This window comes from Lepidochelys olivacea (genome assembly GCF_965140295.1).
Source record: "Lepidochelys olivacea isolate rLepOli2 genome assembly, chromosome: 27".
NCBI lineage: Eukaryota > Metazoa > Chordata > Testudines > Cheloniidae > Lepidochelys > Lepidochelys olivacea.
The window spans coordinates 13,257,629-13,329,717 of record NC_140437.1 but is presented as its reverse complement, the minus strand read 5'-3'; the positions used below and the strand labels follow the sequence as shown (position 1 = coordinate 13,329,717).

General features: G+C 43.3%; 1 protein-coding gene across 1 annotated transcript; it reads right to left on the bottom strand.

Annotated features, from left to right (window-relative positions):
• Positions 1–42,355: 42,355 nt before the first annotated feature.
• Positions 42,356–71,513, bottom strand: TTLL6 (tubulin tyrosine ligase like 6; the record flags this gene model as incomplete). Its single annotated transcript, XM_084615873.1, has 15 exons — positions 71,440–71,513; positions 65,805–66,035; positions 60,321–60,358; positions 59,259–59,377; positions 59,011–59,141; positions 58,096–58,252; positions 56,583–56,726; positions 55,858–55,943; positions 51,135–51,360; positions 50,193–50,374; positions 47,779–47,967; positions 47,212–47,368; positions 46,133–46,435; positions 42,886–43,249; positions 42,356–42,573 (listed from the first exon to the last, which is right to left on the bottom strand). The coding sequence occupies exons 2-15, from the start codon at positions 66,032–66,034 to the stop codon at positions 42,356–42,358; spliced, it is 2,544 nt and encodes an 847-aa protein (XP_084471999.1). The 5' UTR covers position 66,035; positions 71,440–71,513.
• Positions 71,514–72,089: the final 576 nt, after the last annotated feature.

Sequence of the window (72,089 nt, the reverse complement as noted above, 5' to 3'; positions counted from 1 at the left end):
ATTCGCACTGTTCGGATTTTTTTTTTTTTGCTTTATTTTCTTTTTCTTTAAGAAACATGGTTCAGAGCCAGAAGCTCTGCGTACCCCTCATGAACTCGGCATCTGCCAGATCCTACAGCAAACAAACCCATTTCCCAACCATCCTGCTTTTCAAATTCCAAGCCTAGTGAGTTTTGTTTAAAACACTTAAGTGATTTCAAAACATCAGTGTTTTGTCTCTGAATGTCAGTCACAAGTTTTCAAGCCCTGGAGCTGGTTTTCCCTAACCTGGGTAGAACTGTGAAGATGTGTCTGCCCTTGGGTTGAGTTTTATTTTGAGAAATCTCTCCCCAGTTTACAGAAGATCTTGTTTCTAATCCTCCGCAGGTCTTGTTAATGGGCCACGTCCTAAAATATTTAAATCGCGACCTTTGCAACGCCTCTGGATTATTGATTTTGAAAGAAAAATTCCACAATAAAGTAAACTTTGGACACTCATGAAACAACAGGTTTCCAGAATGGCGGTGCCTTCTGTGTGGCCTGTAAAGCTTCCTTTCTCTGTAACCTCAGGAGTGCTCTGTGAGAGCCATCGGAAATAACCGTGTTCCTGCATTTGCATCACTTTTAAAAGACAACGAGGCGATCTCTCAGTACGGTTACTAGATTAATAATTTAACAAAAGGCCCCTTTATGATTTAATCACTCGCTTCTCTCCTGACACTCGCAACGTGTTGGCTCTTTTTGCTAAGCGTGTAGCCCTACGCATTTCTGGCAGGAATCTGTCTGCATTCAACCTGCCTCTAAAACGATTTAATCCAACCCTTCTCCCCCAGCAAAAACAATCTCCGAAGGCTCGACAAGGGGGCTAGATAGAAAAGGGAGGATAAAAATCTCAGCCTTCGGTTTGAAACCTCCGACGCTAACGAAGAAGGTGTTCTTCTAGCAGGAATGTTTATTTCATCGTTTCTAAGCGCTGCTCCTGTGATCAGGTTTGCTTTCAAGGAAGTGAAGGGCAGAGGCTGGGTGTGTGAAGGGGCATAGGCCCCTTTCTAAAATTGTTTTGCCTTCTTTTTTGAAAGAGCCACACTGTAAACTTTATTCATCCGCGTAGAGTAGCCTAGAAAAGCCCTGGAACAGCGAGTGGAGTAAAGGAAGATTCAGTTTGTAAAGTATATCGAGAAATATTCTAAAACTAGATCAGGGCACTCGATTTTTTCCCCCAAGTCGCTGCTAATCTAATTTAAACTCATTTTAGGCATGAATGGGGTGGGAGGGGTGTTGGTGGAGAGTAGGGGGGAGGCGACCGAGCAAATTAATTAATTTACTCTAGAGTTTTTGCACTTCAGAAGACCTATTTGTAGCGTGGTCTAATGATATAGCACTAAATACATCGTTTAATTGATTTTTAAAAATCGCATTCAAGAGGGGGAAGATTCACGCCACACCACAGGTGATACCTATTGGATAATTCCCCAGATACCAGTAGGAACTGATGAGCTCAAGGCAATAAGGAGACATGGCCCTAATGCACTGATTTGGGGGCTCTATTTCCATTAGTCTCATGCAAAATGGCAGGTGCTTGGACCCTATTCGATATTTTATTTTTGCAGTTGAAAACATGCATCCAACATTCGAGGGGATTCATCTGAAGTCGGTGGGAGGTCTGCATGCCAGGAAGTGGCGCAGGGTGTATGTTTGGGGGCGCTACTAACAGCCCCAGGGTGGGAGGGCGGAAGAGGGCTTTGGGTGAACTCTTGGCCCCCTTGAAGTCAATGACGAACCCCCATTCACCTCACTACCCCAGGGTTTCACCGCCTCGAGACTCCAGTTCCAGTCCCACCCTATGGCAGAGGATCAGCTTGTCTCTCTGTGCCTTGGTTTTTTTCCATTGGTAGAATGAGGGTGGTGGCCCTTTCCTACTCCCCAGAGATGTTTTGAGGCTAAATCCCTTAATAAGTCAGCTTTTCAGGGCAGGGGCTGTCTCTTGTTCTGTGTTTGTACAGTGCTTAGGACAACGCGCTGGCCCTAGAGAGGACCAGAGTAATAATACATGATGGCGAGGTGCTGCTTAGTACTTGTGCTCGGGCTGAGTAGACACCTATCCCTGTGTGAAAAGGCAGCTATGATGGCACTTACTGCAAGGTACAGTAGGGTCCATGCACAGATCCACCCTGCCCCTTCCTGAGCAGTCACCTCACAAGGGTTCTGGGGTGACAAAAAAAGTCAAGTTTCAGCCCAAGGGGCCAGTCAATTGTATATCCCTGTTTGGAAGATAACATGCTGTCTTGCGCACTCCTGAATATAGCCATGCTTAGCTTTCCATCCATAGATCCCACAGCCCTGTACAAAGGAAGCACTATTAGCCTCACCTTACCACTGGCAAAACTGAAGCAGAAAGCCTACGTGGCTTCTCCAAGGTCACACAGTAGGTCAGTGGCAGAGCTAAGAATAAAATCCAGCTCTTCCACCAGGGACCCAGTTGCCTCTCCGTATGGTACAGCCCAGAAGATCCCCTTTTTGGAGCTCTCTTTCTGCCTGGGACTTTGCACAATCCTGGATGGGGCGAGAGATGGACTGACAGAGGTTGTCTTGATCCTAGAGTCCTTGCACAATGGAGAAGCAAATGTGAGCAGGCACCATGTGGTACAGTCCTCCCCCGTGGAACAAAGTCTCAGATTCCTTCTCAGCCTGCAAGTGTGGTGGAGTATGACTGTATCTGAGGAGACATAGTCCCAGGTAGGATGCTCAGGGGTAGATCCTGGTTCCTACTCTATTACTTCTCTGGTGGTTCAAAGGGGATGGAAAGTTGGCTGCGGATTCCTCTTACATGGGGGAATTCCCAGGTAGTATGAAGGTGTTGTAGCCAGTTCTATGTCCCCTATTCCTGCTCTCTCCCCCCCCCCACCAGTCATACAGAACACTGTGGCTCTGTGGCCAGGGCACTTTGAGTTACGGTGATCCCGAGCTGGAGGAACAGCTCCTATGGGGAATAACTTACAGCAGCCCCGAGGCAGCTCTAAGTTGCATAGTGGAGCTAAAGTGACTCCCCACTTGCCGGCAGGATAGAGGGAGCAAAATCGTGGTGTGATGCCACCTGGGTCCTGCCCCTGGTCCTGCACTGAGCAAAGAAACCTGAAGAGGATCTGACGCTCAGCAGATAAGTGAGATGCTGTTCTATGCTCTCTCCTCTTTTGCCTTACTTCTGGTGCTGAGAAGATGTAATTCAGTGGCCATGCAACAGCAGTGTCATTAGTACAGGACTGGGCTCACATGTGCTCATTGTCTACCTCACACTTAAAAGTGCTCCACTCCACATATGTACTACACAGGGCCAAGCCCATAATTGGTCTTTGCCTTTTCCATCTATCTTTTCTATGATTTTCAGTTAACACAGAGTTCCAAATGCAAGATCCACCAGCTTAGCTTCTTGGAGAGATCTACTCACAAAGGTACTGTTCTCTCATGTAAAGGAGACCTGTGGCAGATGTAACAGGACAAATTATCTTCATTGAAGACCAGATTCTGCCATGCTTCCTTACACAGAGTCATGCCTTACTTCCAGAAAAGTCCCATTGGAATCAGTGCCCCTACTTGTGGAGTAAGTTATTACTCAATGTGAGTAAAGGCATCTCTGGCCTAAAGTAAATGATCCCAGTACAGCTCCATTCTGCTCACAAACGTTAGAAGCAATGAGCATGATCCTAGCAGAATTGGGTCCTTGTGGCTCAATCTTACATTGCTGATGTCAATGGGAAGTTTGCCATTGATGTAAATGGCAGCAGGATGGAGCTAATCATTTGTAGATCCTTTGGGGCAGGGGCCTATCTTCTGACACATCTGCAAAACACCATAGACACATATGGTACTATATACATAACCTCAGATGAAACAACTGTTCTCTATAGGTGTGCCACAGGGTCCTCCTGGCCATTTGGGGGATTAGGTCTGACTCGGCATTGCACCATCCTCCAGCGAGCGTCTCTCCCATCATCCTCTCACTGGCTGCCACTCAAGGAGCTTCCTCTTCATGACTTGGCCCTCCAGCCAGGTCAGCACATGTTTCTCCTTTTGAGGGTGGGGGTGGAATGTATCGAAGTCCCTCCCCACAAAATGACAGTCTTCCCTTTACTGCTTCAATTGTGCCACTCCTCCAGTGGCCAGGTCCACCTTCTACTCCAGGTCCTGGCTCAGGGGCCCTCTCATCAGCAGCCAAGGTCTGACCTACCCCATACTTTGCGGCTTTTCCCTTGAGCCTTGCCTGCCTCTCTGACTCTCCCTCACCTCTGGTTTCCCCAGGCCAAACTCCCACTCCTCCCAGGGCATATCCATAGGCTACATGCCTCTAACCCCAGACACACCTTCCTTCCCCCAGGGAGTGACTGCAACTTATTTCCCTGCCTGCTGTTACCAGCTTCCTGGCTTAATTAAATCCCTGCTCCCTGACTCCTCCAGGTGCAGCTTGGGCAGTTAACTGGCCATCTTAACCCCTCTAGGCCTTGAGTGGGGTAGACACCACATTACAAGATGTTTCAGATCTCCCAGCGCAGGGGTGGTGGAAAGACATGACTGAATGGAAATTACATACACAAAAAGAGAGATGGGCCAACAGCATTTTGTTGGGTGGCTTATTTCTCAGTCAAGCTAAAGGCATGCCACGCTCTCCGTTCCTTAGCTGAGGCATGTACATGGCACATCACAGCTAAAAATTCAGGTTACGATATGCCTTTTACTTCCCTCTTGAGATGTGTCACAAAATCCTAGAACCCTAACAACAACAATATGGCAGTCCATAAAGGCCATCATATATGTAGAATTGTCTAGCTCTGTGCAGTTTATGGCTGTAGCAGGCATGGATTGGACATGAAAAGTGGGGTAAAACTGTATAACTGTTTTATGGGCAATTAGAACTCTGCGATTCCAGACAAATGTTGTTTATTTCTCAGATATCGTTTCATAAGAGGGTCTCACATCTAGTAAAGAAATGCCCAAGGAATCCATCCTGGATTGTACCAGCAGAATGTGCCAGATGGTTAGATCAATGATCCATAAGAAGAGACCCTGGCATGGACATTAGTATAGGGTTGAACAATGGCTGCCTTAGGCAGAGGCACAAACCCAAAACCCCCACCCACCTCCAGATCTAGCAATCAGCCAAAACAAATGGAGCCAAACATGCGAAGTGTGCTGCCCTGGCGGCACATTTTCCCCAGTGATTTGCTATTTTATTCTTCTCACACACAGAGAAGAATCAAGCCCGAAGGATTTACCACATAATGAACTTTAAAATGATTAGTATAGGAAATATTGTTACAGTCATTGACCATTCTCTCTTGCAGAATCAGAGAAACGAGAGAGCGCAAAAGCTAGTGTGGAATCTGTTCTGGCAATGTGCTCAGAAACAATGGTGGTGGCCATGGTATAAATGAGTAGACAGATATTATTGATATAACAGTAGCACTTTCAAGCACAGTAGTTTACTCCCCTTCTACGTGCTTCTGGAGTTTAGATGTGGACAGGAAGGGGGCTATGCTAGTGTGGACATAGCCAAAGGGTACGTCTACACAGCAAAGAAAAACATGCAGCTGGCAGGGTCCTTGAGCCCAGGCTCCAACCCACGCCTGGAAGTCTACACAGCAATGAAACAGCCCAGCAGCCCGACTCTCATGAGCCCGAATTGGGCATGGGCCAACCCTGGGTTTTTCACTGCTGTTAGACATACCCTTAGAAACCCTTAGAAACCTCAGCTGGTATTGGGGGACCTTTGTGCTAGGTATGCATAGTTGGAGACAGTCCTTGCCCCAAAGAGGTTAACATCTAAAGATGTGAAGTGAAAGAAAGGCAAAGGCCCTGGTCCTCAAAGGTATTTAGGCCCCCTAAATCCCATTGATTTCAGTTCCTTTGAGGACCTGGGCTAAAGTGATTTGCCCGAGATCACAGAGCATGTCGGTGGCAGAGCAATAGCACACCCTAGCTGAATCTAGGTAGGTAGGTAGCTTTGTTCCCAACAGTACATTTTATAGTTCCTCACCCAAGCTAGTTTTAAATGCCCTAACTGAGGGCATTTCCACCACTTCTCTTGGGAAATTATTCCACAGCCTAACTGACCTCGCTATAACAATATTTTGCCCAATATCCAGTTTAAATCTTCTGCTTCTGAATAGCTTCCTTCTGTCACCCTAAAAAATTCCTCACATTCCTTGTTGTTTCATCAGTCCATCCAATATTTGTAGATGCCTATTACCGGCCTTTAATCACCCTGCTATGTATTCAGGGTTACCTTGTACCTTTAGGCATCACCCTGAGCAAGGCATGATGTCTGAGCTGCACTATCTCAGGGGAAGCCCTGAGAGATGTTGTGACTCAAGGACACCGCTAGCATGCACAGTTCTCTCCCTGGTCCTCCCTTGCTCCAAGTGAGAGAGGGTGATCATTTTCTGTTGGCCTAGAGCAGCAGCAAATTATGACATCCCCTCACCTCCCAAAGCCAGCTCAGCTATGCTGGCTGGCACACGGAAGGGACAGAGTCAAGGCTGTGCCCATTCTCTGATGTTCCTTGCCCACCTGCTCCAGGAAGGGACTGAGCAGATGCACAGTGTGCCCAGACCTATGGAGCAGGCAGGTAGCCCATGCAGGGGACTTCTTCCTTCACCTCACAGGTCATACAACCCAAGTCTCCATCTAGCCCTCAATGTCATTAATATGTTTCTATGTCATTTTTCTCCAGCGGCCTGATTATTTCTGCTGCTCTTTTCTCCACTCCCTCCACCCCACTAAGTCTATAACTTTCTGGTAAGGAGATGCTCAGCACTGAATGCAATGTCCCTGGAGTAAGTACAGGTGTATAAAGAGGGAGTTTTACGCCTGACTTCAACGAGAACAGAGTTAAGTCAGCGGTGAGCACTTCTGAAAATGTATCAAAAAAGCTATTCCAGAATAATTACTCTGGAATAGTTATTTTAGTATAAATCCCCATGTGATGGACATGCTTATTCCAGAATAATCATGTCCACAGGGAGGCTCACACTGAAATAACTATTCTGGGATAATTATTCTAGAATAGCTACTTTGGTGAATTTCTAAGTGTGGACCATCCCTTAGCCATTTAATAGGTAATGAGAGCATCCAGTTACAATAGATAAACTCAAATTATTTTAAACTCTGACAGATTAGGGTCAAACTTCTGCAATAGGAAAATTATTTCATAACTGTTCATGAGAGACAGCCAGGCAGAGGAACCATTGCACCCTTTGTACACTGCACCCTTTAGTTTGGGCCTGGATAGCCTGAGGTGGACAGAAATGTTTGAAGGGGGCAGGAGAGCTGGGTATGGGTAGAATCTGCTGGATCTTTGTGTATGTTGTTCCAGTGTTCACAAAGCCTGGCTGAGAAAGTCCATGGCTTCTATTTCAGCCCATACACTGGAATATTAGTCATGGGGGACTAATGTAACACAGCCTTCTCTCCTTCATCATCATCATCAAATACAATATGCAGGAACAGATCCTGACCCATGGTTTGATCCCTTTGGGCTGCAGAAACATGGCAAAGGGGCCATAAAAAGCTACTGTAAATGTGGATCTTTAGATACCATAACAATGGTATAGCAGGTCTAGGCAGCCATTCATAGCTCTTCTAGTGCAGGGGCATATCAGGAGATATACAACAAGAATATGGACTACCTTATCACCTAAGTCAGTCACTTAATTTGGTTTCTGCTTCCTGACTGGATGACTGAAACATTTTAAATAGGGGGAGAGCCAAAATAGAACACCAGGAATAACAAATTACCTTCTTTCCAGTTTGGATTTTCAGATGAATCTAATCGTTTATGTTATGTTATGTAATTTTCTAAATATGCACATGTGTTCAGAAATAACTGGCAGTTGTCTAAATAGCCATTACTGCAAATAGGAGTAATGAATAATACAACCCCATGAGTTATAGTGAAAAATGCTTTCATGCACAAAAACATGCATGAATCATTAGCTATTTTACTATTCAACCAGCTCTAACGTAATACTGTTTTCTAAATAAATACGTGAACCATTAAGTAGTGTTATTACATTAGAAACACAAATCTTCAAATTCCAGATCCCTTTTTTTCCAGCAAGGCAATCCCAGTTGCCTGTTTCATTCCTTTGAGAAAGACATTGCAAAATTCCTTCCACCCAACCAGAAATTCTGGCACAAAGTCAACAGTCCTGAAACACATGTTGTAACTCAGCATCTGACATAGTACAGAAGCTTTTAGAGGAGGGGAAAATGTCCTTTGGAGACATGATGAAAATAACATGAAAACACATGGCATCAAAACTCTGCACAGGGGGTGCCTATTCAAAGTCCATTGAAATAGTGGGAAAACGCCTGTTGATTTCAATGAGCTTTGGATGAGGCCCATAGGTCCCAATGCATATATCTTGCCATTAGACTTGACTTTGGAAACTGGTTGGAGCAGTGGCAGGGAGTGATAGCTCTGTTGATACAAAATCCATGATCCTACTATCAATTTCAGAAGACTCCCTCCCCCCACTATGTAACAACTGCCTTTGCCACAAACAAATCACAGTTTTCTCAGGAGTAAAAAAAATCCAGCAGCAGCTTTCATCAACCCACTGATAATGCAGAACCTCACTCAATTCACAACCGTACTGCTAACTTGTATGACTGCGGACTAGGCCTTGTCCAGACCTCACTGAAGTCAAAGGAAAGGCTCAACTGGACCTCAAGGAGTGTTGGATCAGGGTCTTGCAGTTCAGAGCCACAGCATACACGTCTGATGGGCTACTTCTCAGCCGGCTCCTGAAAGGAACTGAGCTGCAGCGGCTGCTGTTGACTTTAACAAGGAGTTGAGGCTGCTCAGAACCTGTCAGGATCCTGGCCGCATCTCCTAAAGGAAGGAAAGGAGCAACAAAACAAAACAAAAAAAAAGTGATACCTTAACAAACAATAAAAAATAATCCCCAATTGACTATTTGTATTGCATGAGCTTGAAAGTGTAAATTCACTGTCGCTGCCTGTATGCGCTGTGCAAAGTTTGTGGCCAATTCTCAGCAAAAGGGAATTTGCGTTTAGGGTGTGTGGGGGTGTGTGTGTGTGTGTGTGTGTGTAAAAATATTATTGTGTTGTGATATAATTCAGCTTTATAGATGGTTGTACAAGCCTGGTATTTGTTCTGTCCCTCTGGCAATAAATGTCATGATTTAAATATATATTTATTCTTCCAAATCTGATGGATATTATTGAAGAATAGATAGAAACACACTTCTCAAACAAAATTACTAGCATTATGAAATTGTATCCAAAGCTTAATTATGTCAGATTATCAGTAATATTTTTATACTCAATGTATTTTTTTTTAATTATGAGGATTTTAAAATGTTAACTGGTTTTACCATGGGCAACGGCTGAAATAGCATTATGGACCTTTAAATTGAAGGTCGTTTAAAGGAAATCAGTAGCACACATTTCAACCTATGGAAGAAGAAACTGGATAAGTAGCGAAAGCTCGGTCTGTGTTGGTTTTTGGGAAGTGGCATCGTTCGGAGAGTTGGAAAAGTACTTTCCTGTTTTGTTTCCGCTCGTATGTGAAAGAAAACCGTACTCCAGACTTTTTACAGACGCGTGGATTTTAATAGTGTTGCAATTAATAATAAAAGTGCCGAATAAATTGGACTATTTTCTCTCCATAAAGCGCTGTTTTAGGTATTTCCTTACGGTCGAAGGGTCAGGAATACCAGGCACGAGGAGGGTATTTTTGTCTTCGGAACTTTGTAGTCTTTTCTGCTTTCACATTTAGAAAAAAACCAGCTCCGACTGGCCCCCTTGGTAAAACACGACAGGAGACTTCTGATGATCAGTTCGAACCCAAACCAACCTCAGGAGACGCTGCAGCGCGACTTTGAAATCAGCACGTTTCGGAGACCGCATAAGATGCTAAGAAAGAAAAGAAAAGGAGGACTTGTGGCACCTTAGAGACTAACAAATGTATCTCTAAGGTGCCACGAGTCCTCCTTTTCTTTTTTGCGGATCAGACTAGCCCGGCTGCTGCTCTGAAATCTAAGAAAGAAAAGAGTAATCTGGAGAGGGTCACTTGTTAACACATATTCTTAACCGGGCGCTAATACAAACAGCCCGATTCTGGGACCTGTGCCCCTTGCTCTGGACTCAGTGGGACCTTTCCCATGGATTTAAGATGGGAACAGACGCAGGCCTCTTAATGGGCTATTTCCCACACTCTTGACTGGTTCTTATTCTTTTGACGCCAGCGGGAGTTTTTGCCCAGGATCGGACTCGCCAATTGTTTAATTACAGACCAGAAACAGCGAGCAGCTCGTTCATCACCTGATGAGGGGACCCCGTTTCACTGCACACGGTCATGTTTCTTTATTCTTTTAATTACAAACAGGAGGTCATTGAAATTAATGATGTGCCTGGATCGACTAGTTTGTTGTCAATTTCACTCCACCGCCGCCCCTAATGGAGTCTGCAGATGACAGAGGATCAAACACATATTTTAGGAACAGTGCACAGGATTGCTTAGCAAAGGCAAAGAAATCCATTTAACACAATTTTCTCCATTTCTTCTTTTTATCCTGTCTGTGTGCCGGCCGTACACAGTGTGCTGAAAAGCTTTGCGAGCATTACATGAAAGTAGAAATCTACCAGTCGCTCAAACTCAAACGAATGGGCTCATCTTGCTTTCATTGAACTCCAGTGACAAACCTTAACAGGAGTAGGATCTGGTCCGGTTACCTTAATGCCTTCCCCTCCTACCTCTTGCAAAACAGGAGACAGGTTTAATTTAATTCCAACTGAAACTCACTGTAAAAAGAATGTCGTCTTTTCGCCTGCCCTTTGAGGGTTTATGTCCCAACATATCCTATGATGCCAATAATTAAATAGTCAAACTGTCCATCCTTCTCCGAAATGGCTAGAATGGCTTTGATCTATTGATTCTGTTATTCTATAATCAAAATCAACTGAAGACCAAAGTGGCTTTCAAGGAGAGATTTAAGAATCAAACAATTTGGATCCAAAACTGATTGCCCCATTTTCTCTGATTAGTTTTCACATATTACTTGCATCTGCTTTTTTCCTTCTGATCAGTGTTTTTTCATACTATATAATGATCGAATGCAACTTTCCTTGACAGCTAATTTGGTGGCTTAACTTCCTTCTAGCGTCAAACTTCTGCAGCTCCTCCCAACTTCGTCAGTACAATTTTGATCTTTGTACTGGATCGAAACTGAGTAGATTCCGTTTTTCTTGTCGCTTGTGTTTCATATCAGATCTGGAAAGGGTAGGATTTTTCCTCTTTTCATGCTGAACTCGGGGCTGAAATTAGAAAGGCGTGAAGCCAAATTTGTGTGTCTCGGTGTGCTAAAAGCAATCTGCACTGTGACACCCTGCGACGTGCATTGATTGGAATAATTCCAATCATATTTTCCTCTCTGTGCCACGAGAGGAGATCAGTACAAATCTCTCTGAGCCCCAGTAAAAGTGTGGCTGGAGCTCTGGACTTCAACAGCTTTAGACTGAGCTGAAGAATTGCTGAACCCCATTGTAGGGGACTCCGTCTTTGAGATCTCTCGTTAGTATCCTTTATCTGCACAAGTCTCACAGGGCCTGATCCAAACTCTACTGAAAACAAAAGGAGTCTTTCCATTGACTACAACGGCTCATGGAGAGACTAGAATTATTCAATGCACTCGATGTGTATCTTGTACATAACCTTCAAAGCATAGAATTGAACAAAACCTGTAGGATTAGAATAAAGGTATTTACTTATAATTCAGATTTATTTGGGCATAAGCGTTCGTGGGTAAAAATCCTACTTCTTCAAACGCATGGAGTGAAAATATTTTCACTCCATGCGTCTGAAGAAGTGGGTCGCTTATGCCCAAATAAATCTGTTAGTCTTGAAGGTGCCACCGGACTCCTTGTTGTTTTTGTGGGTACAGACTAACAGGGCTACCCCTTGATACTTATCATTCATGTACCGTTGGTCGTGGGGTACCGTTCTGAGGCACTTACAATATAAAATCGAATGGAGTTTCGATACAAACTCTGCTCAGATAAGAAACGTTGTTGTTTTTTTCTGCTACTGGTTAATACAGTTTGTTCATCTTTAATGCAAGCAAAATGAAATCAGTGCTGGTGTTGTTACAGGCAATTTCCCCTTCCCCTGTAGCTGTATTTTACAAGTAATTAAATGAACCCGCAAAGGGAGGAGGGAATTCTTATTCAAATGCCAACATATTCACGCGTGGGAAAGACACTGTGATCGTGAATTTGGTTTTAGGCAGAGAATCCACTTTCTGGGTGTCTTCCAATCTGGAGGTCCATTATTTAGCATCCAAACTGATAGACAAACGTTTAGCTCAGTTATATTCGGCGCTTTGGGCGAGGATGGGTCTGAAAGAGACTCATGTCCCACAAATGCTCAAAAACTGGGTGTGTGTTTACCTAGCCACCCTGCAAAGCTATTATCAAGCGAGATCCATGAAACTCCACAAGCCGACTCAGAAGAGTCAGAACCCATCATTCAACCCTTGCAATGGCGCGACTTAACTGCAGGTTGAGCAAAAGATGGATTTCCTAGGCGTGACTGGTGCGTTTAAAGCAGATCCCATGAACATGACCTAAACCCAGTGACGTCGATGGATGTCTTTCCACTGGCATAAAGGAGCTTTTGATCAGCCCCTGTTAGCTCGAGGGTTTGTGCTTTATGTCTAAAAGGGGGAAATAAGCGTGCACTACATTCCAACTTGAAACAGTGATGAATAACCAGGAAAGAAAGGGGTGTTTGTCGAAGCCCTACCGATGGGTTGACTGGAAACGAACCCCTTCCCAGTCTTTGGCAATCTGCGCTTTGGGAAGTGAATTTGAAAACAAGCTGTTTAATTTGGCTTATTTCAGAGGGAAACACACCCAATTTTGGAGCCACCCTGTGTTGAATTACACAAATATTAAAATACAGTGCTCAGAGAAACAAATCTAATATCTCAGCTGGCTTGGTTCTTTCATCTGCGAGCCAAATTCTGCTCTCAATTATTCCTAGTGTAAATTCGGAGTGGCTCCCTTTACGTCTATGTAACCAACAGCAGCGTTTGCCCCCTCTTTAATTTCAGCTGAAGATCAGTTTCAAAGATAAAAATGACATTTTATGCAGGTGGAAGAACTGAGGGCCGCTTCATTGCACATGTTAAACTGAAATTCAAATATTTCACGAGGCACGATCCTTCTCTGCAAATTCCAGCCAGCTCGTAACTTTATCCGCCATAATATATTACAGACGCCTGTAACCCACAATCTGCTTCTCCCAGGCTTATTGGATTATTTTTAATTGCGTTAAAACACTGGGATTGGAATATTTTCCTGGATTGTGTTCATTTTGGGCACTCCGTTGTCTAGTGTTTGGGGAGGGGGACGGGCTGGGTTCAGAATCGGGACTCCTGGGTTCAGTTCATAAATCCACCATAATTTTCTCGGTGATTTTGAGCTGGTCACTTCCCCTCCCTTGTGCCTCAGATTCCCCAGTTCTATACTGGGAATCAAGTACCTTCCAGTGGTGCCTAGAGGCATTTTTCGTTCACGTCTGTTGCGAGGTATTTTATTTTTTAAAAATTAAAATAAGAAAATGTTTATTGGCTGGTACATTTTGAAGGAAATCCTTAGATACTGATAACGGGCTGGTGAGCCAGGACATTCTGTGCCCAGACTCCACTCATCTCTTCCCCTCAACAGCACAGCCCGCGGAGGGGGAATAGCTAATAAAAATCTAAATATTAAGGATAACATTTTTTTTCTAAAAGCTCCTGTCTCAGTGGAAGTCAATGGGCTTTCTTTCTCTAAGACACTTCCAAACCGCAGCCTAAAATAATAACATAACCCGGGTGGATTTTTAATTCCCCCGAATTCTTGGGAATGCATTTCTTGATGCACAAACATTCCATGTGGATTTTACAGTCACCTTCGTGAGTTTGAATTTATGTGAGGGCCTTCATCCAGGGCTCTAATGAATTTTATTTATTTCTATTAAGAGAAAAAAGGGAATCCACCCATACTCCTTAGCCACTCAAATGTCGCCTCCCCCCGCCCCAACACCGCCCCGGCCTAGGGAGAGGGAGAATGATAAGCATTGCAACTTTTGACATCTATATATGATATTTTTTTCCCAATAAAGACACCCCCCTCCCAGCCCCCCGGTAGGCTAGGAGTCAAATTAGTCCTAGGTATCCATGAACTACGACTATCCATCCCCCTTTTAACTCCCTTGCACTTCAAGATAAACTCGAAGAATAATGTTTTAGAAGCACTTCCCCTTGGAAAATAAAAACTAAAAGCAAACTGCCGGGCTCAAAGGAGGTTTTAGTGTATTTACGGGTCCTTTTAAAAGGGGGGACATTGGCATGTGCAAACATCGCAGGTGTACAGCGATCCGGGGAAAGAATGTTTAAAAGGTCAAAGGTAGAGGGCTGAACAGTCTTGAACGTAACACACCCATCCTGTGTTTGCTGGGGAAGGGGTGGCGATCAATTGCGCCTAAGGAATAAGACTGGGTCTCCGTCCCGTCCCCCCACCCCACCCTCTTTCCCCAGCGGTATCCCCTTTCTTGGAGAATAAGGGGGCTACTTAGGTCTGAAATCCAGTGAGGGAGCCGGGAGTCTAGTTTAAAGCCTGAAGGCTTAACCCGGCCTGGAGTGGTCCTTCGCTTCCATGCTGCGAAGGTGGAGTGGAATGGACAAAGATCCTGAGAAGGGCTTGGTGGCTCACGGAGCCCCATCGGAGCAAGCTGGGGAAGGCGGAAAGAAGTTCTCCCAGTGTAAAGCCAGCCCTTGGGGGGCAGGGGAGGGTCCTCAGGCCCAACAGAGCGTAGACAAGAGAGGCCAGAAACGGGGGAAGGACATTTGTTATGAGATAGATTTGTGGCCTGGGTTGCAAACTCCTCTGCCTTTTGGTCCCCGACGGGATTCATGCCATGGCGTCTGCGGCCCCTGTTTTGGTTGGCCGGGATTCAGAAACCAGCGAATTCCTTCCGGTGGAGATTCCCCCACCCCTGCTACACACATTCTTAGGAGACCAGCGTGAACAAACCCGGCGGGGGGCGGGGGGAGTTTTGGCAAGCCTCACTGGGACACCCACAAAACTGCCCCCACCCATCTGACACTTCCAGAAAGCCTTGTAGTAAACAGCTTTTGTCCAGGACACAGGAGCTCGGTTTTGCAACAAAACTCCAACAGACCAGGAGGGCGAGGTGCGAGGGAAGTTTTGCATCATTAGAGACTGCAGGATCCGGCCCTTCTGAGCTCATCATTTTCTCTTTCTTATGACAAGTCTATTCAGTTTATAGGGAGTTTTACCTGCAATGGGGACTTCAGGATCGGGCCCTGTCGTGCTTCTCAACCCAATCCAGTTTTCGCTAAGCTGTGGTTGGTGAAAGCGACATTCTGACGTGTTTCCTGTTCCAGAATAGCCCCGCATATGCTCGCCTTTGCTCTCCCTTTCTGTAACGCTGGTCCTTACGCAGGGCCTTGGATTTATCTAGCTTTAAATTCTCAAGCTAGACGATCTTTCGAACAGATCCGTTTTCTTTTCTCATGTCCTGAAGAGACCCAATGCTCATTTAATCCTTTACTTTTTTGTTAAGGCCAAGTTTTTCCTGGGTTTGTGATTGCTCGAAAAGCTCGTCTCCCTCCGCTTTAAGGGATGCAATACATGTTAAAATGGTCCAGCCCTCCCTAAGGAACTGAGCAGTCGGACAACATGCTTATACTGTATTTTATTCACACTGTAGGAGACTCGCCCTGTTTTCGCTTTGACTTTGTGTCGGGGAAAGATTCTGGAGAGTTTCAGCAGCGTCCATATTCTTCCATCCTTTGTGTCTCCCTTAATTATCGATCACAGGTAATTAACAAGACAGCTACCAATCTCTTGACCATTTCAAATCGCTGACAAGAGCCTCCTTTCATTGAGGGAAACAGATCAGGAAATTATTCTTGCGCCTCTATAGACACAATAGCCTTAAGGAGAGAAGAAGTTGCATTTAACTGTTAATTGGAAAACACGGCTTGAAAAATATTGTTTTTAATTAAAAAGTCAAAACACTTGCAATCTAAATGCGATGCCGTGGGCTCTAATGATCTTAACTCCTCACACAGTCCTGAAATACCCTCTTAAATTAATTACTTTAATTTACATACTTTAATTCTTCATCACTTAGAGCTCCCAAGGTGGCTAATTTCAGAATCTTGCGGTTTGTAGAGAGAGGGAAACATATCAGTGCCCAGTGGATTAATGTGTCCAATATCATATATTATAACGTAGTTTTATGTGGTGTGGGATTCATGGGAAGCTACCTTGCAAATTGTGTCGTAATACCGAAGAGGCAACGTGTCTGCTAAATAAGGACGTGCTGCTCGCCTGGATTTCCATGGGAGTTTTATTCGATAAAAGTAACATGTGTCCCAGTTTTGCATTTTGTTTAGCTGATGTTGGCTCAAAGCAGCGTAATTAACGGATACAGAATTTGCAAATAGAGAGGCGGGTTTAACCATGTTCTTACATCGCCGGTGGACTGCAGAATTCACTGTTTCTCAGTTCATTGTTTCTCAAGAATGCTACAACTTTCAGTCCTCCCCGGACAGTAAGAGGCTTGCATGGAAGAAATCCTGGATGAAATCCTGGATGAATGGACTTGAATGGTAAGAATCCCATTGATTTATATAGGGCCAGGATTTCACTCAGGGATCCTCGTTCCATTAAAGTCTACGGGAGCTTTGCCATTAATTTCACTGGAAGCAGCGGGATCGGGCCATATCTGACCTCCAAAAGAAACTCGAGGGGAGCTCCCAGACTGCTTGACAGGGGATTTTGTTTACCACAACTTTCAGAAATTGCAAAAAAGGGCAATCCTGAGAAATGGAACACCTGCGTCTTCTTGTCCCTTGTTAGGCAGCATCGTGAGAGTGTTGTTGTGAGGGTCCATTGAGATTATCAGCTCGTTCGCGGCGCTTCACAGTTAATATATAAAATAACAGGTTTCAGAGTAACAGCCGTGTTAGTCTGTATTCGCAAAAAGAAAAGTTCTTTTTATATAAAATAAAATATTGACAACCCACTCAAATAAATATATGAATATTCATAACAAAAACAAATAACATCATTAACAATCCAAGCAACAATAACTGATAACAATAACAACACAAACAACAGCAACCACAACACAAACAATCGATAACCATGACAACAACACAAACATCAATACCAGGATGGTCTGTATTCCCCCAAACACCTGTCCTATAAATAGAGGTTTTCTTTTTCTTGTGTTTTGGAAACCATTGTGTATCAACCATTGTATATGACATTCCTATGATTGTCCTGGGGGGTGAAATCCTCTACAGATTGTGGGGGGTAACATTTCTGAACAAACTATTCCATCTCACCCATATATTACTAGCTTCAGCACTGGATGCTCTTAACTTCATGAACCACTCCACCAGTCTGACTGAATACCTGGGAGGTTCGAGGGGGGGGGGGAATAGGTGACAGCAGATCTGGAGGCTTCCTGACTTTATGAGTGGTCTCATGATATGGTCTAGGCCATAAATTGGAGCTGCGACTGGGGAACTCAGGAGATCTGGGCTCTCTTGCTGGGCCTGCTATGTGATCATGGGCCCCTCATGAGAACTCCCCCATCTGTTTGTATCCATCTCTTGCCTCTTTATCTTATACTTAGACTGTGAGCCTCTTGGGTTGAGGAGTTCTGGGTTTGTCCCGCCCCTAGCAACATTGAGTCCAGGCCCCTGACTGGAGCTCAGAGACGAGGGTAATAACAACAGAATGCCAGCTGTTGGAGCAGGGACTGCCAAAGTGTATATAAGAAGCATCTGGTTTGGGGCTTATAGGTGCTACCATAAGGCTAATCATTATTTTGGAAGACAGTGTTTAAAACAAGGGACTGAATCAGCAGACCCCCAAATAGGCTAATGACTTGCTTGCTGTGTGATGTCAGACAGGTCCCTCACCTCTCCCAGATTTATTTGCCTCCTCTGTAAAATGAGGAAAAAGAAAAGGAGGACTTGTGGCACCTTAAAGACTAACCAATTTATCTGAGCATGAGCTTTCCTGAGCTACAGCTCACTGCATCCTATGATCCATGGAGAGGGATATCAGGACTCCTTAGGGCTTCATGTGGGGAAGTTTTTGCTGTGGTTTGAGGTCTCTTTCCATGCCCATTCATCTCAGATCACCCATATAAGGATGTCAGTCTAGCTGATCATAGTGGTTCCTTCTGGCCTTAACATCTATGAATCTCAGCCTCCAGAAGGGCAGTATGATTCCCTGGATTGGGTGGGGGTGCTTGGTTCTGTTCCTAGCTCTGCCCTGCCATGTGACCTCATCAAGTCATTTCCTTTGTACCTCCTCCCATACTTTGCCTATATTTATGTAGGTTGGAGCCTGATCTAGATTGGAGCTTCTAGGGACCACTGTACTCCTGAAAAAAAAAATAAAAAAATACTTATTTAAAATCATTTATTTTCGCAGAAGTCTTCACAATTTGAGTTAATCTCAGATCCAGCCTTTCCCCTTGTTTATGTTGCCCCGGTGTCTGATTTTACTATATTTTAAAAATCTATTGTTTATTATAATTGTGCTTTTATTTTTTCTGACATGCCCAAAGCAAGGAACTTTACAAATAAAGACAGGGAAAAATGCCAAATGTATATGCTTAAATATAGGCCTACAAATCCTAACCTATGCACCTAAATACTTGGCTTAATTTTCGGAAGTTTACCATTGACTTCAATGGGAGCTACAAGCGTTTGCATCTTTGAACATCAGACCACTTGTTTAGAGGCCTAAATATAGATTTAGGGAGCAAATTTTTAATGGTATTTAGGGGCCTAAATATGCAGATACGCACCTGAGCCCAGACCCACGATGGTATTTAGGCTCCTAACTTCCCTTGATTTCAACAGGAGTTAGGCACTGCTTTTTGACAAAGTCAATTTAAATTTTTGGCTACAATTGTTATACATGGTAATGGATTCATTCTGCAGGTATATTGGACAAGTGCTTTTCAGTTCTAGGAATAAAGTTGCTTATACCCGTACTGTGTTGTCATTAATCAATCGCAAGTATTACTTCTGGAGCTGCTTGGTGCTGGATCAAGTAATACCAAGAAGGAATTTATTAATTCAATTAACTGGATACCTGTAAACAAGAAATACGGGTTTAGAGTGCATTAATTTGGTTTATTTAATTCATTGGATATTTGTGTAGGAGAAAAGCAGGATCGGGTCCTTTATGCTCTGACACTAATTATACGGGTTTTAAACACAATCTCTCCTGCTCCTGTTAAGTCCGAGTTAACTTTAGCACGTCTCTTTTATTTATTTTTTCCCCAAGATCAATTTTGCTAGCACCGCTCCTGGTCTAGGGTACACGGGGCTGACGCCATAAATAGCAATCCTGCTCCCATTTGACGTGGATTGGAATTTCCCGTCGACTTCGACGGTAGCTCAGTGATGAGCCAGAATTCCCTGCTCGAAAATGTGCATACCTTTGCAGAAAGCCAGCGGTGGCAATCGAATTGAAAGTGCGATTCGTTTAGACGGCAGTGAAATCAAAAAGGTCTAGGGGCTGATTCGGAACAAGCCAGGGGAGTTGTGACATAATTGCAATTTAAAATAAACACAGCGATACTTTCCTTCCCCCAGCCCCCCATTCTATACACATTGCAAGGAGCCCTCATTTGCTGAACTGCAATGATCGGTGAGTCAAGTAGGGTTTCTCTTATTTCGCTCCCTCTGAACAATGATCACGATGTAGGAGAGCGGTGGTGTGTTATGAATTGTGAAATTCGATCCATTTGCCAATAAAAGAACCAGACAGATTTCCAGTCCCCCCACTTCCCGCCTCCCCCATATATACACACGTACTTTGAAGGCAACAGAAAGGAGAATGGAGTTTTCATTCGATCTTATTCCTACGCACAGTGTGTGGATGGCATGATTTGCAACACTGTATGGTATTTCAGTGGCATGATTGTATGTTAGCAGTGCAGTGACCTGGCATCAAGGGGTTATTCTGAAGCCTTCGCTTCAGTTCTGGTTTCATTGCCTATGAATTATTCTAGATTTTGGCTGCCCACAGTTCCCTTCCTTTATTGTGCGGATTTCAGCAGTCAGAGTCCTTGCTCCTCGGTGGATCATGCTTCTGGTTTAAATCCTTGGGCAGGGGGCAGATCCCTGACAATTTACACCCAGCGAAGGATCTGCCGCCTGGTGAATCTGGTGTAAGATTATAGGCAAAACTCTCAGTCAAACAAATTGGCCGGTTGCCGAATGGAATCTCTAGTCAGTCTCGTTTCAACAGACAGGCAAGGTAGGCGAGATAATATCTTCTATTGGACCAGCTTCTTTTGGCGAGAGAGACAAGCACCACTGTATGGTATCATTTCAATGTCCTTTTCAGAGCAACCCTACTTCCTACAAAGGAAAAAACCGATCCCATTAAATATGATTTAAAAAAAAAAAAAAAAAAGACCAAAACACTTGTAATGATTAAAGCAGATCACATCAAATTCATTCCCCAGAAATTCATTTGCGGGGAAAGACTCAGAGATTTCTGTCTCCTGCTTGTAACACTGCTAATTTCCTGACCACCTTCAACAAAATGAATCTGTTCTGTATCCCAGTGAAAGGAATCTCAGCAAAATCCGATGAATAATTGGATCTCTACGTTCTCATGTCCTAAAACGTGTCTCTTCTGGATTCTCTCTCCATGAATATTAGGTTTATGCTTAAGATTCGTCCTTTCGTTTTGGACTCTATGCAGTTCTGCAGGTTAATGCATTCTCTCTGGGCCTGCTCCAAAGCACATTTCAAGTCAAGGGGATACTTTTAATGACGTTTCGGAGCAATTCACTATCATCAGGAAATATTTGCTTCCCCTCCGGATATTGAAAGTTAATATTTTCAGAGCAGATAGAGAGCAGAATCTACAGAAAACTTTATAACCGGAAACGAGAGGAAAATAGAAGGGAAAAATATATTTTAAAGGCATCTATTCTTGGTCACATTTCTGACCACACTGAGCAGTTTTGTATTTGTCTGGATTTACAGGTATTTTATTGATAACATAATTTTTTTTCTCTGTAATATGTGAGGAGGAGCTGACATTATTAACTCCATTTTTTACCAGTCTGTGGAGGCATAATTATCCTCCTGATAGGCTTTAAGTGGGTCATTATGTTTTCTGACCTAGAACTAGCTGTAGGTTTTCCGCAGTCAGGATGTGATCGTTCTCATTCTGGATAATGGAGCATGTCAGCCGATTCGCTTTTTCATTGTGCAATCTGGCACATTATTGATTTTCAAGAAGCTGCAAATAGGGGGAAAGCACAGAAGCTTTCCTACTGAGAAGTCAAACATCGTTTGGCTGTTTTAATTCGTGGTCACTGCACCCGGTCAATGAATAGCGGATCCTGGCTATACTCTGCATTGAAAATATTCATACTTCCCTTTTTTACAACCGTATGAAAATGTACCTCTTCTAATATTAAAATTGCAAGAAAGCACGAGACTGACGTCACCACGGCTTAGTTACGGCAGCAAAATGCAATAAACCCTCCTGTAAAGGCTGAATAGCCCGTAAAAGCTACAAGGTGAAATCTAGAGCGTCAGGCTACAACGAACTCTCTGGTCGAGAACCAGGCAATTCTCCAAACAGGAAGAAGAACATAGCTGCCTGATCTCAGCTGTTGCCTTGCCGGATCAGGGTGTCCAAATCTAGGGCTAGATCTCTCATTTCGCAAAATTCCCTAATCATTTTCATGGGAAGCTCTCTTTACGAAATGATGGAACAATGTGATCTAGTTCCTGGAATAGATAGATAGATAGATAGATTAGATATCGGGGTGTGTATGGGGATCGATAGGTAGATAGATTAGATATCGGGGTGTGTATGGGGATCGATAGATAGGTATTGGGGTGTGTATGAGGATAGATAGATAGATTAGATAGATATAAGAAAAGGAGGACTTGTGGCACCTTAGAGACTAACCAATTTATTTGAGCATAAGCTTTCCTGAGCTACAGCTCACTTCATCGGATGCATACTGTAGCTCATGAAAGCTTATGCGCCAATAAATTGGTTAGGCTCTAAAGTGCCACAAGTACTCCTTTTCTTTTTGCGAATACAGACTAACACGGCTGCTACTCTGAAACCTGTCATTAGATAGATATAGATCTCGGGGTGTGTATGGGGATAGATAGATAGATTAGATAGATATCGGGGTGTGTATGGGGATAGATAGATTAGATAGATATAGATATCGGGATGTGTATGGGGATAGATAGATGGATAGATAGATTAGATAGATATCGGGGTGTGTATGGGGATAGATAGATAGATTAGATAGATATAGATATCGGGGTGTGTATGGGGATCGATAGATTAGATAGGTATCGGGGTGTGTATGGGGATAGATTAGATTAGATAGATATCGGGGTGTGTATGGGGATCGATAGGTAGATAGATTAGATATCGGGGTGTGTATGGGAATCGATAGATAGGTATCGGGGTGTGTATGGGGATAGATAGATAGATAGATAGATAGATAGATAGATAGATAGATATCGGGGTGTGTATGGGGATCGATAGGTAGATAGATTAGATATCGGGGTGTGTATGGGGATCGATAGATAGGTATCGGGGTGTGTATGGGGATAGATAGATAGATAGATAGATAGATAGATATGGGGTGTGTATGGGGATAGATTAGATAGATATCGGGGTGTGTATGGGGATCGATAGGTAGATAGATTAGATATCGGGGTGTGTATGGGGATAGATAGATAGATAGATAGATAGATAGATATCGGGGTGTGTATGGGGATCGATAGATAGGTATCGGGGTGTGTATGGGGATAGATAGATAGATAGATAGATAGATAGATAGATAGATAGGTATCGGGGTGTGTATGGGGATCGATAGATAGATAGATAGATATCGGGGTGTGTATGGGGATCGATAGATAGGTATCGGGGTGTGTATGGAGATAGATAGATAGATAGATATCGGGGTGTGTATGGGGATCGATAGATCGATAGATAGGTATCGGGGTGTGTATGGGGATAGATAGATAGATAGATAGATAGATATCGGGGTGTGTATGGGGATCGATAGATAGATAGATAGATAGATAGATAGATAGGTATCGGGGTGTGTATGGGGATCGATAGGTAGATAGATTAGATATCGGGGTGTGTATGGGGATAGATAGATAGATATAGATATCGGGGTGTGTATGGGGATCGATAGATAGATAGATAGATATCGGGGTGTGTATGGGGATCGATAGATAGGTATCGGGGTGTGTATGGGGATAGATAGATAGATAGATAGATAGATAGATATCGGGGTGTGTATGGGGATAGATAGATAGATAGATAGATAGATAGATAGATAGATATCAGGGTGTGTATGGGGATCGATAGATAGATAGATAGGTATCGGGGTGTGTATGGGGATCGATAGATAGGTATCGGGGTGTGTATGGGGATCGATAGATAGATAGATAGATAGATAGATAGGTATCGGGGTGTGTATGGGGATCGATAGGTAGATAGATTAGATATCGGGGTGTGTATGGGGATAGATAGATAGATAGATAGATAGATAGATAGATATCGGGGTGTGTATGGGGATCGATAGATAGGTATCGGGGTGTGTATGGGGATAGATAGATAGATAGATAGATAGATAGATAGATAGATATCGGGGTGTGTATGGGGATCGATAGATCGATAGATAGATATCGGGGTGTGTATGGGGATCGATAGATAGATAGATAGATAGATAGATAGATAGATATCGGGGTGTGTATGGGGATCGATAGATCGATAGATAGATATCGGGGTGTGTATGGGGATCGATAGATAGATATCGGGGTGTGTATGGGGATCGATCGATAGATAGATAGATAGATAGGTATCGGGGTGTGTATGGGGATCGATAGATAGATATCGGGGTGTGTATGGGGATCAATAGATAGGTATCGGGGTGTGTATGGGGATAGATAGATAGATAGATAGATAGATAGATAGATAGATATCGGGGTGTGTATGGGGATCGATAGATAGATAGATATCGGGGTGTGTATGGGGATCGATAGATCGATAGATAGATATCGGGGTGTGTATGGGGATAGATAGATAGATAGATAGGTATCGGGGTGTGTATGGGGATCGATAGATAGATTAGATATTGGGGCGCGTGTGAAGATCCTTCAAATCATGAGGGCAAATGATATACACAACAGTCACACTATTTCGTCACCCTTATGTCCTCTCCTTTACACACAGATGTGTGTGTGTAAATACAAATGCAAGTGACCAATGAGTGCACGAGAGTATGTGAGGAAACAAAATACAATACATCTCAGGGCTTGTTGGGGCGCTAGGGCGGGATGCAAGGGCCGAGAGGCGCGGCGGGAGCCCTGTCGCAGGCTCGCCGCTGGCAAGGTCGGTTCCTTCTCTCCTTCGTTTGCTCTTTGAAAGCGGCGATTTTCTTCCCCGCAAGTTTTGTTTGTGAGGGTTTTAAAGCCCCGGGCGCGCGTCAGGTTGGGATGGGGGGCGGAAGGGGTGAAACCCGCAGCAAAACCCTTCATCGTGAGAGGCAGATGTTTTAAATTTGCCTTAAAGCCGGCAGCACCCCACACCCGTCTCCGAACGAGACACGGCACGCACGGGCTGGGGGGACCCGGGGAAAGGCCTTTCCTGCCTGGAAGCGCTACATAGCCGCTACTTATGATCAACATTATCATCATTTAAACTAAGCCCCACACGAGGAAGCCCCTCTCTGCGTTGGGATACTCCCGGCCGCTTTGGAGCTGGGTCCGATCGTGCTTGCCCGACGCGCTTGGAGGAAGTCCTAGGGGAAGTCAAAGGGACTTTCACTGTGAGTGAAGCAAGCTGGACTTGAAGGGCCTTTTCATTACTGATCCCCTGACCCGATCCTGCTCCCCAAGGCAACACGTCGGAGTCCCCCAAAACACCCCCTTTAGGACCTGAATGCCTTTCTCCGCCTGCTGCTCCCTTGAAAATCAGGGACGATCTTTTCCCCTTCTTCGTGGAGAAAAAATAGAGCCCGGATGCTCAGATGTGTCACCTTTATGCCCTGCAGGGAAAAGCCAGAGGGGACAGGAACAGCTATACAGAGCGCTAGGCGCTGTCCCTAAAATAACGACCGGTTAAGCAACGCCCACAGCATGTATTTAGTAGGGGAACCGAACAGCCCGATGCCCCCAAAGCGAAGGCCGAGCTGAGGCGCACAAGGGGGCCACCGACACCAGGGGCGTATTTCTAATTCCCCCTCCCTTCCAAACCGGTTGTAAGACAAACCTGTCAGGGCCGCAGGCTGGGCGAACACCGGATTACGGAGTACCGGAGGGTCACCTCCCCCCGATTTCTGTCAAAGCGAGTTTCCAGCTCAGCTGCTCTTAGCCTTCTCCCCTATCCCTTTCCCCAGTAGGGTTTCCTCCGTCCTTCAAATCCCAGCAGGTCACAGCCAGTGGACTGACGGTCCCACAGAAGAGAAAACTCAACACTCCCCAATGAATCATTCGTCCCCCTTATGAAACCTTAATAGAAATGCAGTAACGTTCCCAGTTTATGGTCCTTTAGTTCCGAACTTCAAGGAGATCGGGCGAGTTTCTCCTAAAATATGAAACAAAATCTTTTTCTTTTAAATTAAAAACAACAACAACAACAGCAACAAACAGCCAGGGTGCAAAAACCAACTGGAGAAGACGTGGAAATACAGCGTGCTCTGTTTTTAGGGCAGCTGTATGCAGAGTGGTGGTGGTGGGGGCTGTCATTTTATTTAGAATGTGTTACTTCTATAAAGTAACCCATTTCCTCTCCTTTCTGGTGGGGCAACACAATGACAGATTGCTGAGTCACAGACAATCAGGCGGTGTAATTATGCATGGTCATTTCTTACACAAGTGATCCTGTCTCCTCCTCATCCTTCTAGGTGCTTGTACATTGGGTGGAGTGAAAGAAAGAAAGAAAGAAAGAAAGAAAGAAAGAAAGAAAGAAAGAAAGAAAGAAAGAAAGAAAGAAAGAAAGAAAGAATATTGGTATCTAAAAGTGTTTGCAATTATGGCCCATTTCTCCCTTTTTCAATTTAGAATTCAAATTTTGCCTCAACCACACTATTTGTGAAATAACATCCAATTTTTACCCTAAAATTCCCCACTGAATAATACTCACCATTATTTATATTTACTCTCTTATCATAAGAATTATGGAAAAACATATTTTCACACTTTTATCACCTGGGCCTCTTTTGATTCATTGAATGACATTTAGCAAAATCTATATATTTTGCACCAGCTTTAACACCTTCTTTATAATATATGATAGATTGTAAAATGCCTAAAAATCAATAGCATAAAAAAATCAATATGCCTTAAAAAAATCTCACGAGAAGTGTCTGTTAATTTAGGGTCAGATTTTCAAAGTAGCTCAGGTCCAGAGGCTTGGCCCTGTTCTCAGAGGCGAAGCTCCCATTAGCTTTAATGGCTCCAAATCAAGTCAGCACCCGCAAATGGGAGCTTATTTACAGAAGTGCTCAGCACCCAATCTGTGGGACTTTTGTACAATCTGACCCTGATTGTGGATGCAGAGATCTTTTGAAAATATGGCCCTAAATGCCTGATCCAATGTCCATTATAATCCATGGAAAGCCTCCCATTGACTTTAAGGGGTTTTAGACCAGGCCTTTTCCAGCCGATGCTTGGCTAATACTAATAGCTACATGTACCCTGACAAAAACAAAATGTGCAGATTGTGTGACCTTCAGCCCATCTCTGTGTAGAGGCCTTTATTACACAGTCTTGTGTATGCCCAGGATGGCACTATTGACTCAAAACCAGAAGATGACCAAGGAATTTCATCATCCCCATTTTACAGATGGGGCAACTGAGGCTCAGAGATGTGCCACGGTCACTCAGCAGGTCAGTGGCAGAGCTGAGACTAGAACCCAGCTGTCCCGAATCCCCAGCCCAGACATCTCTCCAGGAGGGCACATTGTTTTGTTATGTTTTGTCTCCTGTGAACAAGGCTTTTGTTCATTGGCTTAACGGAGAGGGGGCATCTCCAAGTTGGCTGATTTACATATAGCCAATAAGAGTGCCTTGTTCCTCTTTAGCCTCTTCCCTCACTTGTTGGTCTCTCCTCTTGAACAAAGGCCCATTCCCTGTAGCAGCCCCCCGCCTCCTTCTCCTGCTACCCACCACATAAACAGAGAACAGATTTGCAAATGAAGCAAACTCAACTGACAATAGCTTCAACTGTATTTTTCTGAATGAGCAATAGCACTGTATCCTCAGCTTGGATCCTCTACCCCTGGCTGGTTCTGCTGTTCACCCAAGGCTGCAATTCATCGGTGGGTGGTAATGCCTGACCAGGGGAAATGGCCTGGCAAATTTCCATCATCTCAAAACCTAATTTTCTTCCTGATCTTGGCACAGTCCTTGTTGCTGAGATATGCAATATTTCTGGTTTAGACCAGTGGTTCTCAACCCATGGCCCACAGGCTGCTTGCAGCCCAGTCAGCGCACAGCTGTGGCCCATGTGACATCCTCAGGGCCATACAGGTAGTATATATATTGTGTGGATGTGGCTCACTTAACACAGAGGGAGCTGCATATGCGGCCCACAATGGTAAATAGGTTGAGAACCACTGATGTAGACTCAGAGACTTTAAGACCAGAAGGGACCATCATGATCACCTAATCTGACCTCCTGTAGATTGCAGGCCACAGAACCTCACCCACCCGCTTCTGTAGTAGACCCATAACACCTCTGGCTGAGTTAGTGAAGTCCTCAAATCACGATTTAAAGACTTCAAGTTACAGAGAATCCAACATTTACACTAGTTTAAACCTTCAAGTGACCCATTGCGGGGGAAGGCAAACACACACACACCCCCACACACAGGGTCTCTACCAACAGGACCCTGGAGAAAATTCCTTCCCAACCCCAAGTATGGGGGAATGCTGAGTAGAGGTCTCTGTAGGTGCTGTCCCTGGATATTGTCGTCCTTGTGTCTGTGTCCCTGCAACAAGGGGAAAGTGTCCTGAGTACCTTCCCCTAACACCAAGAACTGTGATCTGCTTCCTGGGATCATAGGTAGATCAACAGTTACTTACCACAATGTTAGCGTGATGTTGAATGGACTCTGGATGCTGCCAGCACTGCAATGCGTCTTAAGGTGGTCATGGATTTTTATTTGAAATGTATCAATTTGTGGTGAAGGACCCTTAGCTGATGCACATTCCTTTTTCAGCAGTGTTTCTCTAGCACAGGTGTTCTCAAACTGGGGGTTGTGACCCCTCAAGGGGTCGCAAGGTGGTTACATCAGGGTGGTGAGCTGTCAGCTCCATGGGGCTGGCAGCCCTGATCCCCCAGTAAATTAAATTCACACACACACACACACACACACCATTTTTAATTTATATGTGGGGGGGGGGTCACGCTCAGAGGCTTGCTGTGTGAAAGAGGTCACCGGCACAAAGTTTGAAACTCCCTGCTCTAGCAGTTCCTCTGGGCAGGAACAATGTGACTGATGTGATGAACTGATCATACTCATCCAAACAGTGTGTGCATTTCTGATAGCTTGCATGTTTCCCGGGTCTGGGTATGTGCTTTGTGTGACCCAGCAATCATCCAAGAGGCCCCGGTTGGCCTTTTGTTGAGTGGTAGGGTCCAAGAGCAATGCAGGAAGATTTCTATATTTTGAAACAGGTAGGCACAGCAGTAGCTGGGTACAATAACCTAATGTGACAGCTGCCTTTGGAAAACCCCTGAGGCTGAACACTCAGATAGTTTCAGAGTGTGGACGCCGCTGAGATGGACAGATAGCAGAACAAAAATATCCAGAACCCCTGACTATCCACTATTGCTTTAAAAATTCCCCCAATTTTAAGAACATCCAAAACTGTGTTCAGGCTTGGGCTTTCCCACAATAGTACATTAGTCCCCACAGATCCATCCATAATAAAAAGCCCTAACCCTGCTTTTTGCAGGCGGGAGTGGGGGGCAGGGGTCACTGACTTCTTTTAAGTAATGGCAGAAGCTCAGATATTAGGGTGATGAGAGTCATTAGATAGACAGGTATGAGTGTATGGTGAAGCTAGATAGCTAATTTAGGATGTTTGCGCTATGGTAATAAATAGTAATCGTAATAAATACTTCACAATTCACAGGCTGAGTGAGGACACAACTGCACGGAAACTGTACAAAATGTGAGCAACATTTTGCAATGCAGCTTGCTTTTCAATGCAGCAAAAGGCACGTCGCCCCCTTTTTATTTTCCTGATCATTAGTATGGCATGTAACAGTTGGAGAACCAACCAGCTTCCAATATGACTTTCACTTTCCTGAGGCAAAAGTTTTATTGAGTCCACCCTTTGGACTTGGGATAAATAATTGATAATAATGGAAGTCACCTGCCCCATCAAAGGACAGACTCCATCCCACATGTCATTTCGTTTCCAAAGGATACCAATAGAAACATTTACCAGTTCCCACACCACAACAATAACAGGACAATGGCTACAGCCAAATGTAGACCCCAGTCTTGCAAGCTGCTCCATGCACATAGCTCCGTGCATTCACCAAAGCAGACTGCAGGGTCAGGGCTACATTTTTGCCTAAGGATGTATGATGACCATCAGTAAACACCAGATGCTCCCAAGTACCTTAGTAGCTGCCACAAAACCTAAGTCACGTTTCCAACCTTGGAGAATTTTCACGTTGAAGGGAACATGGAGCAAGAGATTTGTATTTTATTATTCAAAAAAGAAATCTATCTGGCTAGTAAGTTTCCCTCCATGTAACCATGAGCTATCTGTTTGGAGGCCCTTTTTCTTTTCGTAGGTATGTATGTGTCAATTGAATTGTACCATAAGGAGATGCACGTGTAACACCGACAGACCCCGCTTGTCAGCGGGTGGGATTGAACTTGGGACCTCTGGAGCTAAACGCATGGCCCTTAGTTAAAGCTGTAGAGCAGACACATTAATCTCTCTCTATGTGGTCTCGGAGCCATTAGATGGGACAGAGCACCACACCCAGGAGTTACACAATCTGTAGTTTCACTCTTACGTATTTGTTTAATGTCCATCATGCGTCAGTCAGAAAATGGGCTAAGCACAGCTGGTAGGCAGATGGTACCCGATAAACAAAGCCCTTCCAATGTTACCATGGGGCATGTTTCATGTTGATCAGTCACTTACCACAAGAGGCCAAGCAAGGGCTGTCATCATTTACGAAACCCAGTACCAACAAATGCAGACTGCCGGTCCTAAGTGGTTGCTGAGTGATGCTGCTACCCAGATGCCTTCATTTGATCACACATTTCTGAGTCCCGCCTCCAAGCATTAAAAGCTCAGGTGCTCTATCATCATCGGACCCATCAATGGCTCTGATCTTCCATTTATTACTAAACCACGATTTTATTACTGCTGAGATTGTTGCTTAGTGAAGAAGATTTAGAGTTGCTGGTAAATGCCTTTGTTTCCTCCTGACGGGGTTACTGTAATCCTTTATTCTCTGGAGCGCTCACTCATATTGTTTCTATAGAACACAGCATCTTCAAACTGCAGTGCAGTGGTTTTCACCCTCTGTTTCTGTTTATCAACAGCTGGGCATGGCGGAGGGGATGGATCACTTGATGATGACCTGTTCTCTCCATTCCCTCTGGAGCACCCTGCATTGAACACTGTGGGAAGATAGGAGACTGGGCTAGATGGACCATTGATCTGACCCAGTAGGGCCGTTCTTATCCTCCTTACAGGCAAATGTCTCAGCAGGATGGTGCCTCCTCTAACAGATCCAGTGAAATTTTGTAATGTGTTTAATGATCCCTTAAAGATGGGCGGGGGGTTAAAGCATCGAAATCAGTTAGGCACCAAAGCCTCACAACAACCTGGCTTGAGCATTAGCTACAACCGGGTAAAAACAATAGTGCCTTCTCAGTGGTTCACAGTCAAGCTGAAAGCGCATAACAAGTGGGGTCCCACAGGGATCAGTTCTGGGTCTGGTTCTGTTCAGTATCTTCATCAATGATTTAGATAATGGCATGGAAAGTACACTTATAAAGTTTGCAGACAATACCAAGCTGGGCGGGGTTGCAAGTGCTTTGGAGGATAGGATTAAAATTCAAAATGATCTGGACAAACTGGAGAAATGGTCTGAAGTCAACAGGATGAAATTCAATGAGGACAAATGGAAAGTACTCCACTTAGGAAGAAACAATCAATTGCACACATACAAAATGGGAAATGACTGTCTGGGAAGGAGTACTGCAGAAAGGGATCAGGGGGTAATAGTGGATCATAAGATAAATATGAGTCAATACTGTTGCAAAAAAGGCAAACATCATTCTGGGATGTGTTAGCAGGAGTGTTGTAAGCAAAACATGAGAAGTAATTCTTCCACTCTACTCCACGCTGATTAGACCTCAACTGAAAGGAAAGATGTGGACAAATGGGAGAAAGTCCAGAGAAGAGCAACAAAAATGATTTAAAGTCTAGAAAACATGACCTATGAGGGAAGATTGAAAAACTTGAGTTTGTTTAGTCTTGGAAAGAGAAGACTGAGAGGGGACATGATAGAAGTTCTTTCAGTACATAAAAAGTTGTTACAAGGAGGAGGGAGAAAAATTGTTCTTCTTAACCTCTGAGGACAGGACAAGAAGCAATGAGCTTAAAATGTAGCAAGGGAGGTTTAGGTTGGACATTAGGAAAAAATTCCTAACTGTCAGGGTGGTGAAGCACTGGAATAAATTGCCTAGGGAGGTTGTGGAATCTCCATCATTGGAGATTTTTAAGAGCAGGTTAGACAAACACCTGTCGGGGATGGCCTAGATAATACTTAGTCCTGCCATGAGTGCAGGGGACTGGACTAGATGACCTCGTGAGGTCCCTTCCCGTCCTATGATTCTGTGATTTCCTAGAAATGTACATCAAGTTAGTTATCTCAATGTAAAAACACACCTATTTTGCAGTGAAGACATAGCCAGGGTCAACTGGGAACAGGTTTAAGTTGAGCCATAAGAAGCCACTCCAAAGGGAAAAAAAGAAAACGCCCGAGCAAAGATGTAATTTCATGGGAGTGCTCAACTCCAGGGGGTGAGCCAAGGGCTGACCCTTTTTTCCTAGTAAAGACAAGACTTTAAAGTGATTTAAGAGCATCCACACTGAAATTTAAACCAGGTTAGCTATATCGATTTAAAAAATAGTTAAATTAAACCCATGTAGACAAGGCCTAAACATCATTTCCTACCAAGGCAGTGTGCTCATTTATTACACCAGTGCAAACTTTCCCTAGTCTAGACAAGGCCTCAGAGTGTGTAGCTGATAGCATTGCTGCATATAAACATTATTGCTCATGATCACTCTTATCTTGCCCAGCTCACTTATTGGTATAATTCATCAGCTAGAAGATATTGTAAGAATATGGCAGCTAATAAATGTCACTACAACACACCCACACACACACACACACATACATATTGATGGAGTGAAAACAAAAAACAATAAAACTGCTCCGGTGAATGGCCAGAACCAGCCAATAGTCATACATGGCAAGACTTAAAAGCCTTTGCAGCAGAGAAGTTTACAGGAATTGCTTCCAAAACACACACATCAAAAGGAGCGGCACAATGGAGGTTTGGTTTATCACCGGGGGAGCTGCTTTATACAAGAGAAATCAAGGAGTTGGGGGCTGATTTCCAAGGCAATGGTGGGAGAACTGGGCCATTTTGGCAGATGCAGTTCGCACCTCCTCAGCCCAGAACCCAAGCAGTGCAAGGGGATGGATGGAGATTGCCCTCTGGGCTTTAAAAGGGCAGGGGCAGGACCCCCCTCCCCTTGTTATAAACCTTTTTTCCTGGAAAACCCACTCTGCAGTGCCAGATTGGCCAGCCCTCCCACGACCCCAAACTGTACTGACTCGGACCTTGCAGGAGATTCAAACTGGAAGTGGCACCAGCTTCTCCTAGCACCAGTTTCTAGGGGAGATCACTTGAAAGAGAAGCAGCACATTTATTCCATTTTGGATTCCACAGCTGGGAAACTGACCAGGACTGACTCCCATGTGTGTGAACAGGAAGATTCTAAACCCCCTTTGCTATTGCAGCTGATTCCTTTGCTCGCCCTTAGCTGAAGGGCAGCCTCAAAATTTCATTTCCTTTTTGATTAACCCTCCGATCAAGTAATTTAAAGGGAAGGGATTCTGCCCAGTGACACTAATTTCACCCAGATTCATTTCACAGTGTTGTAAAAAACAATTATGTCCCTCGTCCCCCTTCAGAACATTAAACATTGTTCAATAACCATCAGATCTAGTGAGATGAAACTGATGCAGCTTGTTAGAGCAGAAACTTATTGAAAATGTGCTCTGCAGCCAGACAAGTGGATGGTACCTTTTCTTTTTCTTTTCTCAGTACGAACTTGGCTGATTCTCCTCAAGTTAAATAAAAGGGGCAGTTAACAGTCTCTGATCATCAGGTTTTTAAAGAGACCAGTTCTCATTTTAAACGAAGCTAAATGAAGCGAATTCTAGCTAAATGGAATAGCTTGATTTTCAGCAGTACTCAGAACCTGCCATGGGGATCTGGTTTAGTGAGTCTCATCTAGCCAAACTTTCAGTAGAGCTCAGGGCAGAGTTTGAAGCGTTCAGCATCCCCACTGGAGGCAGATTAACAAGAATGCTCCATTTAGGTGCCCCAATAAAACCCAAGGCGCTTCGCTCCCAGCACCCCCCCCCCCCATCATGGGCCTGATTTTCAGAAGATTTCAGTTCCCAGCCTAATGAATTCTCCTGAAAATCTGGCCTGCCGGGCAGCCGGCAACAACCGGAGCTGCTGTTTGGTGGGCATTTTAAACATCTAACCCTTTTAGTCAGGTGCCTAAATGGGAGGTGAGCGTTTTTAAAGTCGCTCTGATTCCTTATCAGTGATCCTGGACAGCAAAGACCCAGCCAGTGGTGCTGAACCAGCTGAGAAAGGTTTGGCCCAGAAGCTGCCTCCCCCTGTTGCAGAGGCTGACCCGGTTCGCAGAGACAGGACTGCTTTCAACCGGGAGCAACTGGTGACACTAGAGCAGCAACATTCCAAGGAGAGCTGCCAGGAGGTACGACGTGGCTGGTGCTCTGAATCGGCCTGAATGCACCATCAAGGTAAACTGTTGTCCCTGGGATGCTCCAAGACAGCGATGGTCTGGCTAAGGCCCTAGAGAGGAAAAGAGATGGGATCTCATGTCTTGTCCAGGAGCCAGTATGAGCTGATGTTGCTTCTAAGGGACAACCTTGTTTGTTAACTGATTAAATCCCATGACATGGGCATTTCAGAGCAGGACCCAAATCAAAGCGGGAGCTGATCTAAGGGACTACCTAATACTAGAAGACTCCAGAGATCCGGGTTCTGTTCCTCACTCTGTTCATGACTGGTGTGACGCTGAGCAAGTCACTTAGGCCCAGATCCTCAAAGATATTATAGGTACCTAACTTCTATTGATTTTAGTGATAGTTAGGTGCCTAAATACCTTTGAGGATCTAGACCCACCTCTCTATCCATCATAAGGTGCATTTTACTGAGGGTCCCTTCCCCCATGACAGCTATTTCCTGCTCCATGCTTCAGTTTCCCCACCTGTGAAATTGATAGCAATTCTTGTTTACCTCGTTAGTGGCATAGCAGGGGCTGAGTTATTAATGTTTACAAAGTGATTTGCATGGAAAGTGCTTCAGAAGTGCAAAGCCTGATCATTTTCTTCACACAGGTTTGGTTCCAGAACCGAAGGATAAAGGATAAAAGGAAGAGATACTCCCTGCCTTGGCCTCCACTCTTGGGACCTGTTTTATATAGGTACATGAGCCAGACCTCCTGTATTTCATACCCTCTACCCTCTCAGATACCTGTTCCTGCTAAACCCAGGGTTGTAGTTTGATCCCTGAGGGGGCCATTTAGGGAGCTAGGGCAAAAATTGGGGATTGGTCCTGCTTTGAGCAGGGGGTTGGACTAGGTGACCTCCTGAGGTCCCTTCCAACCCTGATAGTCTATGATCTTCCCAACATTTTTAAGGCCCTTGGATAACCTCAGATCTTTTCCTCCACCATTCCTGAGGCCTGATGTCCACTCCAATTTCAGATATCCCCCTCTTTACCAGTCCCCAGGAGCTCACCCTACCATCTGTTTTTGCACTGAGAGTCAAGATATTGGAAAGGATGAAGAAAGCAACTCAAGGTTGCAATGACCCTCATCTCCACCTCTCTCTTCTTGCAATAGGATGACAAACTCCATGTATGGGGAAAAGAAGGGTGGGGAGGAAAGGCAGTTCCAGGCACAGGTATTCTATGATACATTTTTCATACAGGAACTACGAACGACTCAGGGTAGCAAAATTACATTGAATCAGGCTGTATTAAAAATTTTAAAAAGGTTAATGTTTTAGGTGGGCTCTGTATTGGAGGTTTTTTCCCTTGACATTCAGACCCTGTCATCTGTCTCACAACCAGCCTGAACAGCTATAACTCTACCTGCTTTAACATTTGATTGATGGCATAGACCAGATTCATCCTTGGTGCAACGCTGCTGAGGTCAGTGGAATTACAGCAGAAGTGATACATTTGTCTCAGTCTGTTTTAACCATAGTAGACAATTACTTAACGTTTACAAAAAACACACCAAAAACATTTGTGTGTGTGTGTGTGGGGGTGTGTCTTTGATTTTTCAATGCCTAAAAAATGTCCCCTCCTCGTTGCATGGGAGAGCATATTGGCTCAGAAAGGATCACAAGTCAAAATAGGAATTACATCCAAGACAGAAAACTAGGAATGTCAGAGGAGGCTTTCAAAGGCATAAATGTGAGGTTGGGGGGTAAACCCAGATCCCCAAGAGCATTTACATGCCTAAACTCCCAATTTGGGTTAATTCCTATTGATGTTCAATGCAGGCTTTGATCCTTTTAAAAACATTTTTTTAGAGGTATATTATTTTACATTGTAAAATCGTATAGTGCAATATACTGGGGTGGACAGGTGAGGAGGGGCAATAAGAGGCTAGTGAACTTTTGTATAGCTATTATGTAGACAATGTAATTTTCCTGGTTTTCTGGTTTTAAATAAGCTATACATTTGAAATGCATGAGAATTCAGTCACTTGTGAACAAATCTGACATCAGTGAGTTTCTCTCCTGCATGTGATTCACCGACCATAGAATAATAGAATATCAGATTGGAAGGGACCTCAGGAGGTCATCTAGTCCATCCCTCGATTTGCTAGTAATGCCCCCAAAATGCCATTGGCCTTCTTGGCAACAAGGGCACACTGTTGACTCATATCCAGCTTCTTGTCCACCATACCCATAGGTCCTTTTCTGCAGAACTGCTGCCTAGCCATTCGGTCCCTAGTCTGTAGCGGTGCATGGGATTCTTCCGTCCAAAGTGCAAGACTCTGCACTTGTCCTTGTTGAACCTCATCAGATTTCTTTTGGCCCAATCCTCTAATTTGTCTAGGTCCCTCTGTATCCTATCCCTACTCTCCAGTGCCTCTCTTCCCAGCTTAGTGTCATCTGCAAACTTGCTGAGGGTGCAGTCCACGCCATCCTCCAGATCATTAGTGAATGATGTTGGAGAGTATAAGAGGAATTAATGCTAAAGGCTGAGAACATCTTCATTTTGTGAAGACAGCTTCCCTACTTGAGCTGCTGAAGAGCATTCACAGTTGAAAAACTTCCCCATCCCTTGGCTCAGACACTGATGAGCCTGTGTGTCTGAAGAGCAAAATCTTAAGGACAAGGCAGACGACGTGGGATCCTCATCTGGGGCCCTACAGAGTGCTGTGCATTCCGGATCCAATACAGCAGAGCACTTCAGCACATGCTCAATTTTAACAGATGACTCATGTATTTGGGGGCTTTGCTGATTTAAGAAGACTGCTCACCAGTTCAACAGATTAAGCTCTTATCCCAAATCTTTCATGATAATGGTCATCAGGTTAATGCTTTTCTCTGAGAGCTGTTTCTTTCTTGATTAAAAAAAAAGAGAGGCAATTCTGGCAATCTTGAAAGCATCTTAAAGGATAGTGGGGTGTGTGGGTAGTTCAAGGAGTGGGGAATAAGATAGTTGTGCTTTTCATTAGGAACAGAGCGGAAGGCAGACATGGGTAGGCAGACCAGTTAGTTAACTGGCCTTATAGGCCTAAATAAGATTAATAAACTTGGCTCTAAACACCAAATAAGGGGTGGCATGTCATCACAAATCCATATATCAACAGAGAACCAGCAGATGAAGGAAAGAGAGACTTAGCAAGCCATCCTTTAATGAGTACAGATGGAGAAAAATGTCAAAAGCACTGCTGACCGATCAGGTACCACCTACAAGCTTTCTCAGTATGCCATGCAGTTACAGGCTTAAAATAAAAATGCTGCATTTTATACTACATTTTTTGCTGTGTAACCTTTGTCACCAAATGCATCTCCCTGAACTTGATTTTTCAACTGCAAATATTCCTTTCTCTGTCTCCATTGGCTAGTTAACAGAAGGGCTGATGTATTTTTGTCATTTCCCAGGTTCATTTTAGTTAGGTAATGGCAGTAAGTGTTTTTGAGAGTATTTTAATGTCCAACAATTTTTAAAAAGGTACATTTATTACCTAAGCCCAGCATGATTGCTGGATTGGGACCCTAAGTGCTGTTTGTAGGGGAAATCTGGAATCAAACTCATAACTTGCCAAAGAAATGTGATTTCCAAATATCTTGTTTTGAAATATATTTAATTTGTGCATTTTAAGCCCACAGAGAGTCTCTCTCCTGGTATGGTATGTGATGGTTATTTTTTTTTTCAAAACATTCAATTTCATCTTTAACATTTAATTAGAGCCAGCTCTGCCCTGATGGTTATAATCATGTTGAAAGTCCATGCAAATTCAAGTCCCTCCCAGAGGAAAGGGCCTCAGTACATACCATTGATGCCTTTGAGGAAAAGATTGCTTTGAAGTGATGCTGTTCCTGAGCAATAGCTCAGTGAACCCTAATGTAGAAAACAGGTTTTCAATTCCAAAGACACTGCTTGTTGCAAAGATCATGGCCTAGGAGGCCCTTCTTGCTTTCCTTGTAGCCTCTTTTCCTACAACTCTCTCAATATGGATCAGACCATGAATGTGTGCGAAGGAATGGTGGCAGTGTGGGAATTAGAAGTTAAAAAATTGATCCCCCCCTTTGGACCACCTCTGAATGTTCCCAATTGTAAGAACAGAAACACTGTTTCTCAGATAGTTAAATATTCTCCCTTGAAACATTCCCTTTAATACTGTGAAAGATCAAAGATCATTAAGAGACTATGTAGGCTTAAAATAGCCTTCCGTAATACCTCACTATAAAGGAGCCTATAATCTCTAATAATATTAACTACTAAAGAAAATAACCTCTTCCTCCTGCTAATAGAAATTCCATTACATGAGCCTAATTCAAGAAACTAAGTCTTGTTGCTGGAACTCTTGATCTTCCTCACCTCCACCCTCCCATACTATTAAATACACCCAGTTGTTCTGCCACGTCTAATATGATACTGTAAATTCTTTGGGCAGGGACCTCTCTCTTTCTACTTGTACTCCGATCTACCACATCTTTAGGCACTGTAAAATAATGAATAGTAATTATCATCTAGATCTCACTTGCTCAGGCTAGGTTCCTGCCTATTCTGGACAAATCCTCTTGTTCCTTTTATTTACACTTCTGTTCCTATTGAGGAAAATGTGTGAAATAATTTGGAACTGGTTACTATGGGACCAATCCTGGAACATGGTGCAAAGAGATCTTAAAGCTGCACTAAGTGTGCAGCTAGGGGATTCCCTTGGCCTGTGGGAATCCTCAGCTGCTATAAAGCTGATGGGGCTGGGAATTCCCTTGGTGTGAAGCAATCCTCAGATGGTCTAAAGCTAGAATAGCTGGTTCGATGCCAGAGTGTGCATGCCTCCCCAAGTATGGGGCAAGACCTAAATGCACTGTGCTCCAATGAATCTTACAGGTGTATAGGCCCCTTTGGGGCTATTACAAACTGGTGCAATTTAGAGCAGCCCTTGGGTTTTGTTAACTTGTGCTGGAGGTCACGGCAGGCCCCACTGGAGAGCACTGGAAGCTCTAAGGTGGCTTAGAGCAGAGGATTTAGCTCTGTGAGTTTAGGGCCTAAACCTGCATTCCTTACTTGGGTAAAACTCCCAGTGAAATCACTGCTTGTAGAAATCACTGCTTGAACTGTAAGCCTGCTGGGAAGGACGAGAGCCTTCTTGCAGATCTGCAGAGTGTTGTTGACACTACATAAGATGATTAATAATGAACTAGGGGGATTTCCTCATTCACAACTGAAAATATTTAAAAGACTTTCCATTATGACAAGGTGATAGATCTTAGCACATCTCGACAAATGTATTTCCTAACTAGCAGTACTTACGTTGCCCATCCTTGTGTCCCATAACACATCCATATGTCCAGTCAGCCATCCACCCTCTCTGTATTGTGGCTTTCAGCATGATCTGAGTAGCCATTGCTGTTACAAATTTTATAATCAAACATGCATGTTCAGAAACACAACTTGAAAAAGAAGCAGCACCATTCAATGAATTAACTTCTCTCAGCAATTTTAGACCCTCTCCCCACTAATCAGATGGAAACTGGGCCAACAAAGGGCATTTTTATGAAGGTTGAGTACTCTCTGAGAGCATTAAGTGCAAAATACTGGCTCTGAATGGAAGAATCTAAACTACAAACACTGCAGAATCTAAATACCTTCAGCATCATGTTTGGGGACGTCTACACTTAAAAATTTAGATTGACCTAGCTACGTCGCTCAGGGTTATGAAAAGTTTTGGGCCTTGTACGACGTAGTGAGGTCAACCAAACCTCCAATGTAGGCTCAGCTAGGTCAATGGAAGAATACTTCTGTAGACCTAGCTACTACCCCTCAGAGAGGTGGATTAACTACACTGACGGAAAAACTCCTTCGGTCAACGTAGAAGGCATCTATGCTACTCTGCCACAGCATGTACCCACTGGGCTTTTTGTTTCCGCTTTCTGCCTTTGCTTTCTGTGGCCCTGAAAAGTAAAACCCCTTCTACACTACACTGCCCATTTTTATTTCCTTTGAACTCTTGTTAAAAGTCAGGACTGTAACGTCACTCTACATTAGCCAAAATGAATTTGTCATGCAAATTTCAGGGTAAGTTTTCAAATTATGCTACAGGGATTCAGCTGTGCAGTTCCAGCTGATATTATTTGGAGTTGTGCAGCTGAAATTCAATGCAGGGAATTTTCCCCTTAATAGGGCTGATGTTCAATGGAATAGAGAAGACATCACACAGGAATTCTTCTTACAAAAGAATTTTTCATTAAACAAAACAAGAGTTGGCAGTAAGCAGACACTGCCAAAGGGAGTAGATATACATCGAGTTCCGGTACAACAGTTTCACATCAAGACACCCATAAACTCCTGACATTTTTTTTTAAGGCAAATCTTATTGGTCACACATTGCTGTTTCATGCTCTGGAAGCTGTATAACTGGAGGCAATCACCAATCAGTATATTTGAAAAGAAACAACAAAATGTTTCTGTCAGTTCCTGATGAACAGATTGTCTACAGGAGTGAGCATCTCCCAGACTTCAGGAGGCAAAACAGTGCCGTCATTCTGCTCAGTCCCTGTAAGGAAGGAAATATAACACCACACACATTGAATAGGTGGACTAAGATACATTCTTCCTAGCACTTTTCATAGAAGTTCTAACATTACATATGATAGGAGAAGTGAAGAAGGCAGCGTGAGTAGGCAGCAGCCTCATTGTCAACATTCGCCTTTCAGACTAGCTACAGTTCAGACCAAGAAAACAGATCAGCTTCAAGTCAGATATCACACTGCATAATGCCAGTTAGGGACCCTCACCCCCCGGCCACTATACACTTCTCCAGCAGTGCATAGGGGCCAGACAGAAGCCTCAAGTGTTGGGAGAATTGCTTGGGTACAGGAGCTATATCAGGCTAATATCTGAGGCCTTATATACCCCTCTCACAGCCCTCAGAGAAAGGTGGAGTAGTGTAGCTCTCAGTGCTATGGAGGATTCTGTTGTGTAATCCATAGACAGCCCTGGGGAGGTTACTGTAAATTATGCTGTGGGCTGTACTCACTGCGGTAGCAACCTCAAATCTGCCCTCTGTCTCTCCCTGGATTGCATCTTCTCTGTTGTGCCTCCCTGTCCCAGATCACTGCATGAGTTCATTGCTATTCCTATATGCAAATTTATGCCAGAAACTGACAATACTAGTAGATTACACCTATTTCATTCTGAAGGATCCCAAAGTGCTAAACATATAGTCATTAGTCACCCAACAATGAAAGGCAGCAAGCTTTCTACAGTAGCAACACTATCCAATAATCTTTAGGTAGGGAAGTGAAGAAGAATTTATCCAGGAATAAACTCAGCAGGAATCTAGGAAGGCAGAATGTAATCACCCAGCATGAAAGGAGACTGGATTTAGCACCCCCTGGTGTTACAAAAAGTGTCATGGGATTTTAATTGAGCCTATGTGTTCCAGGCTTTGGTGTTACATATTATCAAAAGATGCTGGGTAAAATTTTCAGGAGCGCCTCACAGCCAGATTTTTAGAGGTATATAGTCACTTAAAGATGCCTATAGGTGCCTAGCAGGATTTTCCTAAAGGTCCTAGGTGTTTTTTAAAATCCTAGTAGGTGTCTACCTGCATATTCAGGCATCTAAATTCCTTTAAAAATCTGTCCCTAAGTGAGTTAGGAGACTAATTCCTATTTTCAAAAGTGACTTTGGCACTTAAAATTCAGATCCTCAACTATTTAAACACCTAGCTCCCACTGATTTTTAGATTGATTTCAGTGGGAGTTAGGTGCCTATATACCTTCGAGGACCTGGGCCTTAGTCTTTCAATGAAATTGCAGCTCTTGAGTACCTAAGTCACTTTTGAAAATGGCACTTAGGCACTTTTGAAAATTTTACCCAATACCATTAAGCACAGAACACTTGAGCATCAAGCTGAGAGACTGATACAATGATTATTCAGAGGAAAGAATATCACTGACCGAGTCATGTGACTAACATGATTTCCTGGAGTAACCTGATCTCACGTCTGAAAACTGACCAGGTCCACTTAAACAGCATAATTTCACACTGCAATTTATCCCTCACTAATCAATGTCCATTAACGGAAAAGTATTCCCTGAAGCAGGCCAGAATGCTACTGGCTTCTACAATATTATAGCAGAGTGATTCTACCCATTACCTGCCCGTCGGAATATCCCCTGAAGTTAGGGTATTGCTTTTCCTAGGTCGCGGGTCCACTCGACTTGGGGTGGAGATCACCAAAAGGTCTTGAAGGCTGAACTGGGGACAATTTGTTTTTTGGAATACTGTTTGGGCACTCTGAAGTTTCGTTTGTCTCTTGTCTGAGGAGTTTCTGCTACTCAGATGGATTCTCCTGGAGTGGAAAGCACTTTCTGTGTAAACAAAAGTCAGATTTATATTCTGCAATCAATTTGCACCCCAGACCTCTTTTCCTAATGTCCATGTCTATGTATCTGAATCTGAGATACAAAGGGAGAAGAGATAGAGGGACAGAGAGTAAGAATACTGTAGGGGCAGATCTGCTGTATTCTTACACTTCGACTTGCGGGTATGCTAAGATTTCCTCTTGTGTTGCAATAATGTACGTTTGAGGCACACTGGGACTATCACCCTGTGTTTCCCCAGAGATGCACTAGGCACTTAGATGATATGATACAAATGTACTCCATGAAGATGACACTCACGTGGTCTATTGATGAGATGAGGGTGGTGGCGAAAAGGGAATATTATGGCCTTCTCTCCCGGTGCGAAACTGAGTTTGCTGAAGAATTCTGACAAGATAGGTTTCTTGTCTATTTCAGGCTCTAACAAGTTTTTGTGTGATCTATGGACTTTTGAGTATGAGGCCAAGTTCTCCCTGACATGGGGCTGGTGTTGCTTTCTCTGGCATCCAAATGGCACCAAAATCTGAGTGACTGTGCTTTCACAGTAAACCACGCCAGTTGCTGTTGTGATTGCAGCCCGAGGCTGAGCCAATATTGGGAAAGGCTTTGAAGAGGAATGAATTGGATTATCAGATACCCTGGAACAATCCACTGGTGTTTGGAGCTGGAGGGGAAAATCAGAAAGATCAAGTTAATGAGGGGCAAGAGTCAGACTTAGCCCGATGGTACCTAGGACCAAAACTTTTCTAGTGGCCCCAGCAGTTTCTACTGGATTTGAAATTTGATTATTATTTAAAAAACTAAAGGCCGGATTCTCTTTTATGCTAATGCCCCCTTTACATTACTGTAGTGGAGTTTAGGAGCTACAAAGGGGGCAGAAACAACCGCAGAGAAATACCCCAGTTTATGGGGTTCCCAGGCCAGTGCAGAGCTGTCTCTATAGGAGAGAGGCAGTGAAGTGGGCACACTGGAGGAGGGAGGGGACAGTCTTAGCATACTGTTCTCCAGATATTATCACCTCTCACAGGGCCCATTTGGGGCTGCTGCAGCCAGAGCATAGGTTGGAGAATCCTTGAGGCTGCTATATTTATGCGGGAGGTTAGGCAGGCCAACAGCTGCTCCAAGATTCAACTGGGGAGCGTACTGCCTTAAAGTCATGTTTGCACCCACTTCCATTCCTTTGTGAAGCATAGGTTTGGAGAAACAGAGATTCAAGGTCTAAATTTTTAGCCCTTATGACTGAGGAGATAACTTCCAGCTTATGTAATGTAGCATTGTCTGAATGAAATGTCTTCAGAAAAACAGAAGAAAAATTAGTAAATTGTAAACTATCCCATTAACCTCAGCGGTGCTCCCTTGCTCATGAAGCTATATGCCGGACACCTTGACAGCACCAAGGAATGATTCAACTACCATGTCAGCAGGTGCAGAATGACAGTTGAATATACTTTTGGAAGAAAAATTAGTAAAAACTATCCCATTAACCTCAATGGGGTGCTGACTTTGCACTCTAATGATAATTTAAATGTCAACATTAATCATTTCACTGCTGCTGATTTTAGGAGCAACACCTAGCTATTCTGAGATTGTGGGAGGATCTGGCTTGCACACTACCACCACATTTTTTGTCCTGCTCTGACATCTGACTTATCTGATCATTGCTGACAAGGACTGATTTTGTAGCTACTGTGTAATCAGAATGGGCGGTATATTGATCCTGTTGTTTAACATACTAGAGTAGTTTCCATTAGAATTATACCCTTTGTAGAATAACAGAATTATAGAAATGTAGGGCTGGAAGGGACCTCAAGAGGTCATCAAGTCCAGCCCCTTGCACTTAGGCAAGACCAAGTAAATCTAAACCTCCTCAGACAGACGTTTGCCCAACCAGTTCTTTACAAACTCCAGTGATGGGCATTCCATAACCTCCCTTGGAAGTCTATTAAATAATTTAACTCTCTTTATAGTTAGCAAGTTTTTCATAATATTTCATTTAAATCCACCTTGCTGCAGATTAAGTCCATTACTACTTGTCCTAGCGTCAGTAGACTTGGAAAATAGTTGATCACCATCCTCTTTATAACAGCCCTTAACATATTTGAAGACTGTTATCAGATCCCTCTTCAATCTTCTTTTCTCAAGGCTAAACAAGCCCAGGTTTTTTAACTTTTCCTCATAGGTCAGGCTTTCTAAACCTTTTATCATTTTTGTTGCTCTCCTCAGGACTCTCTCCAATTTGTGTACCTCTTTCTCAAAGTATGGTGCCCAAAATTGGACATAGTACTTCAGTTGAAGGTTCATCAATGCCAACTATAGTGGAACAATTACCTCTCATGTCTTACATACAACACTCCAGTTAATACACCCATAGTGACATCAGCCTTTCGTATTCAACATGTGATCCACTATAACCCCTACATCCTTTTCTGCAGTACCACCACCTAGCCAGTTATTCCCCATTTAGTAGCTGTGCATTTGATTTTTCATTTCTAAGTATAGTACTTTGCACTTTATTGAATTTCATCTTGTTGATTTCAGACATTTCTCCAATTTATCAAGGTCATTTTAAATTCTAATCCTGTCCTCTAAAGTGCTGGCAACCCCTCTCATCTTGTTATCATCTGCAGATTTTATAGGCATACTCTTTACTCCATTATCCAAGCCATTAATGAAAATACTGAACAGTACTGGACCCAGGACTACTCCTGCAGGGTCCCACTAGATAACAACCTCCCAGTTTGACAGCAAACCGTTGATATCTTCTCTTGGAATACAGTCTTTCAACAAGTTGTGCACCCACCATTTAGTAATTTAATCTGGACCATATTTCCCTAGTTTGCTTATGAGAACGTTGGATGTGATCATGTCAAAAGCCTTACTAAAATTAAGATATATCATGTCTACTGCTTCTCCCTTATCCACTATGCCAGTAACTCTGTCAAAGCAAATTAGATTGGTTTGGAATGATTTGTTCTTGACAAATTCATGTTGACGCTATTCCTTATACCACTATTATCCTCTACGTGCTTGCAAATTGAATGTTTAATAATTTGTTCCGGTATCATTCGGGTATCAAAGTTAGGCTGACTGGTCTATAATTCCCTGGGTCCTCTTTATTCCCCTTTTTAAAGGTAGGTACTATGTTTGCCCTGCTCCAATCCTCCGGGATCTCATCCATCCTCCGTGATTTCTCAAAGATAATTGCTAATGGTTCTGATACTGCTTAAACTTGTTCCTTAAGTACCATATGATGACTTTCATCAGGATCTGCTGACTTGAATATATCTAATTTACCTAAATATTCTTTAATCTGTTCTTTCCCTGTTTTGGCAGTCCTTCTCCCCTGTTAATATTAATTGTGTTGAGCATATGCTAGCATTAAACTCTTCAGTGAGCCTGAAGCAAAGTAGGCAACAGAGTTTGTAGGCTGGCTCTGGGGCCCACATTAAGTGTCATTTCCAGTCTGAGATGGATGTTTGAATGGACTGGAGATAGAAATATAGGCAAACTACTACAAATATATACTTACTAGTGTTCTGCTACTTACTATTAATCTTATGTTCATATCTGCTGCAGAGTGATGACCATGTACTGTGTGGTCCCTCAGGTCAGGGTTGGAGCTGTACTGGTCCGGGGCACTAGTTGAGTTCTGCACTATCAAGTTTGGCATGGAGCTGTAGTGCTGTACTGCTTGTTTTTCACGTGCATCTGAATACTCGTGAGTTTTGGTGTGCTCTTTTTGTGGGATGCTTGATTCCCCGTTAACTATTTCTTTCTTTGTTTCTTTTTCACCTGAGAAACTCTGAAGCAGAAGAGGAGTGCCAGGTCCTGACTCTGAACAAAGATAATGCTGAGAATGGAAAAAAATAAATTAAATCTCATATGAATAAAAAGCAATGCTGTTGTCAGAAGAAGAGCTGGGGCCAGTTTCTCTGGTGTAAACAGCACAAAAGGGCCATATTCTGGTTGTAAATGGCCAGTGGAGAATTTCCCTTGTGGAGGGGAAATCTCCATTTGTATAAACCTAGGGGAGGCATGTCCAGTGCCACATGACCCCTCACCAATCTGGTATAGGGGGACTGCTGAGGAAAGGAGGAAACATTTTGGTAGTGTGGCACAGGAGAGCTCCACTGCACCAATCCTCTACTGGCATAAGGTCCCTTAGAGATTTTATGCCAGAAATAAAGTTAGAAAAACACACTAATTGATGCTGTAACTGGATCCCTGGTGGACCACCTCTGTGTCGGGCTGACCTCAGACAGGGGAGAAATGAGCACCAGTTATCTTGTCTTCAGCAGTGTTTTTAGAAAACACTTCTGATGTCTGACAAAAGGTGACAACCAGATCTAGGCGACGATATTTGCTTATAAGATGCACATATTTGCCTACATGAAAAGTCTGTAGATGATTAGCCTAGGGTCCCTCACCTGCATGAGTGGAGAAAATTGAAAGTTTGTGAACACCAGTGGAGTCTTTTTATATATAATATGCCCATCACCATTATTATCCCATCTCATTAGTTTTCTTGTGGATGTTCTATTTCTGACCTTCGAACTTCTATTTCCCATGCCCCAAGAAGTAGGAGAATTAGTGAAAAATCAACTGAATCTTCCCCTTGCATTATACCTGTCTTAATCCTTGTGCTGTAGCTGTCCTGCTCACTAACTTCTGTTTGAAAGTCTTTATCTTCTCAGACCCAGACTCCCCCAGCAGCTCTATCTTCTTCTCTCGCAAATGGGCTGTTTTCTGCTCGTGCTTCATTCGCAGCTCCTGTAGCTGCAGCCTGTAGATAGAGATACAAATGGGTCCTAACAGGTCTAAAATAGTTCTGATGATACAAGTCCCACGGACTGGATCTTGGCTACAAATTCTGCCTTATATGGAACAAGTCTGGCCAGATCTCGAGGCAACATGATTCAGAGTATTGAGCTCTGCGCTAAACTCAGGAACTCTGGAATTCTAATCCTTGCTTTGACATGGATTTGTGAGCCAGTCACTTAACCTTTGTGTGTCCATTTCACCACCTGTCAGATTAGGATTGATAATGCTCATTTACCTATCTGACAGGGCCATCTCAAAGAACCATCAGTTAATGTAAAGTGCTATGTAAGTGATGGCTATTATTATTTAACATGAATTCAGAATGCATCCTCCACCCTACCTAATGAAAACTGAGCTGGAAATCCTCCTTACCTAGCATGTTCTTCTCGTGCCCTGGAAGCTGCAGTCTCCTGAAAGAGTGAATTGTTGTGCTGGAAAAACTTATCATATTTGTCCAAATCAGATTTGGGGTAAATTCTGCGAAAGCCACCTAGGTTTTTCTCCTCATATTTCTCAGCTTGTTTCAACCAAGTGGCTTGGCAGTTTCTATACTTCTCAGCCCTGAAAAAAAAAATTCAGGTATAACCATTAACAAATCATGTGGGATACAGGCTTGGTACTAGGAATTTATGTTGCTATAACTACATTACTCACATCCCTGAGCAAAGCAGTTATACCGACCTGACTCCCAGTCATTGGGATGGCTTCTGTCATTGACATAGCTACTACCTCTCTGGGAGGTGGAGTACCGGAGTCGACGGGAGAGTGCTCCGCAGTCGATTTTTCGTGTCTAGACTAGACACAATAAATCGACCCGGTCATAGATATAAAGGGAAGGGTAAACACCTTTAAATCCCTCCTGGCCAGAGGAAAAACCCTTTCACCTGTAAAGCGTTAAGAAGCTAGGATAACCTCGCTGGCACCTGACCAAAATGACCAATGAGGAGCTGGAAGGGGGGAGAAACAAAGGTTCTCTCTGTCTGTGTGTTGCTTTTGCCGGGACCAGAGCAGGAATGCAGGTCAGAACTCCTGTAAAGGGCTAATAAGCAATCTAGTTAGATATGCGTTAGATTCTGTTTTGTTTAAATGGCTGATAAAATAAGTTGTGCTGAATGGAATGTATATTCCTGTTTTTGTGTCTTTTTGTAACTTAAGGTTTTGCCTAGAGGGATTCTCTATGTTTTGAATCTGATTACCCTGTAAGGTATTTACCATCCTGATTTTACAGAGGTGATTCTTTTACTTTTTCTTCAATTAAAATTCTTCTTTTAAGAACCTGATTGTTTTTTCATTGTTCTTAAGATCCAAGGGTTTGGGTCTGTGTTCACCTATGCAAATTGGTGAGGATTTTTATCAAGCCTTCACCAGGAAAGGGGGTGTAGGGTTTGGGAGGATTCTGGGGGGAAAGACATTTCCAAGCAGGCTCTTTCCCTGTTATATATTTGTTAGACGCTTGGTGGTGGCAGCAATAAAGTCCAGGGGCAAAAGGAAAAATAGTTTGTACCTTGGGGAAGTTTTTACCTAAGCTGGTAAAAATAAGCTTAGGGGGTTTTTCATGCAGGTCCCTATATCTGTACCCTAGAGTTCAGAGTGGGGAAGGAACCTTGACATGGTGGCAGAGCGGTGGGATTAACTTGAAATCATTTTGAGATCAATATACTTTCAAAGCTGGAGGGGGAGAGAACCTTTATTTCTCCCCTCCTCCAGGTTTGAAAGTATCTTGTCTCCTCATTGGTCATTTTGGTCAGTGCCAGCGAGGTTATCCTAGCTTCTTAACCCTTTACGGGTGAAAGTGTTTTTCCTCTGGCCAGGAGGGATTTAAAGGTGTTTACCCTTCCCTTTATATTTATGACAGACCCCCACTGGATCGATCACTGCCCCTTGATCCAGCAGGTAATGTAGACAAGCCCATAGCTACCATCTCTCCAGGAGGTGGAGTACCTACGCCAACAGGAGAAGCCTTCCCTTCAGTATAGGTAGCATCTTCACTGAAGCACTACAGCGGCGCAGCTGCAGCATTTGAAGTGTAGCCAAACCCTCGGAGAAATCTCCAGAGCAGGAGTTATTTTCATTTCACACTGTAATTGCATCCCTAATCCTGTCTTCTTAGTTTTGGTGAAATGTAGAATGGTTCTCATTTATCTTCCTACATAACCTATAACATAAATTTAAAGATTATCTGCAAAGGCAAAAAAAAATGAGCTTGTCTTTCTGGTTTCCCTATGGTTGTTAATGAGGGCCTGAAATTTTATTTTATTTTTTGCTTGTTTTTTACATTAGAAATTCAGGAACTGTCTAAGCTGGAAGACTCTATGATGACTAAAGAACTAGTTAAATGATGCCATCACAACAACCAACAAAGTGAAAGATGAGCTATCAAGAGGGGAAGGAATTTTTTGTCAGGTTATTTTTGTTACTTTAAATGAATTGTTCAATGAAATGTTAATTAACATTTTGAATAAAGGAATACTTCGTTAAACATTCAGCACCCTCACTTTTTCAATTCAGTTGTGAAGAGTTTATAGTAAACAGCCCTTACACATCCCAGTGGTGTGCCAACAAACAAGAAAAGACCAGACTTTACATTCCTGGTATTCTGAAGGTTAAAAAAACAAGAAAGAAAAAAACCTTTAAAAATATCTGTGCAGGCCATCTGTATACATCATAAAGAAGCAAAAAAAAAAAAAAAAGGTCATAAACTAATTAAAAAACATTGTTTGCAGGTCACCTTAAAATTATGGCTCACATAATCTGAGGAAATTAGTTGAAGCTGTATGACAACACACCTGGTCTCTTGAGAAGAGCATTGCTTCAGGAGTCTCTCCTTTCCTCGCCGTTTCTCTTCTTCTCGGATTTTTCTCTTGTCACAGGCCCCTAAATTTATCAGAACCAAAGTGTCATATAGCAGCTGGTCCTTCACTTCTTTGTCTAACCAGGAGTCAGTGGTGAAGCTTGGAGAGTGATTCACCTGAAACAACAAGAATGTAATCTATTTGCTGCAGTTGAGATGCGATGGAAATTACAACTCGGGACATTAAATTAGTCTGAAATCTAGATTACTGGGGATTCCAGTTAGAATCTAGAGTTGGCAAGGATCCTTGCCAGACTTCAATGTATGATACAGGTGTATAGTAGGATTCCATGGGCCAAATTCAGAAGTGACATAATGGGTGGGATAGATTTGGGAGAAAACAGGTGCAAGTGGCAGAGTGATGTAGCTTGAACCAATTTAGTACTCAGTGCAAGATCAATAACATATTAATTTGATATGCTGTGAGGACCAAATTCAGGCTCTGGTATTAGCAAATGCAGCTCCCATTGAGGTTAATGGATACCCCTGGAAGATTCTTTTGTGCAAACTGGAGAGTAAGGCTGTCCCCATGAGCTAGATTCCCACATACAGGAACAGATTTAAATTTCAAGGCTACAGATCAATGTGACTGTCTGTGGGAATTACTATTATTAGTTTATCTGCAGTCTAACCCCCTCTGCTGGTCATCCATCAGCTTTCCAAGCTGATGGAATAATGTAGGAAATGCTACAGGATGGACTTTTGTTAGGAGATCTAGAGAAACGACAAAGGCAAAAATCGGTGTTAAGGAAGAGGTTGGCAATAGCAACTCATTTGGCTGAATTTGGCCCCACAGGCAGGGAAGGGTAAAAAAAGGATACCAGTTCATGGTATGGATTTGTTATGAGATCTAAGAGACTTTTGCTGTGGTTCTTACCTCAAGCAACCAGGGTTTGAGTTTGTGATCCAACAGAATATCAAATCCTAATATTTCAAAGCAAGCGCTACCCACAGTGTGGTTGGGGAAGCAAGTGTGATAGTTATGTTTGATAATAGGATGTGCTGATATCAGGGTTTTAATAACAACATCTTCTATATTCCGCCACATCTGGTCGGTATCATAGCTATGCTTCTGCATGTACTTATTAAAGGTGGAGAGCTTCCTATGAAGAAAAAAAGGAAGTTGGTAGCCCATATTAATGGCAAATCAGTTCACAGTAAGCATTTTTCTGTATGTTTCCATGCTGCTTAAGTTAAGCATAGAAATTTGGGCCTCATGGAGATCCACATACCCACAAAAACAAAATAAGGATTAACAGAACGAGTTGTTAGTCAAACTCTTGCATAGATCAATGCAAGAGCTTCTCAGACATTGAGGATGGGAGACACACTAATACGTAGGGTTTCAACCAAATATGCTATGAATGTCAGTGAAGTGTGTCCTGCCTGCCTTTACCATGTTGCTAATAGGGAGAGGATCCCAGATATATGGGAAGGGATTCCCTGTATGAAAAAGAAGAACCATTGTTCTAATTAACCTCTTGCTCTTAGGACAATCCCATGCTTGAAAATTGTATTACTATAACCACATCAGTTGGGGGCAAGGTGATTTTTAATGATATAGTTATACTAGCATGAGCCCTAGCATGGACACAGTTATACTGGTATAAAGGTGCCTTACACTAGTATAATTATTCCTGTTCCTGTATGGGAATGGCTATACCAGCATAAAGCACCTTTATACCAATATAACTGCGTCCACACTAGGGGAGCTGTACAGCTTTAACTTAGAGCAGTACAACTTTCATGTGTAGACCAGGCTTTAGGATAGGAAATGGAGAGAAGCCACACATTATTGGACAGTGACCTAGGCCTTGTCTATACTACGAAATTAGGTCGATTTTATAGAAGTCGATTTTTAGAAACTGATTTTATACAGTCGATTGATCGTTCCCCTCTATTCGACGTTGGTGAGGCCTCATCTGGAGTACTGTGTCCAGTTTTGGGCCCCACACTACAGGAAGAATGTGGAAAAATTGGAAAGAGTCCAGCGGAGGGCAATAAAAATGATTAGGGGACTGGAACACATGACTTATGAGGTGAGGCTGCGGGAACTGGGATTCTTTAGTCTGCAGAACAGAAGAATGAGGGGGGATTTGATAGCTGCTTTCAACTACCTGAAAGAGGGTTCTAAAGAGGATGGATCTAGACTATTCTCAGTGGTAGCTGATGACAGAACAAGGAGTAATGGTCTCAAGTTGCAGTGGGGGAGGTTTTGGTTGGATATTAGGAAAAACTTTTTTACTAGGAGGGTGGTGAAACACTGGAATGTGCTACCTAAGGAGGTGGTGGAATCTCCTTCCTTAGATATTTTTAAGGTCAGGCTTGACAAAGCCCTAGCTGGGATGATTTAGTTGGGGATTGGTCCTGCTTTGAGCAGGGGGTTGGACTAGATGACCTCTTGAGGTCCCTTCCAACCCTGATATTCTATGATTCTATGTCCACACTAGTGCATTAAGTCGGCGGAATGTGTCCTCACTACCGTGGTTAGCATCAACTTACAGAGCTGCCCATTGGAATTCTGAGTTAAGCTCCCAATGCCTGATGGGGCAAAAACATTGTCGTGGGTGGTTTTGGGTACATGTCGTCAGGCCCCCCACCCTCCCTCCCTCCATGAAAGCAATGTCAGACAATAGTTTTGCGCCTTTTTTCCTGGGTTACCCATGCAGATGCCACACCACGGCAAGCATGGAGCCCACTCAGCTCACCGTCACCATATATCTCCTGGGTGCTGCTGGCAGGTGTGGTACTGCATTGCTACACAGCAGCAGCTCCTTGCCTTTGCGGCAGATGATGCAGTAGGACTGACAGCCATTGAACATCCCCTGGGTGCTCCTGGCAGACTTCGGTGAGGTCAATCAGGGGTACCTGGACAGACATGGCTATCTTCCTCTTAGAGCACTGAATGGGAGCCAGAGACTCCAGGTCATTCTCTTCTTTAAGTTTCGTCTCATGGAGATTCAGTCTTGCCTGGAATATCATGCGAGCTGGAGGCTTCTGCCTCAGGCTGCTCTCCCAGCCAGCAGCACTGTGCAGTAACACCTACCCCAGCCTACCCCTTGCTCCCATAGCTCAGGAAGCCTGGACAGTAGCAAGGAGCAGTTCAACTTTAAGATTAAACTCGATAAGTTTATGGAGGAGATGGTATGATGGGATAACATGATTTTGATAATTAATTGATCTTTAACTATTCATGGTAAATAGGCCCAATGGCCTGTGCTGGGATGTTAGATGGGGTGGGATCTGAGTTACTACAGAAAATTCTTTCCTGGGTATCTGGCTGGTGAATCTTGCCTATATGCTCAGGGGTTAGCTGATCGCCATATTTGGGGTCGGGAAGGAATTTTCCTCCAGGGCAGATTCAAAGAGGCCCTGGAGGTTTTTCGCCTTCCTCTGTAGCATGGGGCACGGGTCATTTGCTGGAGGATTCTCTGCTCCTTGAAGTCTTTAAACCATGATTTGAGGACTTCAATAGCTCAGAAATAGGTGAGAGGTTTTTCGCAGGAGTGGGTGGGTGAGATTCTGTGGCTTGCGTTGTGCAGGAGGTCGGACTAGATGATCATAATGGTCCCTTCTCACCTTAGTATCTATGAATCTATACGCTGAGCAAGTGAAGAATGGTGGTAGAATGTGCCTTTGGACATTTAAAAGCTCGCTGGCACTGTCTGCCGACTAGATCAGACCTCAGCGCAACCAACATTCCCATTGTTATTGCTGCTTGCTGTGTGCTCCATAATATCTGTGAGAGTAAGGGGGAGACATTTATGGCGGGGTGGGAGGTTGAGGCAAATTGCCTGGCGTCCAATTTTGAGCAGCCAGACACCAGGGTGAAGAGCACAGTAAGGCGTGCTGTGCATCAGAGAGGCTTTGAAAAACCAGTTTCATGACTGGCCAGGCTTCGTGTGACAGTTGTGTGTGTTTCTCCTTGATGCAAACCCACCCCCTTTCTTGATTTTAATTCCCTGTAAGCCAACCACCCTGCCCCCTTCGAAATGAAGTAACTATTGTTTTGAAACCATGCATTCTTTCTTTATTAATTAAAAAAAATGAGATAACGGACAAGGTAGCCTGGGTGGGGTGGGGGAGGAGGGAAGGACAAGGCCACATTGCTTATTGTAGCTACACTAAAAATCAAACTGTTTGAATGACAGCCTTCTATTGCTTGGGCCATCCTCTGGAGTGAAGTGGCTGGGAGCCTGGAGCCTCCCCACCCCCGTGTTCTTGGGCGTCTGGGTGAAGAGGCTATGGAACATGGGGAGGAGGGTAGGCGGTTATACAGTGGATGCAGCGGGGGTCTGTGCTCTTGTTGACTTTCCTGCAGCTCCAACAGATGCTTCATCATGTCCGTTTGCTCCCCCAACAGATGCTTCATCATGTCCATTTGCTCTCCCATTAGCCTCAGCATCATGTCCTGCCTCTGCTCTTCATGCTCACTTAATTTTTTCCTGGCCTCTGCCACTGAATGCCTCCATGCATTAAGTTGTGCCCTACCAGTGCGGGAGGACTGCATGAGCTCAGAAAACATGTCATTGCAAGTGCGTTTTTTTCGCCTTCTAATCTGCGATAACCTCAGGGATGGAGATGATAGGGGGAGCGTAGAAACATTCTACGCTCTACGATTCTGGGGGGACTGCATGATCACCTGTGCTGCTGAGTGCTCCTGAGTTCGCCATGCTAACCAAACAGGAAATGAAATTCAAAATTTCCCGGGGCTTTTCCTGTGTACCTGGCTAGTGCATTGGAGTTCAAAGTGCTGTCCAGAGCAGTCACAATGGAGCACTCTGGGATAGCTCCTGGAGGCCAATACCGTTGATTTGCATCAGCACTACCCCAAATTTGACCCAGCAAGGTCGATTTTAGCGCTACTCCCCTAGTTGGGGGGGAGTACAGAAGTCGATTTTAAGAGCCCTTTAGGTCGATGGAACAGGGTTCGTTGTGTGGACGCAGTCATTTTTAAATCGACCTAATGCGACTAAATTTAACCTAACCCTGTAGTGTAGACCAGGCCCAAGGCATTGCTCCAAGACAATTCATACTAGTGAAGCCTTTCTGGCACCAACAGAGCACTGCAGAAGAAACATTGGCACCACTGGAGTTCCTGCTGCTATTGGCAAAGAGCAATACTGCTAAGAAGAAATGGATACCACTGAGGTCCTAGTGGCAATGGACAGGGTACTATGTAGAAACAGCTAGAAACATGGTGAAAAGAAAAGAAAAGGACTGGGAGAAGAATGTGGGCAAGAGGAAAAACCTGACTGATCATTATATATAGATTTATCTACATTAGACAGCCAAACATAACCACCAAGGACAATAAACAGAGTAATGTAATCCAGAAGCACCAGTTGCAACAAATGCATTGGTATTTCCAATTTGAAGGACAGTTCACTTTTTTTTCTCCTGCTTCTGGCCTCTCACTAATATTCATCTCAGCTTCTTTAAATTATTTATATAACCAATGACACAAAATACACTCTTCACTGGCTGCATGGAAAGAAATATTTCCTAAACATATATGAAAAAAGTGTGAAAATGCATATGAAGATTCATGAGAACAGACTAACATCCCCTGGCTGTGATTAATGTTCTCTCTCTCTTACCTCTTACTTCCAGAATCTTCATCTCGGAGAAAATTAGTACTGTGCTTGTTAATGGAATAATTAGTCAGGTGCATGCAGACGTCATCCTACAAATAAACGAATGGGTTATAAGGTGAGAGAGACATCTGCCTTCTTCACTCTCCCTGTACATGATGATACCTGGTCACACTACTTAATGCAGAAAAAAATCTAAGTACAAGACATTTAATAGCAGTACTTATCTCATCACTCTCATGAACCCAACACAGTCTTAAGATCATTTAAATGGGACCACTTGCATGAGTAAAGTCATTGTGGTATGCTTCCAATGAAGTGAGCTGTAGCTCATGAAAGCTTATGCTCAAATAAATTTGTTAGTCTCTAAGGTGCCACAAGTACTCCTTTTCTTTTTGTGGTATGTAAGTGTTTGCAGGATCAGCCCCTAACTGCCCAGAAACTATTATGTAGTGTTATTGTGTGCTGTTAAACTCTAGCTATGTTCTACCACAGAGGTGGCTGCATTTCAGTGGTGGGTGAGATGATTCATCTATAACCTTACCCATGTCACTTTGATGAAGTGAGGATTAATTATTATTGTTTGTGAAGGGCGTGCAGATCCTCAGATTAAAGGTATCATAGCAGTCCAAAGCATTATTGTTTCTCTGTGCCACTACATTTCAACAGATAGTTCCTGTTGTTATGAATTTGAATGGTGTTAATTTATGTTAACAGGGTTCTTTACTCACCAGATTGCTGTGTGAGGGGTCAGAGTAGGCTGATGTAGCAAAGCGTGCAAGGCCCTCATTATAGACAAATATCCTCAGAGGGTCACATGATGTCACAAGCACATAAATCCTCAGATCAAACTTAAAACGATCAATAATAAAAGGCTGGGAAAGAGAAGATGAAACTGAGTTGCTTATAGTTTGTTTGAAGTACAAGAGGAACATTAGTAACTCATTAACTCGAGACTGAGGTGATGAAAATAGCTGTACAGTCCCACCTACAAGCTGAAAAAACAAAACCAAGACATGCAATCCTTATAACAATACTTAGCACATATACATCACCTTCCTTCATCAAAGTGCTAGACAGATATTCAGTAATTAAGCCTTACAACATTCTTTGGGCGATAACAACACTTCCTTATCTATCTCCATTTTAGAAATTGGGAAACTGTCTGGGTTAAGACATTCCATCCAAGTAAGGGTAATTGCAAACTTTATGCAGAGCGTGATCATTTTAATAAGATCACATGATCAGAACTAGTCATGGACACTTAATAGATCTAGGTGTTCTTAATATGCAAACAAAAATTTACATGTACCCCAGTATCCGGTATATAAGCAATTCTTGCTAGAGTACTTTTCTCTTATAAATGATGTTTCTTATAGTTATTCAAATATTGGGAAATTGGAGAATTTAAGAACAGTAATGTATTCTATCGTACTGAGCACAGCAGCAACACTATAATAGTAATTAAACTAATCCGTCATTGAGTTCTTTACATGTTCTGAGCATTGAACAAACTCATTAATCGTCACATAAAGTCTATGAGGTGGATAGGTCCCCCCCCCATTTTAAAAGTGGGGGGAAACAGACATGGAACAGTGATTTGCTGAAAGCCACACAGTGAGTCAGCACAAGAGAAGATATAAACTCTAGCAGTTCTGAATCCCAGCTCCCCAGACCATGCTTTATCTCTCTAAAAAAAAAATCAGTAATAAATAATAATGAAACATATTCAAAATGAAAGAACAAATCAGAGTAAAAACTTAGGTTCTGGTATTTACATTATAGGTGTCCCAAAGGCACAGGAGATCCCAGAGGCTTGAATGTGGATGTTTCCTTAGGAAGAGAGGGTAATGCCAAAATGTCAGCCAAAAGATTCTTGAGTAAAATAGGTTATAAACAGGTTTGTGGGACTGGGTACAAACAATCCCCTCACTCTCTCCTCCAGTTGGGCCTACGGAAATATTGTATATATTTGAGAGCTAACTCACTCTACAGCAGGAAGGAGATTTCCCTCATCTAGTTAGGTTCATCCAGCAAAGGTGAATTAGCTTATATAAAAAGCTTATTCAAAAATTACTTAGGAACCCAATGGCACACAAAAGAGGAATTATTTCAATGGTCATGTATTCAAAGGCAATGAGTGCTGTTTATGACTGGATGATCACAGGCAAGCAAGGCTGAGCTGAATTAAAGTCTGGTTTAATGACATAAAAGTAATCTTGGGATGTGGAATAGGGAGATTACCCTTGAGATGTAGAGCTGGCAGATCATATCCTCTCCAGGTTTTATGTCTTTCAAAGATCTGGTGATGAAGATGCCTCTCCCCTGACAGCCAGAGTCGGGCTTACAGATGTATGTCTTATGTTTCCTTGATCTGCTATAGGTCTGCAAATCCCCATAGCTGTAGGGAAAGATGATGCGCGGGGGGGGGGGGAGAAAGAAAGAAAAGCAAGACAATCAGAATTACATGATTCTGAGGTTTGATGTCTCACAGCCTACCAATGCTAGAAACGTTTTGGCAGACAAATGCAAATGTCTACAGAACCAGTGATCACAAAGAAAAAAACATCTGTCCCTCCAGAGCCAGGAATACAACCTGTTCTCTAGCTCTCAGTAAACCTTTATTTCCAATAGAAGCAAGTTTGGAGTGAATCACACAGTCTTATGGGAATGATCTCTTTTTTGATTTTTAGAGAAAAGAGATTTTTAATATGATATAGAAATCATCTCCTCTTCCAAAGAGGGAAGATACTTCATCCCATTGAGTAATACAGCAATGGACTTCATCCAGAAAAATAAAAGGAATTTTATTCCATTCACTGCCAAGGGGCTTGCATCACCAGTGAATACATGGTGCATTCAGCTCAAAGCAACATCATTCTACTATGAAAATGTTCCTAGTCTTTTTCCATTACTCTGGGTAAAGAAAAGAGCAGAAAGATAATGGGTTTGATTCTCTTCTTACTTGCTCAAGTTTTACTTTGGAGCATCTTCATGGAGCTCTAAGAAGATACTCTCAATTTACACTGGTGTAAGAGGAGACTCAGGCCCAAAGTAAGGAAGGCTGACATAAAGGATGAGTGGAAAAAGTGAGGGTGATGGTGAAGAGAAGCAAGACAAGAGGAAAATCAGTCAGTAAACATTGTAAGGAAGACTCACTCAGCAGGAAGACACCAGGTCCTGGGAAAGAAGTTAAATTCTTTAGGAAAGAGCTTTAGCATCCTGCTCATGTTCCTGGCCAGCAGATCCTTCCTACATATTTCACTCATCCCAGGGAAGTGGTTGATTTTCTGGAAAGAAGTCCAGAGAAAAGGCATAATAATAAGCATCTTCCTGGTCTCTTGGTCATTTGCACTGGGGAAAAAAGTAATAATTTAATATCCACTCCACCTCACAGAGATAAGTACCTGATAACTTTTCATTTCCATTACCCGATCCAGTGAGACTGAATAGTCTGTCCAATAGAGGGTCCACTCATCATTCTCACCTGCTTCCCGTAAGCCATATTGCTTAGCAGCCCGACGCACTGCATCATAAGAAAAGAAACAGTTTCAATCATACTAGAAATTTAGACTTTAGAAAATTCTGTTTGGACTCAGAAGGAGATATAGAATCATGGTTCAGTTATACCACTCAGCTCAGATATCTATAGACCTCAGCTCTACTCTGAGTGGCAGCTTCCAGTCCTCTAATCTCTACGGATACGCTGCCCAAAAACCATCCATTTTGTCTGACAAATTGGACAGTCACTGGTGACTACTGAACAAGTTGACCTCTCCAGTATGCTGCTAGAAACTTTACACTAGCTAGCAAAAATTGCAGGATGGAGTAAGCTTGCGTTGCTGTTGCATTGGTCTTTCTGAACAACGGTGAAAAGCAGAACTTCTTGAAATAAAAAAATTAAATGATTCATTTTATGTGGAGTGGAGCCATTTGAATTGGTTCCCCATGTTGCAAATCCACAACAAGCATTCAAATCTTGCACTGGCAAAAGTTCATGGATATGACTTCTTGCCTAACTTCAGTCACGAGAAGGGAAACATATTTGATGATCACAAGCTAGTGCCTTTAGACGATTTAGCATCATTAGCAGACTGTGCTTGAGGAGGGCAAGTAATAAAATACCAGGGGATGCTGTTGGTTAATATTGAGATACGCTAAGAGAGCTATGTGGTGCCAAATGTGTGGAATAACAGGAATGCTGTAGGTCAGGAATGAGTTTCACTAGTAGGGGAATCTTGCACAATGCTTGCCCAGACTGCATGAGGTTTCTAAATGATGCTTGCATTTGGTCATATTCATAAGCACTAAAATTCAGTTAACAAGTCACATGACAAAATAAATTCCATTTTAAATTGAGCTCTTTTTCCTAAGAGTAAATGAAAATATACATTTCTTTACATGAATCGACTGGGTCACAATTCTTTGGCTTACCTTCTACATTTGGGAAAGATGAGAAAGATACTCACCACTATCATACTTGCAGTTGGTCAGACTTATCACAGGTCATCTGGAAAAAAATAAAAAAAAGCAGAAAGACAGAGGCATACAGACAAGGACCAGTTTACGCTTTATGGGGAAGCCCTGGGAACTTTACAGTTGTACTTCCATAAATTTATGTAAAGCACTATCTAAATGATCATCTAATAGGCTAGTCACCAGGATTGATCACTGTTTTTTGCTCAGTGGTCACTTCAAAAATTATTTGCTGGAGACAAACCAAATAACTAAGCATTTAGTCTCTATAGAAAAGAAAGGCAGGTACTATTAAGTAAACTTCTCTGAAGACAATGATACAACAAGCACAATGTGAATGTTATTCCCTGGTTACATGGTCTCCCTCCAGCACATATCATCAGAGAAACTGGGGGGAGCAGACTGCTGGGATGGAGACCTGAGAATTCCCCATGCCTCCAACCTCAGCAGCACCCTTAATAGTATGCTCCCCGATTGCATTGGCTAAACTAACCCACTTTGCAGAACCCTCAGAAACCGGGGGCCCCTATGCTTTCAACTGCCATTTTTCACTCTGGGGCTTTGCCTGCAAGCCAGAATCCACAGCAAAAACTGTGGAATCCATAGCAGCAAGCTCAGCCTCCATTTTGCAGTCAGGCTCAGGATGAGAGGCCACTGAGGATAAGTCTATGCAGCAGCTAAACACCAGAGGCTGGCCTGAGTCAGTTGACTTGGGCTCCCAGTGCTTGGGCTGTAAAAATGCTCTGTAGACGTTTGGGCTGGTCTGGAGCCCAAACTCTACTGGGACCCTGCAAGGCGGAGGGGAGGGGAGGGGAAGATCCCAGAGCCCGGGCTCCAGCCTGAGCCTGAATGTCTATATGGCAATTTTTAGCTCAGCAACCAAGCCCCGCAATCCCAAGTCAGCTGCCCTAGGCCAGCTGCAGCAGTGCCGTAGGTCCTTTATTCCAGTGTAGATGTACCCTGAGTCAGGAGCCACAGAACCAGCAATAGCATCTCCCACATGTCATAAAGGGACACTGAGTCCCCAGAACCCATTTCCCCACAGACATCTGGAGCCTGTTAGGACCCAGCCACAACTACCCCACCCTGTGCTTTACTCACAGAAACCCACACATTCCCAGGCACAGGATCACCACACCAGGGGCAGCCTGCCACTGCTCAGGGCACTGATTTACTAAATGTGTCCCCCAATGAAAACAGGCTGTCTTCAATGGCCACAAACAGTGTAGTCCAGGGGTCCCCAAACGGTGGGGTGTGCTCCCATAGGGGGACAAGGAGGAACGTTCAGGGGGTCGCGCGGCAGGGCTGGGCCAGCCCCCATGCAGGGTGGGGAGGGAGCGCCACCCAGCCCAGCTGTGCCCCAGCCCAGCTCCGCTCTGCCCCCAGCCCAGCTCCGCTCTGCCCCCAGCCCAGCTCCAGCCACAGCCACTGCTCTGCTTTGCCCCCTGCTCCATCCCCAGCCCAGCTCTGCCCCCATTCCTGCTCTGTCCTCAGGCCAGCTCCGCCTCTAGCCCCAGTTCCTCTCCCATTCCCAGTTCTGTCCCTGGCTCCGTCTTCAGCTCAAGCTCTTCTTCTGAAAAGGGGTCGGCACCACCATGTTGCGCGACAGACACTTGACAAGATTACCGTACTTAGTGACGGACATTGGGGGCATTATGTCATCCAAGGTTTTTTGAACCACGGTCCTCATACATGGACCTCAAAATTTTTACCACAGCACTTGTCCGTGTACAGACACGTTGCCGACCCCTGCTGCTAAATCAACTGTGCTGTAATGGGTGGGAGGGGCGTACGGACAGATTCCATTACTGGTAAGTGGGTGTGCAACAGGGAAAGTTTGGGCACCACTGGTGTAGTCACAGACCCCAGTTGTACGCTTCAGGGAAACTTTTAGAACCTTGGAAGCAGTGATTAATATAATAAAAACCTGCCTATGAAAGGACAGGAGATGGCAAACCTCTGAGGCTTTACAGCCCAAAGGAACCCTCTTAATAGAGTTAGTGCTCTCACCATAATTCAGCAGGTCTCTGGCCAGCTGCTTATTTCCTAAACACGGAGGGGCATTAGAGAGAGAGTGACTTAAGAAGCAAGCATCAAGAAAGGCACAACAGGAACAAAAACAACCTGCACAACAATCCCCTCAGCAACCACCAGCTCAACACTACAACAGCCTTGCTCATGTGGGAGGTATACCATACCCAATCACCTTTCCCACAGCTAGAACACACTCCTCCACAGAGGTAGAGTCTGGAGCCAAATCAACAACCCGATATCCCCAGGTTAAACCCTCAGAATCTGAAAGCAACTGCGGTCTTTGTCCCCCTGGGCTGACTGTGCCAACCAAGAGGGCAGACAAAAGCCAGCTAAGACAAAAGAAACCCTGAAACGAACGCCACAACAACCACAAAACTAAACAAACACAACAAAACCCAAACCCCATTTCCCCAAAACAGAAAAAGTGAACAGCGAAGCACACCCACTCTCAACCTGCCTCCCAAAAACTCCCACAATGAAGAGAGACACAGAGAGAGCACACAAAGTGGTGGGGTTCACTAGAATCACAATTTTCTGTAGACGTTTCATACACTCAAAAAGCTTCAACTGATTTTTAATAAGAAGAAGAATTTGAAGGCGTTCTAACCAACAGGACAACAGTATGCAAATGAAATAAGGAAGAGACGAATGGAGAGATGGTAAGAGGAAGAAGGGGAGGATAAGGATTACGAATTTTACCTCTGATATTGCAGTCCCCTGGGGAAGGAAGAAAAGAGGACAGAGTAACCCTAATCAAGTCTCTTGTGGTATGGATTACCAGCTCCAGTAGTAAGGCTATATCAGACATCTGATGATGATTTCAACAAGAAAATATTATATTTTAACAACACAATATAATAGAAAAGAGTGAGCACATTTTACATAATAGATGTAGAAAAAAAATACAGTGATGAGCACTACAGAAATGCTTGTAAAGATTCATAGATTCATAGATATTTAGGCCAGAAGGGACCATTATGATCATCTAGTCTGACCTCCTGCACAATGCAGGTCACAGAATTTCACCCACCACTCCTAAAAAAGACCTCACACCTATATCTATGCTATTGAAGTCCTCAAATTATAGTTTGAAGACCTCAAGGAGCAGAGAATCCTCCAGCAAGTGACCCGTGCCCCATGCTACAGAGGAAGGCGAAAAACCTCCAGGGCCTTCCAATCTGCCCTGGAGGAAAATTCCTTCCCGACCCCAAATATGGCAATCAGCTAAACCCTGAGCATATGGGCAAGATTCATCAGCCAGATACTACAGAAAATTCTTTCCCGGGTAACTTGGATCTTACCCCATCTAAAAACCCATCACAGGCCATTGGGCCTATTTACCATGAATATTTAATTACCAAAACCATGTTATCCCATCATACCATCTCCTCCATAAACTTATCGAGTTTAATCTTAAAGCAAGATAGATCTTTTGCCCCCACTACTTCCCTCGGAAGGCTATTCCAAAACTTCACTCCTCTGATGGTTAGAAACCTTCGTCTAATTTCTAATCTAAATTTCCTAGTGGCCAGTTTATATCCATTTGTTCTTGTGTCCACATTGGTACTGAGTTTAAATAATTCCTCTCCCTCTCTGGTATTTATCCCTCTGATATATTTATAGAGAGCAATCATATCTCCCCTCAACCTTCTTTTAGTTAGGCTAAACAAGCCAAGCTCCCTGAGTCTCCTTTCATAAGACAAGTTTTCCATTCCTCGGATCATCCTAGTAGCCCTTCTCTGTACCTGTTCCAGTTTGAATTCATCCTTCTTAAACATGGGAGACCAGAACTGCACACAGTATTCCAGGTGAGGTCTCACCAGTGCCTTATATAACGGTACTAAAACCTCCTTATCCCTACTGGAAATACCTCTCCTGATGCATCCCAAGACGACATTAGCTTTTTTCACAGCCATATCACATTGGCAGCTCATAGTCATCCTATGATCAACCAATACTCCAAGGTCCTTTTCCTCCTCCGTTACTTCTAGTTGATGCGTCCCTAGCTTATAACTAAAATTCTTGTTATTAATCCCTAAATGCATGACCTTACACTTCTCACTATTAAATTTCATCCTATTCCTATTACTCCAGTTTACAAGGTCATCCAGATCCTCCTGTAGGGTATCCCTGTCCTTCTCTAAATTAGCAATACCTCCCAGCTTTGTATCATCTGCAAACTTTATTAGCACACTCCCACTTTTTGTGCCCAGGTCAGTAATAAAAAGATTAAATAAGATTGGTCCCAAAACTGATCCTTGAGGAACTCCACTGGTAACCTCCCTCCAACTTGACAGTTCACCTTTCAGTAGGACCCGTTGTAGTCTCCCCTTTAACCAATTCCCTATCCACCTTTCAATTTTCCTATTGATGCCCATCTTATCCAATTTAACTAATAATTCCCCATGTGGCACAGTATCAAACGCCTTACTAAAATCTAAGTAAATTAGATCCACTGCGTTTCCTTTATCTAAAAAATCTGTTACTCTCTCAAAGAAGGAGATCAGGTTGGTTTGGCACGATCTACCTTTTGTAAAACCATGTTGTATTTTGTCCCATTTACCATTGACTTCAATGTCCTTAACTACCTTCTCCTTCAAAATTTTTTCCAAGACCTTGCATACTACAGATGTCAAACTAACAGGCCTATAATTACTTGGATCACTTTTTTTCCCTTTCTTAAAAATAGGAACTATGTTAGCAATTCTCCAATCATACGGTACAACCCCTGAGTTTACAGATTCATTAAAAATTCTTGCTAATGGGCTTGCAATAAAATAAAAAATAATACTAGAATACCAGAATACTAGAAAACCAGTAGTTATGAAACCAAAGGAAGAGCACTCTTTCTGTTGCAGTGGGAGAAAAAGATATGGCAGTTACTCAACAAGATTGGTTATTTAGGAATCAACCTAAGAACGGGATTCCCCAAAGTCGTGAGCCAAAGGGCAAATGGGCATCAACAGAAAATATTTATGCTCAGAAACTGTATATCTTCTTTTTCTCCTGAACTATTCTGCAACTCTTACTAGCATATCTATTTCACATCAGAATGAAAGCTCCCCTGAACTATGTTCTTTCCATGAACACTAGTGTCTAATTATTATTACTATTATTTATTATGGTAGTAACTATTACATGTTAGGTTCTTTCTGTACATTCAAGAAAAGGCAATCCCTACTCTGAGTTGCTGACCACCTACAAAACTTAAAATCATCACTTTTTCTGAACACCTTCATTTCCCCTCCACTCCAACACATTTACCTATCCCTCTCACTACAAAAATTCTGTGTTCCTCCCCTTCTGCATAGCACCACTCTGAATACCCTATTCTCCAACATCTCTTCCCCACATTACCCTCCTCTATTTTCAGTAGCTCTACTATGAACATATAAAAGTCCCTCTTCAGGACTTTTACAGCCCTTTCAATAGTTATTTCTAACCTCTTTCTCTTTCTTTTCTTTTTCATGGATATGTTAGGATCTTGAATTCTTCTTTTCTTCTCTTCACACCCCACTGTATCCTGGTCTATGGTGTCCAAGGCATTGTCTTTTCTTTCTAGTTCTCTTGGTAAAAAGTCTAGTTCAGTTGCATCTTTCTCATCTGACTCTTCTGTCTCCTGCTCCACTCCTTCAAAGGATCCATATTTTTGCAGTATAGCTGATGCCTTCATCCTGTGGAAACATCCACAACAGACCAGAAGAAAAGTGAACAGTGTACAGGGATGAGCAATAGTCCCATCAATCTTTTCGTGGATCCAGCTGCTTCCTCAAATACAGCTGATAAAACAGAATACTGTATAACTCCCTGCATATTCCCAAGTTAGGAACAGATATGTTCATCCCCTCCTCACAAGTCCACCCTCCATGCCTCTCTCCCCATTTCGACAGGATCAGATATCTACCTATATATGTATCTGCTTCTGTCAATAGTGATTCCCATCTGAATGGCATCTCTGCACGGGAAAATAGCTTTGTTTGACGCTGACGAATATTTCTAAACTCCTGCTATCTGTGATATTATGCTAATAGAACATCAGGAAGCTGTCTTGGCGCAGATCCTTAGTGTTATTGCAAGAAACTACAATGGAAGGATTAATAGCTTTTGTCTCACTAGAGTTAGTGCTCCCTTAACATCTTGTTCTTTCTCTCTTCCTAAAGGTTCAGTCCTGCTCAGATTTGAGAATTCAATACTAAAGAACTGACTGATATGCACCTAATCTGAATGCCAGCTCAGTGCTAACACATGATCAGAGGGATGAGATGAATCAGCGTCTATCAAATCTACAGCTAAAACCCTAGTCTAACAGATCAGGTTCTGCTGCAAACAGAAATCTTTGGCAAAGTAAACGGAGATTAACAATCTTTATATAGAAGTTAATGTTTCTTATATATCTACAGATTCTACCCTGCCCTTCCAGAATGGCGTTGTATTTATAGAATGCTCCAAGAGGTAAGGATTCCTTTCTCTTAAAGTATAAATAGCAAGTAGTTCAGAAAACAAACTCTATAAAACTTTATATTAACAAAAATATTCTCACTCTCTTTATTTAAAATATCATTTTTGTTTGCACTTACAAATTTCCTTGCAGTATTTACCACCTGAGTGGTAAACACTGTGCTAACTTTTGAGAACCAGAAAGTGAAACCAATCAGAGAGAAAAAGCGAAATTGACCAATCTATTCCATTATTACATACAAAGAACTGAATGAAGCAGGGGACCTGTGGAAAAAATAGAATATGATCATGTAATTAAAAACTTTATTGTAATGCATGCACACAAGGGAGGTGAATTAGGATTGCACAGCCTAACTTTGAGCGCTTGACTTTGCAACTTTAATAATGTTATTTTAATGTAGTTTTGTGTATGTGATTTTTGAGGTTTTTAAAAAAACAAACTCAAAAAACAATTTCCATCATGTGGCAGCATATTGACATCCATATGGGTTATCAGCATGGCTGCAACCTTTAGCCCCACCACACGGATCTTTGCCATTTGAGCTAACAAGTAACTGTCACCCTCTATGTGGAACAATGCTAAAGGGGAACGGAACACTTAGCCAGTGGGTTTCAAATATGTTTGAAAAGATTGCCAGGGTTTTTTAACCTGGGCAAACCAACATGTTTTTCATTAGCCTTGTTCTTGGAAATGCCTGTACAGCTTTGGCTGAAATTAAAAAAAAAAAAAATATTTAGCCTGAGGCAGATACCCAGCATGGAAAATTTCAGCCGAAATGGTTAAAGTTTGGCAAAGTTATAAGCAACTGAAAACAGAGTCTTATGTTGGGAAATGTTGAGCAACCTTCATAATATGTGGTACTACCAGCCTGCCTATAATACAAGGGGATTAAGTGCAAATAGTAAACAAACAACATATGAATGATTAAATGTATATGTATTTTTAAAGTGCTCAGCTTTAATCATCTAAATACTATTAGTAGCACAACCAAATCTATAGTTAAAAGAACATGATTCACTTTTAATTTGACAGCACCTCTTTAAATGTTAACCTTAATCTCTTTACAAAATCTGAGCTGGATTTCTAGCTCCTGTGCCCTGCCCAGAATGAACATTGGGTTCTCCCCAGCTCTGGCCACAGCATGGAAAAGAAATCGCATGTTACAATTTTTATCTAGTAGTTGTCTCTGGGGTAAGGGAATCACAGACAGAAAAAACAACAAACACAAATCCCAATTGATGAAAGAGTGAAATATGCCAATGCCTCACATATACATGGATGGCCTGATTCTAAACTCTCATTGATGTAAATCAGGAGTCACTCCACTGAAGTCAGTGGAGCTACATTGGAGTAAAACTGATGGGGGCTGTCCACAAATTATGTAATACATATTTTGGTGATTTTCAAAATCCACCCATCCCCTTGTAACACTGAAACAAACACTCTGTCATGCAAAATTAAGGACCACCAACCCACTAATATATGTTATGTTATTTATGGGCACCCCCATGTAAGTGAGATCAGAATTAGGCCCATTACCTTCCAGAAGTTTATGTGTTTCATTATAACCTGTCTAGATCTGGCTTTCTGCTATAGATCATTATGGCTTCTGTCAAGTTAGAGAACCCTGAATATTGTTTTTTGTATTGTCTCACATTTTAAAAAATAGAGCTTTTCAAAGGAAAGTGTAAAATGTATCTTATTGATCCTAGATCAGTACAGTTTTTTGAATTTTTTTTTTAGATAATATAAATGCAGTAGCTTTTTGGCAAGACAAAGAATGTCCAATCCTGGAAGATTAACCACATGGACGACCCACATGCAAAGCCACAATTCAATAATTAGCAATCTTTCACAAAAGAGAAACTACAATTCAATCTTTCCCCAAAAATTCCAATGGAAACAGGCTTTTAATATAAACATAACAAAAAATAAACAAATGTTCCCCTGCAAAGTTTCAACCCAAATATTGCAGCAATATACTACTGAACAAATAAACCAAAAGATGAAATTGACTGCAAAATAAATGCAAAAAGTAAACAAACAGTGAAGAATAAATTAGATGTAAATATTCTTTTCATTTGTATAATCTAAAGTGTTGCCAGTAACACAGATGATGAATTTATATATAATTCCTGTGTTACTGGCAACACCTTAGATTAAAAACATTAAATTTGATATAAATTCTTTTCAATTGACATTGTCTCTGTAAGACATTGAGCCAAATTCATCCCTGCTGTAACTCCCTTGGGCCTTGTCTACATCAGACTTTTCTGTCAAAAAGTTCTCACCGGTGCTATATCTGGTTCAGCACCATTGCATAACAAATGGCCCTACTAGTGCAAACCAGATGCCAGGGGCCACTGGTATTTTTACTGTCATGTATTTAAGACTTGAACAGGGTCATAAGACATGGCATCAAAAATGCCTATGGCCACAGAAGTCTTATCTACTCTAGTACTTTTACTATAGCTACCACTGATGCAGCTAAACCAGTATTAACAACTGGCAAATTTTGGCAAAACCCCCAGTGCAGACAGCCTTAAAGTCCCTGCTATTACACCAGGGTTGAATTTGGTCCACCAGCTATAAATTGTAAAGGAAGGATTTCTAAAACCATTACTAATCATACTGTTTTGAGGGCTCATGATTACATCAATGTTTGCAGGACAAATGCACAACATTGAACTATTGGAAGGTAATTGAAGAGACTCACTGATTCTCCATGGCTTTGAATCTTGTGTAGTCATTCACATCTGTGCAAAGTGGATGAAATATGCTACCACCAGTGAGTGAATGATTTGGTAGAATTATATATTCACTTCACACTTTTTGAATCGGTGTAAATGATGACACAAAGTGTCAGGGCCACTGAATTTAAAGTGTGTCAGAAAATGTTACTATATTTGTAATATATAGTCTTTTTCTCTTATTTATATATAGTATGATTGAATCAAACTATTTTAAAAACATTTTATATCCAGGCCTTTTTTACCCCAATCCAAAGACTACTGTAGTCAATTGGAGCCCTTCTACTTCTTTCAGTGGGCTTTTGACCGAGTCCACATGCCACACTCATCTCTGCGGTATCTGAACATATACACATAATTCAGGATGATTGTTACCAGTACATATTTTCTCCTAGTATCTCAATTTTTTCATTTCTGCATTACTCATGCAGAACAAGCACCTGCTTGGTGGAAGGCAGATTAAACTGCAGCTACAGATTCTTCAAGCAGCAACTTGCAAACTTACTTTTAGAAATTTAATTATGAGTAATGTAATTTATAAAAGGCTTTTAGTTCACTTCCAACTAATCAAACAGTGGGGGTGTTTCACCAACACCATAGGTAAGCTTGTATTATCTACACAGATTTCACTATCAGTCATTGCACAACTTGGATAAATTACTGTACAATATATGTCTTTGTTTACCCTCTGTCTGATATCTATATGCACATCTCCCCAGGAGGGGAGTGTGAAGAATGGGAAGGGGAAATATTGTTGGGTAAAGAAGGTGGGACTAGAGACAGAAAGCGTGAGTGAGTGACTGAGTATAAACAACAGGCGGTGGGCTCAAGGAAAGAAAAGTGACACTCAATAAGACTTTCACGAACAAAGACGCACAGGTGTTCAGAAATTGCAAAGGCCTATGTGGCCTCAGCAAGAGTGCCAGACAACAAATGGCTAGAACAAGGGCAAGACATAGTCAGATACTGTGCTGCATACACAGCTACCCTGTCTAGGGGAGACAAGGGGTTTTTAGTAAAATATTTATAATGTCCCTACTGCCTGCAGTGCCCACCATATTACTACCTTAGCTAAGGAGCACTGCTCTCCTTCCTCCATCCCTATCCTGACAACAACGCTGTCCACTAGAGGTCACCAGTCAGAGGATTTGGTAAGGGGACAATTCAAATCTGGCAGCAGTAGGGAAAGCAACGATAATGATTAGGTACTGTTCCCAAAAAAGGGGAAAAGAAGGAAAAGTAAGGGACTGCTTCCTATTACTCCTCACTCTTGCAGCGGGGTGGGCCTGTCAGGTCCCTCCAACTCTGCTCCAGTACTGGGGGGCAATGGGAGAGCTCTGCATCAGGGTGGGCTCTGCACTGGAGTGGACTCTGAACAGGGGAAAATATGCACAGGGGAAAATGCGGGGGAGCCCTGCGCTGGGGAGAATCGGGGGCGGAGGGACACCGAGGTGGGGGCTCTGCACTGGGGAGAATCGGGGGCGTAGGGACGCCGAGGTGGGGGCTCTGCACTGGGGAGAATCGGGGGCGTAGGGACGCCGAGGTGGGGGCTCTGCACTGGGGAGAATCGGGGGCGTAGGGACGCCGAGGTGGGGGCTCTGCACTGGGGAGAATCGGGGGCGTAGGGACGCCGAGGTGGGGGCTCTGCACTGGGGAGAATCGGGGGCGTAGGGACGCCGAGGTGGGGGCTCTGCACTGGGGAGAATCGGGGGCGTAGGGACGCCGAGCTGGGGGCTCTGCACTGGGGAGAATCGGGGGCGTAGGGACGCTGAGGTGGGGGCTCTGCGCTGGGGAGAATCGGGGGCGTAGGGACGCTGAGGTGGGGGCTCTGCGCTGGAGGATAATGGGGGGAGGGTTCCCCGCTCTTACCTGACCCCGCTCCCTTCCTCTCCTCCTCACTCCCCGTTTTGTTCCCCAACTTTCCCCCTCACCTCGTAACGCTCTCAACCAACCTACACCCCTACCCCGCCTACCCTGATGGCTATCTCCTGCCTTCTTATTGGTCGAAACACATACCGACGGCCCTCCTCTTCACTCCCCCAGACCTTTAGAGCATTACCTACTTCAGTCCCATTGGTCCAAGCGTCAGCCAGGTTTCTGATTGGGTGAGAAGAGGGTTGTCACGGCGATGTTAGGACGCTCTGGCCTCGCGCTCCCGAGAGTGAGGGCGCGTGCCATCCTGCTCATGCGCAGTTGAGGTTCTCGGCGACTCTCCTTTCCCCCTTGTCCCACTCCCTCCCTCAAAAAAAAGCTCGAGACAAACTGTCACCACCAACCGCCCTACCTCGGGTGTGGAGTCAGGGGGCGGGGCCTCAGTTTGAACCTCCGGACCGCAGCCAATCAGAGCTGTGAGGGCGCTGGCTGATTTGAATATATGTAAGTCACTCTCCTCCTCCTAGGGAGATTTGGGGCCAGCAACTGAGGTTCCGCCTAGAGAGAAGGGGATCCAGACACAGGGAAGGAGAACCCCCTCATGACTGGATCCGTTCCACCACCCATTTCTAAACCACTGCCTTACC